Consider the following 71,426-nt stretch of genomic DNA (forward strand, 5'->3'; position numbering starts at 1 on the left):
AAGTTACATCCTCAGTAAAAACATTTGTAGACACCCGTGGGGCTGAAAACACCTGAATTCGAAGATCAAGAGGCGTGGCCCAACGCTTTTGTCCTTATAATTTGTTTACATTGTATCCATGGCCCAAATCTCAGCTCCATTACCTCACTGCTAAATCTTGGGCTTCACTATGGTTTCATGTTTACTGAAGCAGTTAAAAATAATGAATAATCAATAATCCAAAACAATTTCCAAGTGATTTGATTTTGTATTTGTTTTTGGATCTGTTGATTTCCCAAAGGTGCTGCTTGTAACGCTCCACGTAAAGAGTCGTGGCAAAAGCCAATGTTCATGAAAATTTGGACTCCATATACCTTTCTTTCCCCTCCAATCACATTCTCTTTGAGTAGATATAAGCTCCGTTTCAGTATGTTGCCTACAGCGCTGCGGTCTGGGCTTTTAATATTATGTTTTGGTATTTTATTCTTTTAACAGTGAAAAGCCTCTATCCACTTTGCTGCCAGGGCAGACCAACGAGCTTTGTTTTTTAAAGCCCCAAAAACATGAGAAAAAAACAAGTCAAGAGACAGTGACACAGTAAAGATTCACTTAAAGATAAAAAACACAATTTATTGAAAAGAAAGTGTAGTTTCAAACAATCATTAACATGCAGAAAACTGTTGCAAAATTTCTTGTTTTCCTTCAGCTGTTTGCAGTTTCAATTTCACTGCTGCACTTTTTAAAAGTAGAGGTAATCTATTTGGACCTCACACCCATATTAAATCTTACACAAAATACAATGAAAGAACCCAAAAACTAACAGAAATTAACATCTAATGCACAAAATCATTCAAGAAAAGCTTTACTTTTACCTCATGAAATAGTAAAAATGATTATTTGTTGTTGTATTCTTCATAAATCCCTTTTACCTGAGAAGATTTTTGTTCTAATGGATATTGATCTGAAGGCTATAAGCAATGGAAAAATATACCACTCACAATAAACTTTAAACAAGAGGTTAGTTTTCGTCCTTCATGTTAACGTGACTTTACATTATCCTTCATAAAGCGGGCTGAGCTCTTCTAACCTATGGGGACAGCATCGGAGCAGCAGGCCACGGTGTAGATAACGCTAGCCAGGCACAGAGCGCCAGCAGAAGCAGTGGTGCCAGAGCCGAAGATGCTGTCGTCGGTGACCTGACCAGTGGTCGTGGTAGGTGTCGGCTCTGTAATGTTGCTGCTGGTCGTCGGGATCTGGGTGGTGGGAGTGTTCTTAATGGAGAAGGCTCTGGATGTGGTGCCCCAGTCCTTCAAAGTGAAGACCATTGTCAGGTTCTCACCTGCAGATGAAGAACAGATACTTATACGCCTAATAGGATCAGTTTCTGCTTTCATAAATAATGCTTGATATTTATTTTATGCACATATTGGTTTTGCAAATTTTTTTATCATGCATGAACTGCACCAGCTGTTTTCAATCTGCCAGTTTTCAAACGTTATTTAGGTTCAGGTGAGGATGTGTGAACGCACCGCTGTTAACAATGGACAGGTCGCTGAAGTTGGCCCAGCAGGTTCTGAACAGGATGGTTGTGTTTCCTTCAAGCCCACCAACGCTGTTTCCATCAGAGTCCTTCAGGCTGGCTGTAACCATGAGAGTCGTCACTCCCACGGAGACGCAGTTTCCCTGCAGACATTAACAAAGGTCAGTGTGAATGGACACACACACACACAATGGACGAATATAGAAAACAGACTTAATCCTTGATTATATTCCATTGTGGACACAAACAGCTCGAGACCCAATGGCTAAGAGGGTCAAATCAAATCAAATCAAATCACTTTTTATTGTCACATCACATGTGCAGGCACACTGGCACAGCACATGCGAGTGAAATTCTTGTGTGCGAGCCCCACAAGCAACAGAGATGTGCAAACACAACAACACAAACGAGCAAAATACAAGAATGGCCAACCTGAAACTAATAAACAGGGTCATTCCTGTTATACGTATTCAACTTATTCAAAGTCTGCTGGAAATGTGCCACCTGGGGTGCAGGGGTAGCTAGTGCACCGTGACGTAAACTTCCCCCAAACAAGGCAGTGTGGTCATAAAAACATGCAGGCACATCGACGTTCGCATAGACCGTTGTGCTCACTGTCTGGTGAAATTTATAAATAATGCCTGCCATCTAAGAAAGTCCAGATTATCCACTCAGGTAAAATTGTTGATTTTCACGCATAAATGTCCCAAAAATGTTCCTTATTTTTACTCTAATTATTCATTCGAGTCCACTCCACATTTACAGTGAAACTGCCTTCTGTGTGAATGATAGCTAAGTCTAGACAACAAATTTTATATTGGATTGAGGAAAAACAAAAGAATCATGGTAACTTTGAGAAATGTACATTTCTAGAATACCAGATGAGTCATACTCAGTCCTACTAAAACGATCCTAAATATAAAACAATCCAACCCTGATCCAGGCAAGGTGTGAGAAATTTGCAGTGTTTATATGGATTGGGTCACTGAGTTAGTAATGAATGAATTAAATAAAAGGTAGAAGGGGATGAACTGTTTGAAATGAAAGATCATCTAATAATACAAAAATTAGATAAACCAACCTCACATCCTTCCCAAAACATCAGCTTTAACACTGGCTGTGCAGTAAAACATCTCGAGCTGCCTCACCTCTGCATCCACAGCCATCAGACTGGGCTGCTGGTAAAGAGGACCCACAAACTCCCCGGCTATCGGCTCCTCGATCAGCAGCAGGCGGTCCACGCCGGACACGTAATTCACGGTAGGTTCCTCTCTCGTTACTTCCTCTGTCGCCACCTGAGGTTAAAAGGAGGAAATCACCATGTAAATATGAGACATTTCATCACACACGTAATGTATTTTTATCATCTTAATATCAAAACAGCTGTTATAGTGTCTACAGAGCAGATGTTATTCTGCTTCACCTCATTCCAGCTGGGGTCAGAGGATGGAGGAGGAGGTGGGACCATGCCAATGGAGGAGACGTTAAAACCGATGGACTGACTGAGGTTTCCAGTCACTGCTGCCTGACCCAGTTCATCAGCGATGTTCTTCAGCAGTGTAAAGTCCTCGTCATCTGAGAAGACACAGGCAGCAAACATGATGATTAACTGAACAGATTAGACCCTAATGAGCAATAAAGTGGCACTTTTCCTTCTTCCTAACCGTTGGTGCTGTTTGTGGTTTGCTGGACAGGAGGCTTTTTGATCTCCACCTCCACCGTCAGGCCCGTGGATCTCTTCCTGCGACGCGCGCCTCCGTTCTCCCTGATGATCTTGGAGATGCGGATCATGTTGGGAGGAACTTTGAGGAACACGGCGAGGTTCTGGACCAGGCTGTTGCCATAGAACTCCTCGTCGGTCATTGCGGGGAACCCAAAGGCGATGACGAGAACTGGGGCAGTACGGATCTCCACTGGTTGAGAGCCTCTCAGCACGACCTTCAGCATCTTATAGTCCTGGTCAAAGTAGTTGGTTCCCACAGTGGCATTTAGCTCGGGGACGTACTGACCTGGAGTGATTAAACACAGAAAATCTTAGATCATCATCTTCAGATATAATTCATACATGACAAACACAGATCCTTGTAACATTTCCTGTTGATTTGATTAATATTTGTGGTGATTATTTGCACAAGACGAGAAATTAAGAATGCAGATACTTTAAACTAAGACAAAAGGTAAAAAAAATATGTATTCATCTAAAGCATAAAAGGGTGGAAAAACACATTTAACAGAACAAACAAAGGGCTACGTGACATTAGCCCGCCATCTTTTATAAAAATGGCTGGCGTCCACTAGATTCTGAAAGACGTCTTAGGTTGATGAACCTGATGTACTTTTCTCTCCGCTGGACATTGTTGGGGAAAACATGTTAGAATACTCACGTTACTTCTTTGTTGTAGAGAATCAAGCTATTTAGTTACTTTAGTTACCAAGTCAAACCTTGATCAGGGTTTGGGATCATAATTTGTTTTTTTGTTGTTGTTGTTGTTTGTTGCATTAATATTTGGGTTCTCAGATGGGTTTCATTGTTTTCATTTTCACTTTTATTTTGGTTCCTGTCTTTATAGTTATTTTCTTTATTCTTTTATGAAGCAGGTATTTCCTGGTCGCTTTTTTAACAAATATATTCTCAGTTTTAGTTATTGCTACTTTTTCAAGTCTAGTTTTAGCTTGTGTGCACCTTATATTTACTTCCATCCTCCCTCCCCCGTGTTCCTTGTATGTTGTGAAGTCTCCACATCTGTGTCCTGTGTTTCGCTGTCACACAATTTTCTGTTTTATTTTGGTAATCATTTTTCTCCTGTGTCTTGCATTTTGTGTTTGCCTTTGTTGATACCTTTAGATTCCACTGTTAATTTATGTTTTGGAATTTGTTGGACTTTTACCTTCTGCTTAGTAAAGGTTGCTTTGTGAGTCCAGCATTTGAGTCCTTTTGATCAGCCGTGATGCTAGTCGGCACATGATATCTTTGTGTAAACCATTAGTACCTGCAAGGATCGGTTTCTTCAAGATGTAGTTAGTGTTATCAGCATTCCACTCAGCATTAGTGGGAGCGATCAGTTGATTATTTACATACACATCCAGACGCTGAGGGTTGGAATAAAACACTGACACCACGATGCTCTGCACAAATGTAACAACAAAAAGACACTTAGTTACTGAATGTAGATTGATCTGAAGACTTAGACATCTGGTTTGTATTTGTGGGCATTTTTTTTAATGATTTATCTCAGGAGTGCCTTTTAAAAGTTTTACTCCTTAAAAACAATTAATACATTCAGAACAGCATTTTTGAAAATGTGGCCTGACCTCAGATGGATTAGAGTTGAGCATCATGAGGCGAAGCTTTTGCGGGCTGACGCTCGTGAAGTAGACGTCAAAGGAGTGACCAGTGGCTACGATACTGTGGAAGAGGGAAAGTCTCCTCTGGCAGGTGTAGCCAGAACACCAACCGTGATCCTGAGGACCTGGACACAAACACACAAAACAGAGTTTTAAACTCATTCTGCTGTTTTTAAACAGACCGTCAACACCCAAGATCTTAAGCATACGATGGAAAACGTTTCCTTATCCTACCGTTGATCAGATCCACGTAGCCGTCTCCAACCACAGCGACGGGGGACAGACGTCTGGTCTCCGTGTCAGCGTCGAGACTTTCAATCACCAACATCCTGTAGTTCAGGCCGAAGCACTTGTAGCTCTGCCAGGAACTCATGTAGGTGCATGTTCTCCTGATCACACCTACGCACAGATTTTTAACTAGATATATAACACTTTCCAGTAAAACTCATGACCACCACAGAACACTAAATTTACCCATTAAGCAATAAACCAATGTAAGAAATAAGACAGGAAATATCAGACACTAAGGTATCTGGCTGGAAAAATGTATTCATTAACTGATAAGATATCATTTTAAACTGAGTTCAGTAGCTTGAACTTAAAGAAATAGAGCCTGATGATTGTAAATCAACGGAAATAATAAACATTTACCAGACACACTATTGTATCTCTTCCACCAAGCTCTAGTTACCTTTGTTTGGAGCAATCTGGTTCACCGGGATTCGGCTGCCATTGAGGGCTGTCAGCATAACTTTGGGGATGCGATAGTCGCCCAGCCCCCTCCTGGGATCTCCTCCCCACTCATACTCGGATTGCGGCACCACGGCGCCCACTGCCCCTAGGAACGACCCATCCAAGTCATTCAACAAGCTCTTCTTCTTCGCGTCACAGTCCATGTCCACACAGTCAGCAGGGTTTACTTTACTGGGGCACAAAAACATTAGATTTTACTTGATCACATTTTCCATAAAATACATCAACAAATACCCAGCTTCAAAGGTCAAAGCTTTTCATGCATTTTGTTGCGTAAAATCTGCATCATTATGTCAAAGAGTGGAGGTTATTGGTGGTGATGTCCCAGTCATGTGATTGTAGTTTTGTTTAACATTAGCACTTCACTTCTACACTTTCAAAACCATACAAGCGGTGTCAGTTTGTGAAGATTACTTTGTTGAATAAAAGGTTCATTTTTGCCAGCTGACTTACAAAACATGTCATGTCTTCACCATGTGAAAAACACATTTTTACAAGTTATTGCCTTTTATTTATTTAGGTTTCTGTTATAAACAGATTTCTAATCAAAGCCTTAGCACCGGACATCTGTTAGCATGGAGTGACCTACCCCAAATCAGGTCTGTGGATAAACACTTTGGCCTCGTCTGTGCTGTTGATCATCTGAATGCCTGAAATCTGCACAGGGTGCTGCAGGTCTTCATTCAGTGGGTTTGTGATGAACATGACGTTTGCCTCAGAAGAGCAGACATTTCTGAAGTTGACAAATGTTGTGTCTACAAAGAAAGCCAGTGCAATCAGGAGTTAGAAGCATGTTTACTGGGAAAAAGCTCCCAAGCATCATTTCAAAAAGTCAGTTTGATTCCAAATCGCAGAGGCTGAACCAACCTTTGACTGTCATCAGCCCTTTAATAGAGTTGTAGTTCATGTTTACATGATGAGCCTTAGCTGGTGCACTGTTGTGGGCAGACTGGAAATTTGGCCAGCAGATTCCAGATCTGCCACCTGTACACAATGAAAACAGAAACATCAGTTAAAGAGGTTTATTAGCATTTGCATGTATACGTGGTTCAGGTTTTACTTTTTTATTCTTAAATTGACAAAATCTGTATCTAAGAGTTTCAGTTTAACTCTACCTTGGATAGGTCTGGGAGCCCGATGGCCTGAAGTGGTGGCCAAATTAAAGTCGATGTTTGGCAAAGTGTCTGAGCAGTTGAAGCTCGGGCTGCTGCCAACAATTAATGAATTCTGGGGGAACAGGGATTTGAGTTAAATCCTTTGGCAAAGACAAAGCTCCCACAGAAGAACAACAATCAGTTAATCAAAATAAAGCATCTCACCTGAATTAGCACTGTTTTATTGGCAAATTCATGGGAGAGAGAAGGGGGACCATAGATCATAGGCATGATTCCCATGCCGTTGTCCACCAGGGTCACGTTGGAAACCATGACATTCATGATGGTCTGTGACAGGGAGAGGAAGAGGAAAGGGTATCATTGTATCTACTATATCTTTATTTTCAGACAAAGCATGGACCCTTTTAAAGCAAACACATATTAAGTTTGTTACATATTGCTTGAACAAATTCCTCAAACAGGCTTTTGTCAGCTTATACTTCTAATGCTAAAGCTGCTTTCTGGAAAGGCAACTGGAACGTTGTGAAAATTATGGCAAAAAGCTATTTGATGCAGTAAAATATGACCAAATGTACGTGCATGATCCAACATAGCCTGTTTTTCCTGTTTTTCTTCTCATTAAATGCCCAGATTTTTTCTTTCCTTTTGTTACCCTCAGGTTATTTGCCCTGTTTTGGGTGAACCTGGCTGATTATTCAAGTGTAGGAAGCAGAGACTTGGTTTTTAATACCTGGAAGTAGATGCCGTAGTCAAAGCTCCTCCAGACAAAGAAACCCTGGATGTGGGCGCAACCAGGCAAACCGTCATTGTTCAGATAGACCCCGAACAGACCGCCGTGAGCCTCGTTATGAATCCAAGCCTCATTATCATTTATATAACCTGCACAAGAAGAAGTTCTGTAATTTACTGTTCTGAAAGAGGAAGAAATTTGCACCAGCACCGGACATAAAGCCTGTCACTGTTGATTAAAGTCATCTATGTCACCTGGGCATGGTTCGCCATCAATGCGATACGCCACTCTCTCATAACCCGCCACAATGTTGTGCTGCAGCACGATGTTTGTCCCCTCGCTAACCTGAAATATGTTAAAAAAAAAAAAGAAGAGACCAGATGATTATTATAAACAAACATTACTTACGTTTAAGTGGTTGATATATATTCCTATTCCTTGGATATTCCTAGAAAACAAACCTCAATGGCAGCATTCCAGTCAAAGTTGAAAGGCTCCTCTCTGCCTTGGTACGATCCAGGCCACAGTGTCATCATCACCAAGTTCCTCCTCAGTTTCACCTTATTTCCCCAAATTCTGATGCCTGAAAACACAAAAAGAAACACAGAAGAAGAGAAATTGAAATCAAATTTATAACCATTTTGCCTTCATGAGATACAAAAACAGAGCCACGGACAGCACAGTGTTTACCTTCTCCGACAGTGTGGTGGATGATGTTATCATCAACATTAAGGCCGTCTGTTCCAAAAACGCCGACTGCCGGAGAGAAGCCGTCGTGGAAAGTGCAGCCCTGAATGTATGACTCTTTTTCTGTCACCTTTCACCACAGAAAAAAAACCCCCAACAGATTTAACAGACACTTTCTTCTCATTAAACAACAAAAGCAGCAGTTTTGTTTAAATAAACTTCTGCTACAAGATATAAAAAATCATATTTGCAGTTGTTAATCCTCCTCTATGATCAGGCAGTTGCTGGGAAAGATGCTGTGTGTGCGTGCGTGTGGGCTGCACCTCTCCCAGATTGAGGAAGGCCACGGAGTAGCGTGGGTCGCTGTAGTCAGTCCAGCCTTCCTGGCCAGAGTGGTAGAACTCCACGTTCCTGATCTGAGCTTTGCCTTCAGAACAAAATTGCAAATTATGATGACAGAAAGTCTGAGAGTCATCCTCACGACTGATATCCATTCAGTCTATTTATACTGAAACATTTCCCCTCCCTCCCTCTGTCAGTGTCACTACTACACTCCATCACTGACTGCTGTTTCAACCCCTTCTCCACCACAGCATCCACGTCTTCAGGGCGATGTCTTTTTTTTACCTTTATAGTTGATTCCCTCCCAGGAGTAGGTGCCGACGAGCAGCCTGGCTCCAAACGAGTCTTGCATCATAGTTGGATAATCCTGACCGATGATCTTGATGTTTCTGGTCAGGAGACCAACATCAGCTGCCAGAGTGTAGGAGAAAGTCGTACCTGACACAGAGTCAGTCCCACCTGTGGACAGAAGATGACGCAGACATTTCAGTGTTTGATGGCGTGTTGCTTTGGAAACATCAGTTAATAACTGAGGTGGTTCCTTAATAGTAAGAAGGCAGCCAGCGGATCTATATTACAGGTTTGCTTATAATGTTTTTTTCCCCTCATTAATACACCTTAAAGTTAAATTCTTACAGCTTCAACACATACACATAAAGGCTTTTTATTGAGACTCATATAACCAGACCGAACAAATCCTTTCAGCTGATGTAAAAGAAACACCAGAACAATAACTCCAAGTCCTGAGCTACGACTCACCAATATGAGTGTGGGTCAAAGGCTGGTTCAGGGTCAGGACGAAGCCATCCGCTGACACGGCAGCGATCTGACGTTTTTCCGTCTCCCATGTGGTGTAGCTGCTGGTGGAGATTACAACCTCGTCTCCAACCTGAAGCAGGCGTGTCAAAAAGTGAACACTTCCAATGAGAAGTAATTAGAGTAAAGGTACTCGACAATCTGGTAGAAGGAGAATAAATTGATTTTGTTGCTCAAGGAATAAAAATTCAGGACTTTAGTTGGATGTTATACAATCAGCTTTCAACACCCAACACGTGAATGCAGTACGTAGTATAAAAAAATGGAATAACACATTCTAGAGGAAACTATACAGACCTGCCAGTCGACCGACTGCGACAGGGTCAGTGTGTTGGATCCAGCGTTAGCAGTAGCGGCGAGTTTGGTGTGGTAAACATTGCGAGGAAGTCCATAGAGCTCCAGTGTGCCGAACACGCCTGTTGGACAAGAAAATATATTATTTCTGCCGTTTTAGATGATAAATTTCTTATGTTAAATTGATTTATTCATTTAAATAAAATTAGAATAACTGTCACTATTGATTATTATCGAATTTAAAATTCATAGAAAATGAACAAAGACATAAATTTGCATTTTGAATACTGCATATTAAGCCTTTCAGGCACAGTGGTCACTACAGCTATTCAAAGACTGTTTTCTTGTATTTGTGTCAGTGTTGATGGTATACTTGCACATAAACCACTACATTGGACACTGATGTGTCAGTCGATACTCCATTCATAAGTCTAAACGTATGTTGTCCACCTAATTGGCCATGTAAAAAACTCTTTGAAAAGTACATGTTTTAAAAAATGAAGTTCAAACACCTTTTTGTCATGCCTAAAGATAAATAAAAATATTTAAGAAAAAATCCTGATTGAGGTTGTCAAAATTCAGGTATGGAAGGGTTAAGTTAAAAGTTCTGAGATTTTAGGAAACAACAACAACAACAAAAAAAATGTTCATTTTGTACTTTAGCCTGGTTTTTGAATTATGCAACACAAATAATAAGGATCTGAGCAGGAGTATGGACAGTAAAAAGGGCACATTTGCTTTATGGCTCATGCAAGACAAATCTGAAAACTGTTGGGAATGATGGACTGAGAATGTCACACAGATTTAAAGCCATGTGGTAAAAGCAGTGCATCGATTGCTTCCTTAGCTTTTTCAGTTATATTAGCTTTTAGTTATGTGATGTTTATCATGTAACTGCAAGGTTCGTCTTGTTGCACTTACAGGCTTTTAGAAACGTCACCAGTCTCTTCAGTTGGAGCTATCTTTGCAGTACATACACGGAAACTTTTTTACTACAGTCGAAAAAAAGGTTAGGCAAGTACACGAGTCGGTAGCAGTTTTCTTACCCAAGACTTTGGATCCCTGGTTGGGTCCGTTTGGCAGAGGCCAGTCCGGAGTACGGTGGTTCCCTCTCAGCTTGATGTACAGCTGACCTCTGAACGGCTCGTCGTTCCATCCCGCAATCAGTCGGCCGCCCTGAAAGAGTCACAGATGTTAACATCACCTAACTCATCGTGCTCAGTCAAACAGTACCTGTGACTTCCACATTATCATGTTATGTAGTAGGCAAATACACACTCAGAGCTGCTGTCATAATGAAATATATGCTGGAGATAAATGCTGATAAATTTATGTTAAAGTGATATTCTGGATGAGGATCTTGGAGAGATTACTGATCACACTGACCTGGATGGAGATGTAGACAGCATCTATAGCCACAGTGTTGTACGCGGGTACAGACCGAGCCTGTCTGGTAGATGAGCTGTTCATAGTGTCGGGGATCTCAAGGACTCCGATAACTGTGAGCTTGTTGAGAAGAGGAGTGTCGGTGTCCAAAACGACCCACTGCCCTGTGGTTTAGCAAGGATAAAGAGGCATTTTTAGTCACAATATACTTATAATAGACGTTTTATTTTCAGAAATTAACTTTTTTGACAATTAATTTTTAAACTTGCTCCTAAAAAAACAAAAATCTTTTTGTGTTCAAATGTTGTCAAAAAAAACTCCTAGTTTTAAGCTTCTTACCTGATGGGATGACCACGTCGGCACCCTCTGTTGGCTCGGTGAAGTTGTTTTCTGCCGAGCCTTTCCAGAAAGAAGCATTGGACCATCGGCTACAGAAAAACAGACATTTTGATGATAGACCAAGGCCACACCAGAAAAAGTTAAATGCATAAAACGTCTGATAGAAAGATAATAAACAACTTACATGAAGTTACCAGGTCGGCGGCTAGGTAATGGCGCGAGAGTGGCTGGAGGCGGTGGTGTTGGAGGGATGCAGTTGGGGTAGAAACAGCGGAAGACCGCAAAGTTTGTCTGAACGTCAATCATAGATCGGTCAACGCTGGATCTCCGCCTGCGCTGGCTTGTCTTCCCAGACACTGCAAAGAGAACAGAACAGTGTTACTGAATGCTTTATTCAAGCAAGAGTAGCACGCACCCAATGAAGGTAAGATGTACAAAAACAGCAAAGTTGATAAAAAGAAGGATGATGATAAAGCAGGCCTCCCTGAGTTTAACGCTTATTTATATTTTATCACAGCAAACATACTGCATGCTGCACAACCTATTTAACAAATGCAACAATTTCATTAAAAACGCAATTTTCTCTCTTTAAAAACATTCTGCTCCTATTCTAGCAGCGTAATGAAAAAGCTTTTTAACATATAAGACTGAGCGAGAGTTAGGAAAATCCACTTTGTATAATCTCGTTTTATCTAACGCCTCTGTCAACTTATGGACCGCTTTCTTGTGATTTCATCAACTGGGCACATCAGGAATTTCGGGCACATCTAGAGCTGCGCACCTGAGATTACCACATTAATGACATCTGCTCTCTTTGACATCATGGGTAGAGAATCATCAGAAAGTGAGTGTCTCGAGACACTTTGGGCATTTTTACATTGTAGTATTTACACATTATAGTGACATTATATATAGGAAATGCATAAGATCTTTTCCTTTAATAAAATAATACAGGATAAATCAAATAGTACAATATATCCATATTAAGGTGCGTCTAACCGATGTAGTAGAGGTTGTTGGAGCTTTTATTGAAGTACCAATCTCCGTTCCTGTTGTTGCTGAAGCTCAGTGGCGTCAATGAGCCGTTTCTCGTGTCGATGATCTGGAAACTGTCTGGACTCTGTGTGAAGTTGTGGTTGACGATGACGTACTGATCCCGCTGCATGCAAAGAAACGTGCGACAAACATCAGTGTTTGCGAAGCCCTATATCGAATTTAACATACTTTACTCACGTGTTCTTTGACGTGATTACCTTAAAGCTGTAGAATTTTCCTCTGTAAGTGATGTTGGTCACGTGATCCACATTTTCAAAATACCAGTTGTACGTCTGTCCAGAGGGCAGCAAGGCCATCCATCCAAATGGATGAGTTAGTCTCTTCTTCAAAAAGGGGACCCTGGAGCTCCCTGAGTTTAATTTAAGAGACAGAGCACACATATTTATATGTTTGTTTACATGTTAGGAGGTTTGCATTTATTAATGCACAATAATTATCTAACATTTCCTATAAAGATAAAATATTATTCTCTGCAGTTTGTTCCTGATGGCATTTTCAGTTGTTGTAAAATCTCTACTGCAGTTCCTTCTAAACACCAGTAGATGTCAACACAGGTAAGAAAACAAAAACAAATTACAGCTTCTTCTACAACTATATGAGATCTGAAAGTAGCGAATACAGTTTTTTATACCATGTGAGTTGGTTAGAATGACGTTCTTGGCCACCAGAGAGCTCGGGGAGGGGTTGTTAAATGCCAGACGGTGGAAGTTAACAGTTTCGTCGCACACAGCGGCGGGGAAACCCACGCTCCACTCGGCACTCTGGGAGCAGTGAGCAGGATCCAGCAGGTCGCTCATAGGCACAACTACATGATTTATGTTTCCTGAAAATAAGCAGAAAACCGACTGAAGAGCCAAAACATGTGAAGAACATACACATTTACGTTTACTTTAAAACAATCAGAAAGAGTCTTGCTACAAAACATTCTTAATAGAGGAGCAGAAGTGTATTAAGCATTAAGGTGATGTTTAAAATTTCCTTAAACAAGTACACTACTTAGCTTTGGCTGATTATTTAATGCATAATGAAAAAGTAGCAGAATGTTTGAATAAATAGAATTTCTGAAAAGATTAATTCAACATGATTCTTGGAAGGCTTGTATTACTCTTACATAACAAACTGAACCTTTATACACGTATAAGAGAGAAAATGGTGAGAAAATAAAATCACTAAAGATTACCTGTGAGGGAGCCATCAGTGTCCACCAGCTGCACTTCATGCTCCCACCTGAAGCCGGCCTTGTTGGGTGAGTTCATGTACTGGATGCCACTGAACCTGGCAGCCCAGCCACCACAGAGCTCCACACACACCCCGTCGATCGAGGTTACCCCGACGGTTGCGCAGGAGCTGCGGTTGAAGTTGATGAACTTGCTGTTAATGACGCTCATGCCGTCGTCGAAAGGCAGGATGACGCCGCGGTGCGTGCAGAAGTCGCTGCCTAGTCCGAGCTCGTCCACGTGACCCACAAAGGTGCTATTGGACACCGTCGCCCCGCCGTCTTCTCCAAAGCCCTTCACAGCCCATTGAACGATACGCTTGGCTTCGATGCCTGCTTTCTCATTGTTTACCATGAGAAAGTTGTTGAACTGCACGGCGCCTACATTGACCCACTCAGCACCCTTTTCGCAGTTCCAGGTGGTGAGAGAACGGAAGACAGCGGGCTCGGGGATCGAGGACTGGCACCCTCCGTTCTTCATGGGGAAAAAATCTTGGAAGATCCACAGTCCAAACCAGCCCTGAGAGTGCACAGTGTTGTTATAAAACTCACCAAGGGGAACTCTCTTCTGGCAGATGTTTGGGTTGTAGGAAGGGCCATCAGGGCGGTCATGCATGCGGTACCAGAAGCCAAAATGCGTTCCCCCTGCAGCGGCATTGTGGCGAATGATGTTATTGGGATTTGTGACCCAGTAGCCGGCGGGAGTGACGTCATCATTTAGCAGGCTGGTGCTTTGTTTGACAAACACAGCCAAGTTGTACTGCAGGATGTTCTGCGTCTCAATGCCGTCCTCAATGAAGAAAGCCCCACCCATGATGTTGTAGATCACATTGTGCTCCACCAGAAGCCGGTGGGTGTTGTGGATTGTTACGGCCCTGTTGAAGGTCTGATGAATCGCACAGCCCCTCACGTACGACTTGTAATTGATGTCTCCCATCAGATGCCAGTGGATGGGATAACGTCCCAACCTGAAGGCCTGTCCGGCGTGAAAAACCTGCAGAACAACAGCACAAAGACTTCAAACTTTTAACACACTAATAATAATTTTAAAAGATACTATAGTATAGAAATGTTTAGAGAATGAAAATACATTTTACCTCAACATATTCCAATCGGCCAATCGCAAGATTCTCGTTTGGTCTGGGGGCGTGGAACATGATGCAACCTCCAAACTGATCGCTGCCAGCCTCCTCTCCAAACCGTCCTTGGAAACATGTCTGGGTGGTAAACTCACCTGAAGGACACAGAAGTGCAAAAATGTATTAAATACAGTGTTGCTCTTGTCTCAGAATTAGTATGCAGATACAGCAGAGGAGGGTTCAAGCTATATATACAGAAAAATATTTTACTTTAAGGCTGACAATAACAAAAAAAACCCATCTGATGTGTCTGAAGAAAATCCTCATCCACCATTATCACTAAGTACCTGTGTTGAAGCCGCCCGGGCAGGCTTCAACCTTGTCATTCCATTCTTGATTCTGTGAACCTCGCACGACGATGTTCCTGGTGAGGAGCCCCACCTCAGCTCTGCCCTCAAACACCGTACCATCAGGCAGCGTCACGGACACCCCGAGGTGAGTGTAGTTCAGCGGTTCGGTCAGGGTGAGAGTCATTCCATCAGCCGACACAGCGGCAATCCTCCTCACCTCATTCTCTCCTTGACTGTGCCTGGAATATAAATAAATATATTTTTACCCCTTCTGCAGATTTATTAAAACCTTTTTTTTGGAATGCATAAAACAGCATTTCAGTGACGTTTTGTAATCTTTAACCCTCCATTCTTTTGATTGTCAGCAGTTCCTGGCACACATTTCCCCGCTATCCAGGTTAGCAAAACCAGAGAATCGGAGCGGCGGTAGCTACTGCTACTCAGCTAAACCATAAGATTGAGCTTTCAGCAGGGCTAGTTTATTCTGTTCTTTGCTTACTACATAATCTTATTTCACATATTCATTATTACAGTAATAAAGTGAACAACATGTTCTGTTTTTTAAATATAGGGAACTAGAGATGTTAATTCAATTAGCTGCTAACTAGCATCCTGCAACAAAAATGCTAATTGCTGCAATTTATTTAATATACTGTTATGTTGCACATTTTTCTCCACATTCCACATCTTTAGGTAACTAAATAAGCACATTTATTTGAAATATTTGACCAATTTAATAGACAAGTATATTAAAGTCCAGTTTTCTTTCCAACTGGATCTTTTTTTAATTGTAAAAATAATTTTAAGATTATTAACACAAATTTTTAAAAAGTTGAAAATTTGGCTTGAGATAATATCAGCTGCTAATCACTGTAATTTTACATTTTGTTGTCCATTTCTTTTCGCAGTAAATTAAACATTTCAATTAAATGCATGTAGTTCCCATGTTTTGGCTTTATAGCTCAGATGAATAACTTGGATTTATGCTTTTATGAATCAGTCCTCAGCTGTACCTGTGTCCAGTGGTGGCAATAACGATCTCATCTCCTACTTTCCACGTCACCGCCTTCATCAGGTTCAATGTTTTTGAGCCACTGTTTGCTGTTTGGGCCAAGTGGGTCCAGGGGATCGGCACAGGAATACCTGATTTTATAAAAAAGGTCATTTTAAACTTGAGCAACTATTACAAAACTGGTCCACTTTGGGGCTTATTGTTTGATTATTATCCTGGTTCCTTAGAAACAGATGAGGTGACAATAATCACCTTGAGCACCAAGACCTAAAAATGCTGTCAGCTTACTATTACATGATATTATTACATGACATGCAATGCGTGTTTTTGAAATAATTGGGTCAAAGCTATTTGAGGTTTCTGTTGCTGAACGCCTTCTGTTTCTGACTCTACATGATACGATCGTGCACCTCAAGGGTGAAAGAAGTATTTATTTCAATATTTACTTCAGAAAAATGTAGGAAAACAACAATATTAAAATGCAACTTGGTTATTCATTTTAATGAGTGACAAAATCTGTGGAATTACAAACAAAATGTAACATCTGTATTAACTCATAATGAGTGTTTTGTTGCATTTAAACAGAACAATCTTAAAAGAGATCCTAAAAAAATGTAAGAACTACAAATTAGGATGTGGAACTTGATTTATACCTGATCTATACCTTATGTGTGTTTATGACTATAAATTTGTGTGTGCATACCATGGAGGTCCAACACGCCCTCTCTGACAGCCAGTGTCTTGGCTCCATAAACAGGAAGTTCAGGTGAACGCAGTTGACCGTGGAGCGTGATGATGGCTTTGTGTTGGAACGGCGCCCCCTCCTGTCCGATCTGGAGCCGACCGCCGTCGGTGATCAGGATGTTTTCTGCCTGCAGCTCGATGTCGGCTTCATCGAACACTAACGTCCCTCCTGAACGCAAAAAGAACTTGAGTTTCTCTGACAGTTTGAATTTCGTTCAATTTTTTTATTTTAATATTTTATCTTATTCTGCAACAGTTCTCCAAATTTTGCATTTTCACAAACACTGCATAAGAAGTAATTTTTGCACCTTGAATAAGCAGCATTTTGAGCACTGGTGTGTTGGTGTCCAGCAGGATGGTCTGGCCTTTAGTAATAACAGCGAATGTGCCCTCCTCTGGTGGAGACAGACCTCCCCACGTGAACTTGGACGACCACACGTCAATGTAAAAGAAATCTGCGTTGTCCTAAAGAACAACAAAAAACACTGGATGAAAATATGTAATCAGAAACAATAAAATCAGTCAGACAGCACTGTTTCCGTCCTTTGAAGCAGCGTAACTTTACTAAACACAAACAAATCAACCTCACCATCTTGGCGATGCCTTGGTTTCCGATGCTGACTCTGACTTTGGTTTCCTGAGATTGCCCCTGAGCGCTGGTCACGCAGATGATGTGCGTGCTGTTGGCGGACTGCACGTCACACACGGACTCTGCGATCGTCACGTTGATCTCGTTAATGTCAGTGCTGTAATATGGGAGGGGGAGTGAACGCAAGCAAGAGAGACAGACTGAAGAAAACCTATTATGGGTTTGTAACTCTCTTTTTATTCAGTGATCTCCTCAGTAATCTTTCTTTAAGATCAACTCCCAGTTTGCCCAGTTATCCAAATGGGAAACTTCTGGAAGCCAGCCGAGGGGCAGCACCTAGTTTTTGTGAGTTTTACATTGTTTAAAAAGAGCTGATGGCAGATGACTGTGTAAAAAAACAAAATTATGGCCCTTAGTGGTAATGAATATGTGTGCAGACACTAATACAGTTCATTATGTGTCAAACATGCTCAACAAAAAGCAGTATTTGTAATCTATTAGTCAGGATTGTAATCCCCGTGTTCCCAAGCAGAGAAAGTGAAAGCAAAAACAGATATCTTTTGTCGGCTGAGCACTTATTCTTGATCAGTGATCCATGCACTCTCAATTGAGTGAAATGTTTTCTTCCTTTGCTGTACCTGAAACCAGAGCCGGTGATTGTGAGCCGGGTGCCTCCAGCAGTGCCGCCTCTGCGAGGAGAAACCTGAGTGATCACTGGAGTCAGCTGAGATCTATAGGTGAAGCCGTTTGACACGTTGACCGCATCATGTGGGTTAATGACGGCAACAACGCAGCTGACCTCTGACTGAGTGCCTGCAAGGATACAGGACACACACGGAGTCACACACACAGACAGACAAATCACGCAACAACAAAATCTTCTCATCATCCATATCAAGTTATCTTCTTATCAAATGTGACCGTTTTCTGCCCTGTGACAAGGCTGACAGCATTCCTCGTAAGCACAGTCTGTCTCCTTTAGGGCCTTTAGGGAATTCAGTTGGTGTCTTAAACCAGCTACTGACAACTACTGATGTGATAATAAGTATTTTTTTTTTGTCCCTAAAAACACATATGGTACTTTAAAAGGTAAAATAAATTAAATCTTGCTTGTCACGGACATATTTTTTAACTAGTTTGCATTTAGCAGCTATTAATATTATTAAAGCTGTGGATCTGGATTTTAGAAGTGAAGGTGTTGTGAACTTTTTTGTTTGGTAATGTAACAGTGCTGCTCAGACTTTTCACACTGCACAATCTCTAATTTGTAACAATCTTAGTTTAATTTTTTGTGAAGTAGGATACCATCAGCAATCAGTTTTCCTGTAAAAATCATGTTCATTTTCATTTTTGGAGCAACAGACCAGAGTTTAAATTGTGACCAGGGCACGCATCCAGCAAGGATTCACAGGCTAGCCCAGATCAGTCATCGGTTAAGCAGAGTTAAGTGTCACCCCCAATGTGTTCTAGATGAGAAAGGTACATTAAAGCTAATGAATCCCTCTCTATGCAGCTCACAGAGAGGTGGAACATGGGCAAAGCAGCACCATGCGACGTAGAAATGACCTCTTCCCAATGTGCAAACCCACATCTCTGCTACATAATGCCTAACACTAGCCACAGAGTGTGATACACTACTGTGCTGTCGGGGTAATGTGTCTTCTTTCCAACTAATGGAAAGAAATGTTCAAAATACACTGCAGTGCATTACTTAGCAGTAATAATAGCAACGTTTATAACCCTAGAAATCAATCGCTGTGCATGCCATGGCTGCATTTCACAGCATGCACATTTTCAAAACTCACATTTTATTAGTGATATTAGTGATTGAGATTTTTTCATCTGCATGATCATCTGCTTTAGGTAAAACTTACTGTTGTGAGGTGGAGACTGGCAGTACAGATGGGTGGATGTGGATGTTTCTCTGTGAACCTGGCATTTCTCCCCACAGATCTGCACAGTGGAGTTGAGTGGATCAAACCCAGAGCCCTGGATGGATAGCAGCGCACCGCCACCGAAACTACCTGAACGGCAGATTAAAGTGAAACAACTAATTTAGTAGGCTAATAAAAAACTGATTAGAGGATCAAAAGAAATGAAAGAATAAAAGAAAAAGACAAAAGCTGCACAGTTTATTTCACTGTGAAGTATTTTGAGACAAGATTTTTAAATGATCAGTTCTTCTTTTATTTGATTCCTTTTTATAAACAACTTAAAAATAATAAAAAATTATCAGAAAAATATAATTATTTCTTCCTTTTTTATGTAATTAACTCTATACTGTCAGACAGATGCGACTCTCACAAAAATTCTGAATGCATCCAACATTGTTATTCCCGACAGCAGGTTTTCTCCCTGGAGACATCATTTGTTCTGTTTTCTTAATTCTGTTTACTTGATTGCTTTATATTCAATACAAAAAAAGTTTAAGAGGAATGTTAGATATTCTTCAAATTAAGTAGCCCCAGTAAATATGGATTTATGCATCTACAGAAAAAAAAAAGATCTGGTTTTATTTTTTTATTTAACGATTAGGTCTGTCTGTGTTTTCTTGTTTTTCTTTCCCTCAGTAAGCATGATTTAATAAAATGCAGATAAACAGAGAGTTTTAATATTGCTTACCTTCACTGGGCTGCACACTGCTGAGCGTCAGTTCATACGTGAACACGACTCCTGACTGGGCATAACCTTTGACCTGGTGATGCAGCATGACTGGGTATGTCGCCCCTGGATTGCTTCCTGCGGCGAACTGGACCTGTGTGTCAGAGACCGTGGAAACATTGCAAGGGATGCCATTTATGGTGATGGTGATGAGCTGAGAGTCATTGCCGAAGCCTGAACCTGTCAGGGTGATGACGGACCCGCTCGGTCCTGCAGGAAATAAACAGAGAAGATGAAGAAACTGTATAAATAAAGAATCTGAGATATGACTTGTTGCTTTATACATATATTACGGTACCGAATGACACATAAATCTGTAAATGTCATGAGCTGGAATAATATTTTATCTGTTCAGTAATAATAATGATAAATTAAGGTAAATGAGACTGAACCAATTTCCAAATTTCAGTGACTTTTTTCTGTGTTCTTCTGTTTTGCTTAATTTCACTGAATCATCTTGCAAAAACTGCATTAGCCTCTGCTTGTTATCTTTCTGTCATCATAGTTACCTGTGGTGGGGCTGATGGAGCTGATGACAGGAGTGTGGGCGGTGGAGTAGGTGAAGCTGAGAGGAGGATACTGCACAGAGAAGACCTGCAAAATGACGGTCACCAGCCCCACAGTGTTAGGAGGCGTCAGGCAGATAAGACGACCCGGCGTCACCTCCTGAATCTTGCAGGGTTTCCTACCGACCGTCACGCTTGTGTTCCCTCGAGCGAAGCCATTTCCTGTGAAGATAAGTGGCGTTCCTCCCGCCAGACTGCCCACGTTGGGGTTCAGGGTTGCTTGTGCCTTACTGCTCAGGGTGACCTGACCAGAAGCGAGGCCTTTGCTTCTCACAATCACTTTGACTGAGTGGTCACCTGCAGGCAGAGCGCTGACTCTTGCGCTGATTTTGCCGTCGGTCACAGCGGTTACTTCTAGCTCTGTCAACCCAGCAAAAACTGCCACATCATCCACGCTGCTGCCAAACCCTGAGCCAGAGATGGTCACAGTAGTGACATCATCAATGCTGTCCGGGGAAATGCCGGTAACTGTGGTAGTGACGGACGAGGAGTAGCGGAAGGAGCAGTTTGAGTGGCAGGCGCTTTGGATTTGGCCCATGTAAAAGATGACATCACCGATGTGTGGCTGAGAAGGCGCCGTGTCGCAGATGATCGAAGTGTAATTAAGAGACTGGATGCGACAGAGCTCGCTGGCTACAATTACGAGTCCCTCTGAGAAGCCAGAACCGCGGATGAGGAGCCTAGTGTGGCCAGTGGGGCTTCCAATAGGAGGCGAGACTGAGTCAACCACTGGGAGAACCACAAAGCGACGCTCAAGCTCATTTGGCACAGCGATGACGGCGCTGCCTAGGTTGTTGACTCTGACGGCCACAGGGAGAGCAAGGCCAATGGGAAGTTCACTGCTGGGACTGAGCTGGCAGTTAATCTCAGATTGGGAGCTGTTGATCACCTGACAGGGTTGATCTCCCACCATCACCTGCAGCACACAGAGCACACCACTGTGGGTAACAAGTCTGAACAAGAGTTATATCAAGGCTAATCGAGTCAGTTAATGACAACACATTTATTGGTCAAAGAACTGAGATTTAGGATTAAAATGACTTTTCTAAATGGTATAATGAAATTAGCTATGTGTTAATTGAAGTTTAGGACTAAGCATGTGTGCTTGAATGCTTTCATTATAGTGACACAAGTGTTTTATTAATTTAAGTACATTGCATTAAGGTCTTACAGCCACAAAATCCTTACAACTTCATTTAAACCACTACTGTTTTTAATATACAATTAGCTAATGTTAGTGTTCATTTGTTTAATCTTTAATTACTACTTTCTTCAAAATCTTAGCTAACTACCGAGCTTTCCAGCATGCTTTAATGAAGCAATGTTATTTGTGTGTTACGTTTTGGTGTTGTCGGTGTGTTGCTTTTGGCGTGACTGTTATGTGTTTCCTGTTTTACTTTGAAAGTCTGTGTTATCTTAGTGTTTTCAGTTTACGTTTCCCTGTCTCGTCAGGTCTAATTTGCCCCAGCTGTGTTTCCCTCCTGTGGTCCATTCCCTGATTGCCCCTTCTATGTATTTAAGCCTTGTGTTTCAGTGTGTCATGGTCGCGATCTCCCCCGTGTTGTAAATAAATAGTTTGTTGTAAATAGCTGTAAATAGATTTGTCGATACTTTCGTTTTGGGATTTTGGTGGTAAGCTTTAGTGGGGGTTTTTTGTGTGTTTTTTTTCTTTATTTTTACTTTTTTTTTGTGTTGCACTCCGGTTGCCTAGGCCGGGGTGTAACATGTGCAAATGCTTAAGTGTCTTGTGTCTGTATTCTATCTTATGGTGTCGAGAGGGGTTGGGGCGAGAGCTCTGGTTGCAAAATTACTTTTGGATATATAGAAGTCTAATCCCCCCAATACTTCCCTGATGAGTTGCTGATTGAAGTTCAATGTTTTTCGTTTGCATCAGAAACCTGGGCAAACTCATTAACTAATGGCTTTTTCTGCACACGACAATGGTGAAACAACATGCTCTCACTCCCAAAATGTAACATTTTATGCTAAATATCGATGACAAATCATCGATATATTACACTTCCGGGTGCCCAACACGTTCCTATATTACGAGATTGGAAAAATGAGGAAACATGAGAACCGTTGGAATGAATCTACACATGTACATTTGTTTTACTTAAATCGCTTTGGAAAACACTATCTAACGTCATTAAAGTGCTGGTTAAGGTTAGGGTTAGGGCTGGAATACATGGCTGGGACATGTATTACCGCGGGAGCGTCATTCTACTGGATTTCATCCGTAACCCGGCGCGTAGCTTCGCGTTCCTCAGGAACACCTCGGGTCTGTATAAATTGTCTGTATATTATGCTGCGGGGGTGAGAACGGGCTGGGTGAAAACACTCAGTATCCCAAGCAATATGTGAAGTCACAGTGGCCAAGTCCATTGTTTATGTACAGTCTATGTTTTATTGGTACACTTAGCTAACAATGTCAACTGCATGCTTTTCTAAACAGCCTATTAGGTAAGAATTTATTAGCTAGCAATTTATTTCCATTTTTTGACCACTGTTTATCTTTTTAAGTCACATCCATGGCTGTCTATTTCTACTGTTTATCCATTAGTTTTAGTTCTCAACTTTTAGATCTCAACTGTCAAATCAAACTGATTCAGATCAACAAATCATTTAATTTAATTGTAGTTTCTTTTCCTCAGAATGCTTGATCCAGTCTGTCTCTGAATAGCACAAAATATCCCATGGAAATGACTGAATAGAACTGCCACTCTAATGTTCCAGACATTTTATTAAATAAAGGCTGAATGATTTAATCAGGCCATTCAAAAGATTCTGGGAGTGCCACAGCCTGTACTGTTGTTTTTTTATTGACCTATATTATATATCAAACATTTACGTCATACTGAATATTCTCTCCGGCATCCTAAAACGAAGTTATGTAGCAATGTTGTATTTTGATGTATAACATGGGTCTTTAAGAAGGGATATGCAAGACAATCACTGACCAAAGAAGATATTTTACATTTAATTCATTCAATGATGCAGTCTTAAAAAGTTCTGCTAACCTCGTTAGCACAGGCCACGTCACTGAAGCTTTTGCCCTTGATCTGGATCGCTTTGTGGTATGAGCCCTGGTTGGGAGAAATGGAGTAAACCATGGGAGTGGAGCAGGCGGAGGTACTGAGGGAAAGCATATCAGTCTGATTGGACTGTTGGCACTGCGGGGAGGCAATGCACTGTGGCGCTGCTCTGGAGACACGACGTGAACCTGTAGTAAGTAGAGATCATTACCTTTTATTCTACCTTAGAACTGGATAAATCAATCATAACTTCTTATCCACTTATATTAACTTACTTCCAGCCACATGTCTGGCCTCAATGCCCTTCACTCGGACAGAGACCTCGCTGCTCTTTTCCTCCCGACTCTGGACTCTCACGACTCCCTGCAGGAGTCTGAGGTTGGCATTGTCTATGTAGCCACTGCTGTAGTAATAAACCCCGGGCGCGGTGAAACGGTAGCTGAAAAATCCTGAGGGACACGAGACCCAGATTGTAAAGACGTCACATCAAGTCATGATGCTGTGCGCTTATCTAGTTCAGTATGGCTCACGCATGTTGAAAGGTGTAACACAGCACACTCATTCATGCACAACACGTGTAGCTTATCATGACATCTCTATACATACACTAAATGAAAGGTGTCCAGTCATTCTCATATACAACTCATGAAATCTAGACGTAATGAGGTCATGTTTTACAAGCGGCTACAGTGTGCAGCACAGCAACAATAAACCAGAGTTTAATATCATCAACATGGAGTAAGTACAAATCAGAGTTTATTACTTTTTTATAATGATTTCTGAAAATGAAACTGTTTTATTTGTTTATAATACTGTTTCCTTTTTGGGCGGGAATATTCCATTCAAAGTTTTGAACTTCCTAAATCCAGTAAATAAAACAATTTCAGTTGTCCAGTGTACACAGGGTGAAGCACAGCGATCAATGTGGGATAAAATAAAACTTTAAATGAGAGTCCGGAGGATTATATCTGAATATTTAAAGGGAAACAAAGAAGAACCATAGCAACACAAACTTAATTAACAAAATCACACACTGAAGTTATGGTGGATTGTTTTGGTGATTGGAGATAAAGAAGGGAAAAGCTTTTCATAAATCTGTGCACAGCTGACTCTAGTTCTACCTTGGGCAGTTTTGGTCTCTCCACTGGTGAAAGGTCCTCCTTCATAAGAGGTACCGCTTGGGCTGGAAACACTGAAGACCCGGTACCCAACTTCCTGAAAGGCTGGTGCCTCCCAACGCCACATTACCGTGTCACCAATGAATACGGTGAGTGAGGCTGGACTCCACGCATTTCCCTGCCCATAAACTGGAAAACGCATGGTTACGTTGAATAAGACTTACACAAAGAACCAACAAACACACACACGGATTAAAGTGTCTGATATCTAACACAATCTGAGACATTTCTTTGTGAATCAGTTGCATTTTAGTTGCATAGAGACTACAGGCAACAACTTCCTCGCAGGTGTATGTTTTCTGTAAGTTAATCCTCTTTCTGTTGTACACAACTTCAGCTTCTCAGATTTAGTTTGACAGCTGCACAAAGCACAGAAACATAAAACTACCGCGATCAAATCCCTGGTTGGTAACGATGTGGGTCTTCTCCTCTGATTGCACAACACACTGCAGCTCATTCTCTGAGGCGGCCGTCACTTCACAAGCAGCGTTTCCTGTCACAACGCAAACAGAAAACATGAAGGAGATCAGTGATGCAGCTCTGTTACACCGTTTTTAAATATTTGCAAGCTTTTGCACCATCATTAACTTCCATTCATATAAATTGCTTAAATATATTTGCTAGTAAAACACACGGTTGGCATAATTACGACTGGATCACATGTTGCTTACCAACAGACACAGTGTTGTCAGATACGTTGCTGCTGAACCCAGAGCCAGAAACGGTCAGCTCGGTTCCTCCCATCAAAGAACCGAACAACGGCGAGACGCTGTAGACTTCCAGGATGTACTCAATGGTCGTGTTTACACCATTGCTGTAAAACAAAAAAACAGACCAGCTAAGGTAAAGGCATTAATAATAGACTTATGAGAATTAATCTTAAACTGTGTCATTTGTTTTGGTATCTATGGCATCTTATTAAAACCTAACTTTAGAATAATTTCGACCAAATTTTTAATCACTTTTCGACAAATGATTCTGTACATGCAGTTTGTATGCCCCGGTGACCACTGAAATCAAAGATCATTCAGATAAAGCTTTGAAATAAGATGGCAGCATTTGCTCCAAGAAGTTCTTTGGAATGATTTGGGTCAAAAAATCATTCCAAAGAAAAAATGTACAACAAATGATGTTTTCTACATCATTTGTTGTACATTTTAACTGAAAAAAAAATACCCTTAAGAATTTCCTTTATTGTCCTCATGAATAATGGTGGGAATACAAATACATGGCACCATTTCATGGAGAGAAGATCTTTTGGGCAGGTAGAGAAAGAAATTACTCATCTTTATTAAATATTCCAAGAAAGTCGAGTCTATTTTTGAGTAGCAAAAGCTTTTCACTGGGAAGATGCACTTAACAGAACTTGATATCTGCTTTTAGATAAATTCATCTATCTGTCTATGATCTATGTACAGTGGTCCCTCGCTATAACGCGGTTCACCTTTTGCGGACTCGCTGTTTTGCGGATTTATTTATTTTTGCGCAATTTTGCATGCTTTTTTTATGTTGTATTTTTATTTTTATTTTTTACAGCGCATTGTGTTCTGCGTCCTGATTGGCTGTAGACCATTTTTAGTCAATCTCGTGCCATATCTCCTGTACAGTACAGAATGCGTTAAGCTTCGTAAATAATTGCGTTAAGCAAATTTACATAAATCTTGGATTGCCCGCAGTGTGACTCTGAAGTGCTGTACTGCATGTTTTTAAGTCTTCTCCCCAACAAACACAACACTGAAACGTTTTGCACCGTCAAAGGCAACCGCGGGTGCCTTTGGTTTCATTCTATAACACTGGAGTGTGTAGTGGGGGGTTTTACAGCCTTAAAACATCTACAATAATTGTAAAAAATAAAGTTGGCTACTTCGCAGATTTCACCTATCGCAGGTTTATTTTTTAGAACGTAACTCCCGTGAGTCCCACTGTATATACATAGATAGATATAGATACATCTAGAGAGCGATATTTATTTATTTAATTCGATTTTAATCACATTTTCAAATCAACCCCAAATCCTGTCTCTGTCTGCAATAAACCATGCTCCACTTTTTGTGTATTTATTATCATATTATTTGTTTATTGTTGTCCTACTTATTTTCTACTCCTTTGAAGGGATCAAACTCTAGTGTCAGGAACCTTGGCGCAGTCTATACAGTGTATATTGACTGAAAAAACAAATATAAAACAATGTTTGTATCTGACCCTCACAGAATGCGCCTGGGCCCATCTGACACGTGAGAAAACAATTCAACAGTCTTTCATTTTTGCACGCGAAAGATGAACCCGTGATAGTACTTCCAAATCACTCAGTGTATCTTTGACAGACGCTGTACCTCGTCTGGGGGTAGCCATTGTTCCCAACCTGTACGTCCACCTCATGCATGCCAGGTGGCAGCACAGGGAGAAGACAGGTGATGTTTGCTTCCGTCCAAAGCACAGTGACACATTCCCTCCTTCCTACAAGCACGATGCTGTCATTGTCTTGCTGCCCGAGGTTCAAACCTTGGATGGTGAGAACTCGGTGGCCTGCACAAAGAAAGACAAACAAGTATGCCAACTCATTTTTCCAACGTAGCAGCCTCTGTCATTAAAGTGCCAAGATGACTGGCACTTGTCACCTCGTTGGCTCTCATTGTATGTCATGAATGTCACGGGTTGTTCTGCAGATTAATAGAAATTCTTTTAGCGTCATTTCTTCCTAGTTGTTTAGAATAATTAGACGGTAAGCCTCGCTAGCCCCCTGAGCCAAGATTCTCAAGCTTAAGAAAGCTTTAAAAGGCTAAAACTGGGTAAACCTGCAAATCAGCATTACACAACTCAAGACTATAACAATTGAGGTTTCTACACACGCTTTCAGCTGCTGTTGACAGGTCAGAAACATGCCAGCTCTGAGCAACAAAGCCCAGACAGCACACACAGCACACGTCAACATTTTGGCTCTCTCTGCCATTAAAATACATTGTGTTCATATATTCAAGGACACATTTCATGTGATGTAACCTGTCCTGTGTAAAAGTTACTGACAAAAATACATAAGCCTTCAATATTTTCTGGATTCACTGTTTTCATAGCACTAACTGAATAATAACAAATGCACTGTGCCTATATGTGGTTTACTTTGTGTATGAAGAGGCTTGAAATTCAATGAAGAAACACTGAATCCTTTTCTTTTCAAGCACAAAGGGGAAGCAGACAGTTAGGACTGAAAGTAACCTTTAAAGGACAAAACCCACCTTCATCCTCATTAAACTCATTAATCTTTACTTAAATGAATCATACAATCTCTATAGTTGTGTTAAAGGTTATTTGATGCATAAACACAACATCTCCATTCAGCATAAAAAAGGAGCTGCTTACCAATCACAGTGGTGGTCAGGGGATTCAGGCCTGTGATCTGTGGGGTGAGGTTATTATCGTAGGTGAAGGAGCTGATGGCCGTCTGACTCATGTTTCCCAACAACACCGTGACCGTCTGTGATCCCACAGCTCCCTGAAATAAGCATTTTAATAAAAGTAAGTACCTTATTCAGAGCTAAAGACGGGAAATAATATAATGTTACATAACATTAAGTTATGTAAGTTTTATTATGACAAGACTATATAACTAACTATGTCATTTCTGGGCATACTCTGTCTGATATGACCAATGGCCTGGTGGTGAACGTAGTATGAACTTATTTCTTTATAACAAATGTTACTCAAATATTCTGTTGTGTTAATGCATTTAACAGTTTTGTCAGTACGCTACATCACAAGAAAGGACTGCAGTAGTTAGTGACGTCTGACTGACTACAAAAATTAACACAATGATACATATGCTATATATATTATAGTAGCCACGCAAAGTGTCATTTGAAATAGTTTTAATAGGAAAATTAGTGAAAAGAACAAGTTAATAGCGACTCCAATGCATTTACTTGACCGTAAAGAAATTTTGTAAGTCACTTAATACGTCAGTGGCTAAAGCCCGAGTTTAAATTTCAGTTCTCATTGCTGGATTAACTTCAACAAAAAAAAAAAAAAAAAATCACTGATATATAAACATTTTTAAAACATCCTAAGAAAGCTTCAAGCTTTTTATATTTGTTTTTATTTTATTATGTCTTGTAATTACTATGCATGATCCAGCAAGTACTCACATTAAATTTAGATTCTTAGTGTACCTAAAAAAGTGTTACAGTCTTTTTTAAATAATGCAATGTAACTACAGATCTGGATGTTGGATTGGATAATTAAATATGAAATTATATGAAATTATTTGACTAATTTCTACCAACTCTGGATATTCCAGTTTGCATCTTCTTGTTTTCTGCTCATGTACTTTTTACTCCGTTCTCAGCACACTACACGACAGCTATTTTATTTGCATGCTATTGCAGGTAAACACTGTGTATAAAAATGAGTTTGCAGTGTGGGGACTTACTGCTGGTGTTCTGCATTTCAGTTCAGTGTCAGTTGAATCAATCAGTGTGCACTCTGCACTGCCAACAGTAACTGTAGCGTTCTGGCTGAAGCCAAAGCCTCTCACTGTCAGCAGAGTCCCTCCTGAGGAAAAAATAAAACAATAATTGTCTCGCAGAATTAGGTGTTTCATGGCTCACATAGAGGATCGTGGTTGTACCTGCAACGCTTCCAGAGAGCGGGACGAAAGAAGACACGATGAGCTGGTAGGTAAAGAGGAAGTTGCTGTCTGAAAAGCGTGAATCGCCCAGAGAGGGGAAGCTTACTAACACTGGGTAGGTGCCGGCACTGGTGCTGCCAAGTCTGCATACTTGAGTGGTAGCTGAAATATATTTCCCACGTTATAGTTAGTCTCCTGGAGACAAGTATCATCTGAGTTATCTTAACGAGAACCTAGAGTAAAATGTTCACTTCTCAAAAATAACTTTACTCACCTGTGGTTGCTTCAACGTGGCACCTGGCCTTTCCCACCATAATGGAAGCATTTTCACTGCTGAAGCCAGTCCCAGTGACAGTTAAGAGAGTCCCCAGACCATTAGAACCTGAAACATTATATTAAATTATATAAGCTGCCTTCACCATACAGTACGGCATAAAAACACACGGCATAATTTACAAAACTTCCAGGACTTGATCAAATAATATGAGACTGACAACAGGCTTTATACGAATACTGTCAAAAACTGGTGTTGATTGACAAGTTTTGGATAACAAACCCTTCACTAGTGGGTGTTTTGTTCAAAGCTGGAGCTCCTAAACTCCACAACTGTCTCCATTTTCAGATAAGTTCAACTGCATCACAAACAGCATTTAAATCCAGACTCACCAGCTTTTTAAGCTTCACATTAGTTCTGACTCACTGTGTCATTTCTGTGCATCTATTCTATAATTCATTTATTCTTTATTAATCATAACTATCATTTTTATTTTATTACTTTAAAACAAAATTAATTTTTTTTAAAGTTAAATGTGCAAAGAGATCAGAGTCAAAGGAACTAAAGTTACAAAGTACAGCAGGTAACAGTAACTTGGTGATGAACTGAACACCTTGCGAAGGGCTGATTCCTGTCACGACTGGAGTTTTCTTTTCGGACCATATAAAGCCGCAGTCACCAGAACACTTTGATGGGATGCCGTTGATTTGAACCTCCACCTGCAAGCGGTCATAACGAGACAGTTATTAAAGACTGCTGTCAAACATGCTGCCTGCAGTCACGGAATATAACAATACATCAGCTTTATGCAAACAGAAAAAACAAAACTTGCTCTACAGGATGCACGCTAACAAAAACACATTAACAGATTAGCTGTAGCTATAGCAGACGGTTGGACACACATAACTTGAAACTTAAAACCACCTGGCCTGGAGGCTTTTTGATTCGCAGACGTACCTGTGGTTTGTTTTCCCACACTCGGAAAAAGTCTCCTGTCAGGCTTCGAATCCACAGACCTCCCTTTCGTGTTTCCGTGGCCGAAATAATGACATTTTCCCCGACAACTGACGAGTAATCGAACTGTAGCGAGTGAAAATCACAATGTATGATGTATGTTTATACCTTTTATGTACATGTTGTTATGACGGATTCATGTCATTGAAGCTTTTGTTACTAATATGGATATTTCCAGGTATCTAATGTTGTATCACAATAGTAATTTTAAGCAACATTTATAGAAAAGTGCCAAAATCAAAAAGTCACGTCAGTGAATGCACCAGAAAATATAAAATGTAATAATGAAATATACTAAGTTTAAAATTTTAAAACTGTGACATAAATTAATATTTATTAACATTTTATCATTCATTAATTTTTACTTCTATTAGCGCCTCATTTAGCTAATATGGTGTTCATTTCTTTTTATTTAATTTTCTGTAGCATATTCCACAAATTGTATTTATTTATGCATTTTCTGCTTTAAAAAATGCAAATGAGCAGACTGTAATTCAGTGTTTTGGGGTCACAGAGCACATGACTGCTTTGAGTCAGGAGATCATTACAGAAATGAAGCTGTTAGCTAATCTAGCAGAAAAAAGTCACTATACACAAAGTCTACATTCATTTTTAATACTATGTTATTGATGGAGATCTTCATTTATTTCTATTTATTCTCGATTTTGGCAGTTTTGGTCTTTCATGCGGTTTTCTTTATTAGAGAAAAAGTAGCCTTTCCTATCAAACGTATACATTTGATGGGAAATGAAATTTACATTTTAATAGAGAAACGGTAAAAGAGCAAAGACATAAAGGAACACAAACACAACAGGAAGCGGTGCAGTCAGACCTGGATCAAAGGTTGGTCTCCTGGCTTTGTGAGCCACTTAACGCTCCACTGGGGACGTCTGCAGGTTCCAGACTTTTGGACGGTGACCTGGCCCATCCCTGCAATTCCCTCTAGGGCATACTTCAGGTCCTCCTCACTGATGTCCACAGATAAACCTAAAAACAAGGACTTGTTTTGTCATTTTTAATGATAGCCGTGTAAAGATATCCCAAAATGAATGATATTTGTACCACATCTATTAGGTTTCCCCTCATGAAGCTGCAGTACTTCACTATTTTATATATCACAGAAACACTCAAAGCAGAATTCAAAGTGGAAAAGTGGTAAAGTAATAACTGAAGCTATAGCAGATGTATTGATTCTAGAGTGCTATGTTTTTAATCTAACGTTAATCTAAGAATAAACACCATAAGTCATTAGTTTTTCATCTGTGAACCTCAGAGACGCAGACATAACGTTACAGAGCTAACACTACCTGAAGCTTCAGCTCCCTGTTTCTTTCTCTTTGAGCCTTCAGAAGCTTTGTAAACTTTTAAAAAGAGCTTTTGTGCATTTACTTTGGATTAATGTCAACCTGTCATCCTTCACAATGGCATACGAGTAGCGTGGAAGTCAGTAATTAGTTATAGGTCACACAGAATTGAACCATTTGGATAATCCTATCTGTGGAACACCGCAGATGCAGGCAAGGCAGCTGTTACAATGCAAATTCTACTAATGTCTGTCAGCGCTACCTTCAGCTCGACCACCGTAAATCATCGCATCAAAAGTGCCGTTCAGAGGAGGGGAGGCTCGGTGAGGGCGGGCGATGGTCACTGTGGTAGCTCCTTCTTTAAACTCAGCCGCGTCCTCACTGTTGTTGGACATCTTCAAAAGACAGTGGAGAGAAAAAATATCAACACATTTCAATTTGTGTTGATATCACAGGATTACAACCTTAATCCTGGTTGTAAAGTGTGTGCCAGGTTTAAGGCCTTTTTTATCAACATAAAATGGATCATTAGTGAACTCACTTTAAGCTCATTGTGGGACAGTGGGACAGTGTTTAAAGGACTCTCTGGATGTTGTGCTCATTATATTGTATGTTTGGTTCAAATGCCAATATGATGTATGCTGTTTTTTAACTTTTCTGCATTTACTTTACTTATGTTAATGAGCAGCGTAAACTAGCTTTATTCTGTAAATACATCCTGTCACAAGAATTTCACTCACTGTTTTCAAAGGAAATAAGATAGTAAGTAGCATCCAGATGCTGCTAATCAAATCCATTGATTAACTGATCATCAACAAGTGTGACCTCCTCTGTATATTTATGACGAAAGAATTTCCCTCAGGATAAATAAAGTTCTTCTTATCTTATCTTATCTCATCTTAAAGGTTTTGTCAGTCTGTGGCATTCAGGTACGTGTTAACACAATTCCAAAATCTTCCCAAATTCAAATTGGATTCGGGAGACAGACACTATCTCTACTTTCAAGATTAGGCTTAAAACTTTCCTTTTTGCTAAAGCATATAGTTAGGACTGGACCAGGTAACCCTGAATCCTCCCTTAGTTATGCTGCAATAGATGTAGGCTGCGGGGATTCCCATGATGCATTGAGTTTTTCCATTCCAGTCACCTTTCTCACTCACTATGTGTTAACAGACCTCTCTGCATTGAATCATATCTGTTATTAACCTCTGTCTCTCTTCCACAGCATGTCTTTATCCTGTTTTCCTTCTCTCACCCCAACCGGTCGCAGCAGATGGCCCCGCCCCTCTTTTCTCTGTATCTATGAAGCGCCTTGAGGCGAGTTTTGTTGTGATTTGGCGCTATATAAATAAAATTGAATTGAATTGAAATTCAAACCACAGTTCGACTGTGCAGTGCTTAGAAAAGTATTAAAAAGAGTAAAACCAAGAAGTACACCTCAGTTGGCATGGTAAATATTAAATGTCATGGCAGTACTATTAAAAAAAGACTGAACAAGTATGGCTTCTTTGGATGGGTACAAACACCCCATACCAATTCTCAAGCACACTGGTGGAGGGGTGATGATTTGGGATCATGTTTTGCAGCCACAGGACTGGGCGCCATGCAGTCTTTGAAGTAATCATGAACTATTCTGTATAACAGTCAAATGTGAACCCTTCATCTTATTGCTACTAAATGTGGTTCTACAAGCTGGATTTTAAATGGGAAAAGAACACCTGTTAAAACAACATGAAGCAGAAAACCCACATAAACTGCGCAAAGATTAATGTCAGCTTTAACTGAAATAGCTGACATTATGCTTTGGTGCTGCTTCTGCTTTAATTTGTTAGCCAAATAATGACTGTAGAGCAGGTGGAGGCATGACACGCATACAGGATCATTAAGGTGCCTCTCTGTACTGTAACTTATATCGCACGCGTGGCTGCAGGTCACTGTACATTTCTACTGCTTTCATTCACATTGCTGAGGCAACACTGATCTCTTAAGCAGGACATCTGGTTTCAAAATACTGTTACTGAGGCAATTTTGAAACTTTATATCTACCCACTCTTCCTTTATCATCTTTTTGTTTGTGTTATTGAGACAATCCGTAGACACCGTAACACAATAGCACAGGAATGCAGGCTTAACTTTTAGCCTCTGTCCTTTCTTTGTGTGGATTTGTTTTCCAAGAAACACAAGCCAACAAGCCTAAACTCATACGGTTACTCCAATAAGATCCCACAGTACTGGCGTGACTGGGAAAGCCCCTTCTTCTCCCGTTTAATTTTAGCAACACAATATATATATATATATATATATATATATATATATATATATATATATATATATATATATATATATATATATTTTTTTTTTTTTTTTTAACAAAAAGTTAGGATTTCAACGGCCAAAAATTGTTCTCATTATTTGCAGACCAAGAAAACAAATTCAGATTCTGCACTTGGATATGTACAGCATTGTAGGACAGGGACAAGACATGATGTATATAACCTGTGCTTTTTGGTTTTCTGTTTGTAGCATAGTTTCTATTAAGAAATCACATCTTAACAGGCATTGTTTGGATGCAGGTAAAAAGTCTAAGCGCAGAGTCAAAAAGACATTTGCCAAAGTGCATCAGATAACTAATACTTGGTGAAAATGTAGTTTAGATTTATCTCCTTTTTTGAACAATAACAAGAAGTCAGAAATCAAAATCTTTGCCTTGATAGCCACAATAAAAGGCCTGAAAATTTCCCAGTTGCATTAAGAATATAGGTTAGCTTGCTAAACCTAAGCTTCTAGTCTTCTAGTCTAGTCTGCTGACTTTTAACAACGAAGCCAACCTGAACTGAACCGACGTTACATTTGTGATTTCCAGAAATCTAATGACTTCTTATTCAATATTTCTATTTTACACATCTAAATTAACACATCTAAATCCTACCTGCAGGAAGCCAACGCCTAGCAGTGGAAAATCAAATGCACAGTCTAGAGGTGTGGCTTTGATCTCATAGCTGATCCGTGAAGCAGATGATGCATGTTTGCTGACGGAGATCAACTCGAAGGACCGACCAGAATCCTCAAAAGGAGCGGGCCTCCTCTTGTTAGGAACAGCTGTGCAATAAAAAATGAGGAAAATTAAGTTTATCAATATTTAATTAGGGAGAAAACAAGTGTTTAAGACTCCCTGTACAGGCATCAAAGTTATACATTTAAAGGTATTCTGCAAAACGGTAGGATAGAAATATGTAACAACATAAAGCAGAATATTAAGATATTTGAATACTGTCTGTACAATTAAACAATAAGTACTATCCAACTCTGTACCATTTTCATCAATTGCAGTGGCCATCTTTCCAATATGAATGACATCTATGTAGAAATCTTCACCAGAAGTATCCTTGTACAGGTAGAACTCCAGCAGACTGTATCTGCTCCCAATGTATTGTGTCTGCAGAGAACTTTGCAGATTCATGCATTTGTAACTCCATCTGTGAAGAAAATATCTTATTTACACGCTGCACCGATATGTAATTAGTATCTTTGCACATTTTGGATAAATCAAAAGCACTTTTAGGACTTAGCACTGACTTGGAGCCCTTGTTGAAGATAGTGTTGATCTTTGTTGTGAGTGTTAGCGTTTTGCCTTTGCTGTCCTGGTAAGTGAACCTCATTCCAACTTCATCTTTCAACATTCCCTTGTATGCAAAGCAAAGCTGGAAGAAAATTAAATGAATATTTGTGAAAAAGGTAGCTGCACAATGCCATTAACAATAAATACATAAATGATTGATTTTACCATTGGGTGCTTGTCCAATGAAACCGGTCCATATGTATCTCCAGACTCTGTTGTGTAGCTGTCCTTGAAAAGGATCTCGGCGTTCTTCAGCGACCACCGGCCACAGAATCCAGAGTGATCTACAGGCGTCCCTTCGTTTGCAATATTGAACTGATGAATGGAAAAAAGCAGAAAACTGAGAATCCACAATCAAATTCTCTAAAAATTTAAGAAATCATTTCTCACAGTTTTCTGTTTCAGACTTACAGACATTTCTTTTCTGTTTTAGTATTTTTATTTGTCCCCACAAACCTGCGAATTGTCATTTTCAAAGTCTTTGAAGTATTTCACATCAGTGCCTTCAAAACTCAAGATCTCCCCCGGACACTCTGCTTTCATCAGGTCTTCCAGAGCCGACTGAACCTGTTCACACAAGCTGGGCATTAGTTACCTCAAGACATCACACCTTTAACAAAACTGTAAAAATTCAGTTTTTGCAGGATCTTTGATAGTTATTTTCAGCAACAATCTTCATCCTAATCAGTCTGTGAATAATATGACAAGAAAAAAAAAAAAGCTAAACTTGAGACGGTCACTGGACTCTTTTTTTTTTTTTTTTTACAATACAGACCTCAGATTTGGATGCATTGAAGGGGATGGGCTTTGTAGGGATTCCTCCCCAGAGCAGAGTGAAGGTTTTCATGTTGCCCCTCCCCTTGGTAACCTCAGCAACAGTGATGTTGGTGTCCGAACCAAAAACCTCAAAGTGAAGAGGTTCAAAGTCACCTACAAGCCAAGAGAGCAAAACGCACAAATTTAACACCCAACAGAAAGTCAGTTGCAAAGCTCAACACAAGCTTACTCTTTTTAATTATTTTATGCATCCGCCTCACTTTGGTTCTTCATACCTCTGTCAGAATTGAAAGTGACTATAAAGTGAGACCCTTCGCTGCTTTGTTGTTTGGTGACCATGACTGTGTCGGGTTTGATGGACCACAGGCCGTTCAAGGCTGTTTCTACCTCAGCTGCTGAAGCGCTGACTGCGATCGGTGCTAAACGAGGCAAAGATGAAGAAACAACGTGTATTTTGGGGTTCCATCAAATTGGACCAAGATATGCAAGTTTTTTTGTGGCTACCAAATCCAAGTTTACTCAGTGTTTTTCACATTACCAGTCATGGCACGTCCATAGCCGAGGCTGAAGAAGGCGCTACTACAGAGTGCGTCAGAACAGCTGCTGCTCACAGTCACGTTCTGGACTTCCTTGACTCCAGCCACATTGGCGGGCCACATGTCAAAGGTAACCACCTGGTTAACAGTGAAAATGTGCAGAAATGAGGCACAAAGCTGTGAAAAACATCATTCCATCCATTTTCTTCAGCTTATCCAATTCAAGATCAGAGGTGTTCCCATGCACTTTGCAACTTTTGCAAAACAGGAGCAAACCTAGCCTAGCTCTGTCCAACAGAGGGGGATATAGTAACACTATTTAATGCTCAAACCTGTAGCATGTTACTGTATCTCATCTTTCTATTTTTTTTATTTCTAAGCTAACTAACCAAACATGCTCCTGTTTATTTACCCAAACGTCCGACTACATCTTTTGGAGGACTTGCAGATATTTTTGGATGAGTTGTACATTCACAGCATTTCTGCCATTAGAGGTCTTCCAGGCAAATAAAATACCAAAACATATAGTTTGAAGACATTTTGAAGCATTCTGAGTGGTCTTCATCACACCCATGAAAATATATTGGACTCAGCAGAACTTTATTATATTTAGCTGTGTGAATATATTGGTCATTTGATTTATTTCTAATAAAATAGCTGGAAGTAGCTTAGACTAGGCTTCCATTAGACAACTATTGATATAGCTAGAACAACAAATAATGAGCAACCTTCACTGTCACCTGTAACTTTAAAGCATTACAAACAGTGTTGCAACGTCATACCTACAGTACATTACTATATACACTAGTCTGATATCAGGCTTAGGTAAGGGCGTATGACACCTCTGAAAGGTGTAGCTACCACGTGCTGTACCTGCTCCTCATCAAACACGTCGTAATCAGCACCAATGTCCTGGACTTCATTGACAGCATCATCCGTCTGGTCTTCTGTGTAGGAACTCTCCCCTTGGAACAATCCCAAGTTTATGGTAGCTGCACTGCCATATTCCTGTTGAAGAATTTCCATGTAATACCTAAAACAAAACATTTATAGTTATTTTAGGTATGCCTATAAAATCTTTGGCATACTTTGGATGAATGATTTGGGGTAAATAAAGCTGCAGGCTGCCAGGCTTACGGTTTGTCTTTCTCCAAGGCCAGTACTTGTGACTTTTGTGACGCCAGTTGTGTGTAGTCAATGACATAATATGGCTGATATGCAACTTTAACCTGAAGTAAAGGATTTAGGAAATTATTATCACTTAAGAACAGTAAACTGTACTGTGATTTGAAAAAAATAAATCTTGTCACACCTTATTTTCAGGGCGGCTCGAGTTGCTGAGATAGAGATCACATCGATCATCACAGTTCAAGTATATCGTGTAGTTGCCGGTGGCAGGAGGGACAAAGAAGCCTGTAAATCGTGTGGTGAAGTAATCCATTTCTCTGGGGAAGACGTAGGGCATGGAGTCGATCCACTGAGACCAGTAGCCAGTTGTGTTCTTGTTGTAGCTCCAAATATTGCTGAGAGAAGAGGGCCGCGAGTTGTTCCACACCTCCATTTTCAAGCCTCTTCCGCCTTCACATAAAAAGTAAAAATGAGGTATGCAAAAACAGTTAGTCGCTTAATCAAGGAAAGAAAATGAAATGCCAAAGAGATGGCATATTAGCATAATAATCTATGATAAAAGCAATCAATAGACTAATATCAGCAACAATGTTAATGTATTTCAGGGCCACACTGCTTTTGTCCCTGAGCTAAATACTAAAATCAGTCAAGATGAACAACAGTAAGATAAAAGGCTTACAAGTGTGAGAAAAGCTACAAACGAAGTAAATAATGAAAAACATGAACTCATTTCAAATACTGAAAAGTCAACAGAGTGTTACAAAATAAAATCCCAGTGGCGACAGATGAAAACCAGACTGGCCTGAATCAGACAAACACGGAAAACGCAAAGCAAATAAAAACAGAAAAGGCAAGCATGCAGCGAGCCGGTACGGCTGCCTTTTGACCCCGTTTTAACACAAAGGACAGGTGAGTTATTTTTTATCATCAGATCTCACCAATCTCTGGTGAAAGGATTTTTTTTTTTTGGACAACAGTATCTCCTCATAGCCCAGATCTGATTAATCTGTCAAGAGCATTTTTTTGAAATACATATTTGGTAAATGCAGAAGCTGGTAATCCATTTAAATAAGTTTTGTGCATCTTGAAGCAAATTTTACAGCAAAGGAACAATAAATAACAAGTCGTTAAAGATTAAGATGGTATATGGGTCATAACAGATCACCCGAATTCCTAACCGACCCCCTCAGACTCAACATGGACTTTGTACAAATAACTTTAATACAATATTTAACCTTCATTCTATGAATATTTAAGTGAAGTACACAGCTGTGGATCAGGATCTGGTCTTCACTGATAGAACTTGGAGACCTTTCATATGCTACAATGTGTTTGTGTCAGCCACCTCTTCGATACGGTGATGTCACCACCAGAGCTTTCAGTTTTGGGACTTTCAAGTTGTATTTATTATTAAATATTTTTATGTTTGGTTATTAGTTGTCTTACTGTGTAGATTTTCATCTTGATGTTATTCCTTGGCCTCAGTTTTGAGTGTTTACTTCCAGCTTCTGTTATTTTAATTTATTCCCTCAGTGTTTCATCCTCCTGTGTCTCTTCTGCTACAGAAAGTTATTTTATGTTTCTGTATTTCCCCATTTAGTTATGGCTTTCACTATTTGTTTACTAGTTACTTGTCATTTATGTCTTATATTTGGTTTCCTCTTGTTTAATCACCTGAATTACTTGGATATGTGTGTTTTCACAGCTCTGTCTTCTTTCCCGAATTAGCCCTTTGTGCAAACATAGCATGGATTTGTTATTCTTCTCTCACTTTTTGTAGTTTCTATTGCTTCCTATCCACCAGTAAAGGGTGTGCTTTATATTTAAGCCTGCCTGTACAGTCAGTTTTTAGGTCTGTTTGTGTATGCTGAAATATGACAAAGATAAAACATCCAGGGAACCAATGTGTATTTAAAGAAAAGTTAAAGGTGATTATGTTCCTGATAGAAACAGTGGTAGAAATTGAAAAACATTAAAAGGCATGTGTGTGTTTTTTTCCATTCACGTCATCGTGACTGAGAACTTTTCTGTGATGCACGATTAAAGTGATTGTTTGTGCTGGAATGATTATCTCATTCCAGCACACAGCACATCAAAGTCATAGTCTTGATAAAAGGTGACAAGAACAAGATGAAATCTCTAAGACAGCAGATTTGTTGACAAATAGATACTTTAAATTCTTCCACTCTTCAAGTTGTCCACAGATTCTCATGTGTTACTTAGATAATTACACGGTATGACAGCGGCAGGATGGATCAAAACAAGTGCCGGTTAAAAGACAAACACATCAGAGGAGACGGCACGTTCTCACCCGGGTAGACTGCTGCGTTCTTGTTCATCTGGTGTTCTGCAGTCTTGCATGTGATTCTGTCATCGTCCACACTCTGGACTTCACAAGGCAGGCCTGTGGAAAAATATCAAACGTCAGCGGCTAAAGGTACATTTTAGCTCACATCAACTTTACACACACATGCAGAAAAAAACAGCAGAGCTGAATAAAGCATGTTTTCATGTGGGGGGTTTATTTACCTAACATGTAGAATTTTGAAACATTTTACAACCACTCGACGGTGGTAGAAAGCACAATTAATACAAAGTATTGTATGTAAGTACATCAATGAGTATCAAGGTACTTCAATGACATTTAAGTCCATGTAACCGCCACCTATAATCCAGCTTTAACTTTAAAAGTCTACCTTTAAAACAAAAACACAATAATATAATCTATTATAAAATTCACGTGTGTTGTAGGTTTTCTTTACTTATTTTTCAGCTGGTTTAATATATTTTTTATTTCTTCCCGTTAGTCATTTTGTAACTTATTTAAAAATAAATATAAATCTAATTTATTACGATGTATGAATATATTTTTCTGCAAATATGTTTTTTTTCCATCACCACTTAGATTTTATTTCTTTGTTTCTTTCTACCATCATACATTTGTACAATTTTCTAACTGGTAATGTTTTGTAGCTGACAATTCAATGGCTATTTCTGCATTTAACATCTTTAAAATCATCTATAACTTCAAATATGCAAATATATAAATACTTAGAGAATAAATTACTGTTTGGTTTCATATTTTCTAACTGTAAAGCTCATAAAAAAAATAATTCGTCTCCACATTACACTCTCCAGTCTGTTACTGATCATTTGTGTGTCACATCACAGCTGACATACATTTCCAATGCATTGCAAACACCTGAATTTAGTGATCTGTATCGTTATCTTTGTGGAGAGGAATGCCTTTAAATGGTGATTCCATATCTGTTGTCTACATATTGGGTCTTACAGTTCAGTTACAGTCTCACATCTATTATTATTGCATATGTACCATAACTGAAAGTCAGCAGCATACTACATGACTCACAAAGCCCTTGGAAAAGCAGCATTTTTGTCATGGTGTGCTGTGCTTCTGTGCTTTGGAAAGTTATTTCCTCTGCTGTCTGACAAGTCAGTGGTTTTGTTTTCAACGCATGCTGACATGCTGCTGTGTTGACAAGGATAATTACCTTTGCGTGCCTTGTAGTTTGAACAACACATAGAAATTTGTTTAGTGGAAACGCGTGTATCATTCATCCATTCATACTGAACACTTTGTGCTGAAAACAAGTTGACACGGCTGTTGCTGGTTAGTGTTTTTATGCGTTTCTGTTCCGATGGTGACGATTACCTCCAACGAGAACGCGTGCTGGTTGATCAGTTTCGTCAAAAAAACGACCCTGAACAGTCAACAGAGTTCCACCCATGATGCTACCCTCTGAAGGAAAGACCCCTGTCACCTCTAAGAAAAAGACAAAAACAAGGAATAAATACTAAATGTAAGAACTGAATCATCGTGAACAACAAATATCTGCTCTCCTAAGTACCTGCAAAGGTCTGAAACATGGACAGCTTGCCCAAAGCTGAAACCCTGTAGAGCTTCTTCACTGCCTGACTCCTACAGATTATAAAGAAAAAAGAATGGCTTCTTCTCAGCACAATTTTCAGTTTATCATCTGCAACAGCTAAAAATGTTCAGAAGCCACAAATTTTACATTAAACAATTGAAGTGTTTTACCTCCCAAAGTCTGCATCAAGAATGTAACTCAGGTTTTGATGACCTGTTGGATACACAATATATTACTAAAGGGTTGTTTGGAAAACTTGAAAGTGACATATATTAAGAAGAGCTGTAATTTCAGTGTGAAGAAAGCCAGCCTACCAACAAACGTCCCCGTCATTTTGCAGCTCATGTATCCCATTTGTGAAGATTGAGAAACCAGTTGGAGGTTATACCTTAAGATATATTGTGCAAAAAATGAAATAACTTTTCTTTTCTTTTATAGTGCTCTGAATATATTCAATGTAGAAAGCACGCAGGTGAACAACTTACCGTTCATCTGAGTTGGGTTTAAGCAGATCACAAGGCATTCCTCCCATGTAGGATCTGCAATAAAAAGAAGATTACAGAGGTGTACAAATAAAGTTTAAGAAAACTGATGGATGAGGCTGGATCTGTTACAGAATATTAACAGATTATCTTCAAATCGTGACCTTTTTTCATTTTATAAAATTGCTTTTTGCTGCTTTGGTAAGATTAATTGGTTTACAGAAATACAATTTCAGTTATTTTAACATTTTCTACCTCAGAAATCTGGCGTTGATTCCATTTGAGCTCAAGTCTGTGTTGCTTCCATATACATCGGTAAAGATACGTCCATACACGGTCACCAATGTGCCTGCCATGTCATTAGAGTGGGTTTAACAAAAGTTCAAAGTGAACTCAGTAAAATAACTGAATGCAGCACACACGTTACCTGGAGGACCACTGACTGGACTCAGAGATCCAATAGTAGGCGTGCGATACCAAACAGTCTGAAAAGAGTTAAAGTAAAGGTGATAAAAAAACCAATGACCACAACAAATCCAAAACACAGATAAATGAAAGTATGTGTTGCACACAGACTTACTGTAAAGATGCAGAGCGAACTATAACGGCACTTGCTGTTGTCTGGAATGGGAACACCATCCACGCTGACATGGATTTCATAATAATCATATGGCATGGGTCTGTGAGAGACAAAGAAATGATTTTAGATGGCAATGACATGCAGGAAGTAGCTTTAAAAAAGAGCCATCATTATAATATTCAGTATATTGAACATCAACAGCCAGACTCCTAACTAAACAAATACTCAGTGTTAAGACTCATATTACAGAGTACTTCTGCAGGGGGTTTGTACAAGTTGTGTTGTGTTATTTTTAAATGTAATATAAAAAATGAAAAACTGGAATAAAATTCCACTTTCTAGCTTTATGCAATAATATGCAAATATAGATTCTATACAATTACACATACATACATTATGCATACAGTACAAAGTTTTGGTAAAAATGAGCCAATATGCAAGGACTAATCAATTAACCAGTATTAAACAACAGCTATTATAGCTAAGTTATCTAGAAAGTTAATTAATCTTTTATTCACAAGGACGACTAGGGGCGCTCAGAGGGGAACTTATTTTAGGCAAAGTGTTTTATTTCCTGTCTCCCTTCCCTCACCCCCAACCACTTGCAGCAGATGACTGCGCCTCCCCTGAGCCTGGCTTTGCCGTAGGTTTCTTCCTGTTAAAATGGAGTTTTTTATCCTGCTGTTGCCAAGTATTTGCTCATAGCTTTTCGTCCGATTGTTGGGTTTTTTTCTGTATTATTGTAGGGTCTTTAAGTGACAATATAAAGTGCCTGTGAAATAATTAAGTAACTTGTGAAATAAGTAAATACAGACGTGCTGCTAAAGTATGCCTGGACTGTACCTGGTGTAGCACATAATCTGGTTGCGGTGTGTGGAGTCTCTCTCCACATCACAGGGGACTGACAGGGTGTTTGACACCAGGGTCACACGGTTTCCAAACATGTCGTCTACTGGATTCAGCTGGAACTGCCGCTCCTGTGCAAAACCTGGAAGGGAAAAAAGGGGGCAACAAAATCTCAGAAGGTAATTGTTTTTGAGGCTTAGAGTCACATCTTTCAGCATCATCCCACCAGGCCAGCAGGCACAAGGACTCTCAGGACAGTTACAACTGCATTAACAAATCTTCTTCAGCTGCATCTTTTAGCTACAGAATAGCTTAAAATTGACTTATATCTAAGAATCCATCATAACTTGTTTTACAAAGTAAAATAATGCCCACACTACTTTTTAAATTTACTTCTAAACCTCATTACGGATCTCCTACCATCTCCTTGAATGGTGAGTCGTGTGGCTCCATTGACGCTTCCTATGCGTGGGGACACGGAGGTTATGCGCTGAGCATCTGCAAAATTGAATTAAAACCGCATGAGAAATCTTTTTTCCTCGAGTGTGAACAGCGAGCTAAAACAACTGAGTTTAGAATAGAAGTTGACTTAACTTACCGCAGCAACACCAAAGAGCGAAGAGGAGAGCTGCAGCCTTCCACTTGACCTCCATCCTGAAGAGCTCCCAGGTTACTTTGCTGCCTCACCTGCGCCCCTCTCTCGACCGATTGTGAATCACGTGACACAAAAGTACTATTTATAACAAAAATATAATTGAAATTTATTGACAGCCATAGAATAAATATATGTGGTAAAATGTACAATTATTAAAACAAATATTATTTTAAAAAATTGTATTTTCCATTTTCCAGTGTGACATTTAAGTGAACAAAACTCACCTGCTGTGAGAAAATTTTGTTTACCTGTTGATTGGGAAACTGTCAGTTCAGGGACGCGCACTACCTTTTTATAACGTGCTCAGGGTCCCGCCCCTCACCTGAAACTGGGAGGAGACTGGAAGAAGTTTTTGCTGCATTTATCAGATTTTCAAGATGTCTGCATTTAAAAACAAAAGCGAAAGTGAGTCAAAAACCGTGATAAATAATGGCTCCATGAACACGGGACGTAATTAGCGATGAACATGTGGAGGAAGAAGTGGAGCTATAAAAAGCTAAAGTATGCAAAGTTATACACGTTTTGCATTTGTTCAGTCCTTCAGTAAATATGGTCTTTGTGTAGCCTTTGACTTTTTCACACCGTTTCATGACCGTTGGATTAAATTTGCATTAAAGTGCAATCATTCTCCACTTGCACAATGTGCTCTTGAAGTGGTCTTCATGTTATTCTGTTATTGTCATGTTATTCCACGTTTCATTTATAAAACATATCGTACAGTAGTGCTTCGCATTTCAGTCTTTGAGTGTTTGCAAAACTGTCTGTGATCATAACAATGATAAATAAAACTCCTTATGATGCTTGCAACCTTATATTAATTGTAGATTTCCTATTCAACTAATTTGTGCCTTGAACCATAAAAAGAAAACAGATCTAAAACTGGCAAACAGTAAATAATAATAATAATAATAATAATAATAATAATAATAATAATAATAATGTCAAACATAGTTCACTGACAGATTACAGACCAGTCTCTTGGTGGCCCGTTTTCCTTTAGACTATGTCTATTTAAAAAATCCAAACAATGCATAGAAAGATTGCTTAATTAAATTCACCAAAGTGGGTGTAATATTCATAAATATGAAATAATTCGAAGGGTGTCCTCATGACTTTACAGATGGAATCACGAATGCCAAACCGCTGTTTACCTTCAGAAGCCTGACATCATAGAAATATTTCAGCATGATAATCATCCAAAGCACATTGTCAAAAATCACACGAGTGTTTCAAGAACAAAAAGAAAAAAGTTGTTTTAACTATTTCACCTGACTTGAATCCAACAAAACACCTTCAAGGTATTTAAAAGAAATGTAAAGTAACAAACCCCTTCCAGGAAAGAGATTGTTATCAAAATGTCTTTGAGCAATGACATGACGTTGTTCTTCAACACAGGTACTCTCCATGTACTTATAATAAGCAAACCCCCACCTCACCCACTCTGATCACCTTTCTGTTACGCTTGAGCCTGCTTACAAACCATTCTGGAAGTGCAGCAGACCAGTGAGAAAACAGACCAGGATCTGGCAGCCTCAGGACAGCCTCGGCACTAAAGACTGCTTTAGGAACACCGAATGGGGGGTGTTCAAGACAGCAGCCTCGCAGGGAGACCAGATAAACATAGAGCACGCAGAGGCAGTAAACAGCTACATTGCTAAGAGGATGTCACTGTAGTTAAGGCCTTCACTGCACGTGGCAACCAGAGACCCTGGTGGAGCATGAGACTGCTCTCCCTGTGGCCAGGTCTGCGAGAGACACCTCTGCGAGACAGGAAACACCAGATGAACATGGCAGGGAGTACAGGCACTGATGAATTGCAAGGGGTCAATAAAGATGATGCTTCTCTTCCGGACAGGTTCAATAACTTCTTTGCATGCTTCCAGGCATCAAACCGAACATACAGAGGGAAAGTGGGTTCTCCTCCATTATCTACAGGGCCAGCTGTTATTATAAGTGCAGCAGATACCAGAGGACCCTAGCCAGGGTCAACCCACGGAAAGCTGCAGGTCCAGATAACATCCCAGGACATGTGCTCAGGGACTGCACTGGTGAGCTGGCACATGTCCTAAATGATATTTTTAACGTCTCCCTCAGTCACGCCACCGCACCGAGATGCTTCAAAATATCCACCATAGTGCCAATAGCAGAGAAACCAGTTTTATCTTGTCTAAATGGCTACAGTTCCGTCGCATTGACGCCAACTGTGATGAAGTGTTTTGAACAGCTTATCAAACCACACATCACAGCCACCCTTCCTGCATCAATTGACCTGCTCCAGTTTGCTTATCATCCTAACCACTCCACAGAGGATGCATTAACCACCACCTTGCACTCAGACATCCCCCATCTGGACCTATGCCATACTCCTATATATTGATTTTAGCTCAGTGTTTAACACCACCATTCCACAGAGACTACTAGAGAAACTCCACTTACTGGGGCTGAACACCACACGTCTTGGGAGAAACATCTCCAAACCCACCATGCTGAGCGCTGGATCTCCTCAAGGATGTGTTCTCAGGCCACTGTTGTTCAGGTTGTTAACACATGACTGTGTATCCAGATATGAGGGGAACCTAGTTATTAAGTATGAAGATGATATCACAGTGGTGGGACTGATTTGCAGAAATGATGAATCAATGTACAGGAAAGAAGTTGAACGTCTTGTGGGCTGGTGTAGAGTGAATAATCCGGAAGATACGGATCCAGCACGCTCCTCTCAGTATCAGCGACTGCCCAGTGGAGAGAGTAGAAGACATCAGGTTCTTAGGTGTTCAGATCTCGAAGCACCTGAGCTGGGACAAGAGCATCTCAGTGATCAGAAAATGGGCCCAGCAGGGACTGGGTGAAACAAGCCTCTGTCCCCTCCAGCATCCTCAGGACTTTTTGACAGAGGCATGTTCTGACATACGGTACATGTATATCAGCGTGGTATTCCAACTGCAGTATGTCAGACAAAACAGCACTGCAGAGGATAGTTAGAGCAGCTCAGAAGGCCCTTGGAGTTTCCCTCCCCTCTGTCCAAGAGCTTTTCGAGAGCCACAGCAGGAGCAGTGCACTGAAAATGGTGAATGACTCCTCACACTCCCTCAATTCTTTGAACTGTTGCCATCAGGCAAACGGTTATAGCTGTTGGAGGAAGCCTCCAACAGCTTCCTCCCACAAGCTGTTAGAATGCTGAACTGTTGATTTGGTTATGTACAGTACTATACCCAGCAGTCTTTAGAATTAGTTTTAATTAGTTATCTTTCTTACTCAGTTCTTTATTTATATAGTTATCTTTTTTTTTTCTTTTAAAGAGACTATTTTACAGTGATGCATCTGGGATGCATGTGTGTCTGATTGTGCAGAGTGGGGTGTTTCCATGATGTTTGTGTGTGTGTGCGTGTGTTCTAATATTTTTAAGACCCTGAACAAACACCCTTTCATTTTGCCTGCACTACGGCGGTATGAACAGCAAATTGAGAATTTAACATTTAACAAGCTAAATGAGGCCTGTAGAGTCTGAGCTGTAGCTCATATATCAAAGTTTCTCTAAGCATTACTCCTTGGGGAAAATTTGCTGGGATGTCCTCTCATAGTAACGCTATGACGTATTTTCCACTTGTGACTGACTAATCTTTCTCAGCGTAGAATGATGAGCTTCAAAATGTTTAGAAATATCCTTTACAAACTTCCAAGACTGTTGGAACAAGTGCTTCTTCGAGATCATTGCTGATGTCCTTCCACCATGGCACTGCATTAACACACACCTGAAAGCTCCAGAGCAGGGAACTGCCAAAACTTCTACTTTTATAGAGGTGCTCACACTTGCTGATGATCAGCTATTCAAGTGCATTTGATTAGCAGCTGCTTAGCCTCTTAATTCCTATGGAGGCAGTAATGATGTACTTTTTTTCACACTCTTTTTGTATTTTGTGTAGCAAGTTATGTTTTGTTATTTATCTGAGATAATATTTATCTAATTTCAAGATGTGTTTAAGACCAGATCATTTTTTATTAACTCCTGATCCGTAAAACCTACTGCCAATCAACATTATTATTTCTGGGGTGTATTTTCCCAACAACTGTAAATAAATAACATTTCAAAGTTTATGATGCAATTATAAGTTTTTGTTTTTTCGACATGGGCAACAGACTGGGGACCGGTTGAGGGTGTCCACTGCCTTTTGCACTAAGACTTAATTTGTCTGCACTTTTGGGTTTTGATCAACCAGACAGGTAGCAATTACAACAAGAATGACCAAAATAGGCATGACTTTATTTTTCTTCTCCAAAACTGCAGCATAAACTAAAAATCAATATGAAAACACACAATAAAAAATAAAATTAGCACTAAAATGAACATAATAAACAACAGTTTGGATTTCACTCGTGGATCAACTGTGAGTAAAAACAAACAAACAAACAAAAAAAAAAAAAGGGAAGTGTGTCATTCACAAGGTTGCATGTTGAGCTAAAAAAGCTCTGATTCTCTGGAGGAGTTCTTTCTTCACACTGTCTGGTACAAGTGCTGCAGAGGAAAGAGATGAAGAGATGAAGAGAGATAAGTCAGAACACAAAATAGAAACTTACATACTCACACAACACGATACTTTTATTGTCAGAAGTTGTCATCCTGTCAGCTGTTTCTAATATTTTTTCTATGTATGTTATAGTGTTGGCCTGGTAGATAAAATGACTTTTAAGAGGCACCAGCTCCTTCTAAAACTTCCTACGAAGCTCAGAAACATTTCCAGAAATCACCATGCCATGCACGAATAATGGTTAATATCCAATATGCCCAAATAATGGAAAATGATCCAGAAACACTGCCATCTTCTTTAGGCTAAAGCTCACTTAAAATGACTGAGACATCTGAAAGTGTTCTTCAAATGGGCAGTCAATGTCCAAAGACAAACTCTGAAAGACCTTCAGAAAGTCTGAAGAACTACTACTGAAGACCACTTCAAAACAGTTTAGAGAAAATACAGCGTCTGGCTCCTTGGAAGAAAAATATAAAGGAGTGAGGGGTGGTTCAAGACTGTATATCAGGGAAACCTGAAATTGTAAGAGCTGTAATCAATAAGTAGTGCTGACCTACAACATTAGCAGTTTGTTAGTTAGCATGCACAAAGATGTATTAAAGATTATGTGCAGTGCTAAATAAATAAATAAATTGACTTGTACATCTAAACCAACGATGCAAATGAGTATGCTCATCACTTCTAACAGTCTTCCTCCCCCTGCTGTTGCGTTTGAACATCTGTACTGTACCTCTGCCTTTTGGTGTGACCTCTGTGACCAGGTCCTCCACTGTGACATGCTCCAGGCCCTTTTCTCTGATCACATCTGGCTCAAACGGGAGGTAATGACTTTAGTGACTTTTGTTTTTATAGCACCACGACAGCATCACCGGACACAAACATAAGAACAAGTCAAATACCTTTGCAGTGTGCTTTCAGCTGATCCTTCCACCCACACTCCACCAGCTTCGCTCTGAGCAACTCTTTCAACCTGCGGCCACACATTTAATTCACATTATGTGGCTTAATCTGTGCAATTCAAAACCACGCCAAACCATCCAGCATCAAATCACTGCAGCGAAAGACTCGCTTACCGCTCCCGTTCCCCCATCTCTATCAGCTTCTGATTTATTGCAGCCCTCATCTGGGAATCTTTGCTCATGATCCGCCTGAAATTAAACACACACACCGACACAGTCAGCTCGGAAGAAAGAGAGTAATAAAAACATATATTATAATGTCTAATTTAGCCCCCTATCAGGTAGCCGCTACCGTTATCGAGAAGGATCAGCTGGGGAACATAAGGTCCCTTTACGCAACTGAACCGTCTAAAAACGTTCAACGCTTAAAAGTTCCGGCTTTGGAGCGGTTAATCTTTCAACGTCAACCTGAATAACCAATGATAGTCTCATTAGTGTTCAAAATACCTGTTTAATAACAACAAATATAATACAATACATTTAAACTGAAAACACTACATTAAAACAGTTACTTAAGCATTTCAAGAGAAATTAGCTCAGGACTCAACTTCCCCTGCGCCCTGGGAGGTTTTGTCCGCCGTAAAATAGCTCCGTGTGAGAAAACAATGACGAAAACACAGGAAATGTGTATCACGCTGGCTACACCTCACCCTCCTCCTCTTGCTGCATACAGGCTGTCATCAACTTGTCAATAAGCCAGTCTCATTGAAAAAGACATGACTGCGTCTAACTACTCATTAAAGGTCAACAGAGACCTGCTGGACCCAAACTTTGAGAGTTACAGGTTATCCTTGGACGCCATACCGACGTACAACATAGAGCTGGATGCTGGTGAGAAAAACTTAATGCAGTGCAGTTAGCAAGTGTGCTAGCCTAGCCCTGATAAAGGTCCAGTATAACTTCTGTCCAGTATAACATTAAATAGGAATAGCAATGTAAGTTATTTGACATTATCTCAGACATTTTATTAGCTGCCACTACGTGACGACGTCAGCTGTTGATGCTACATAATATTTTGGCAGCTGTATCTGTAGCTCAGTGGCTCAGAATGAGATCTTAAGGCCCACCACTGTAACCTAATGAGCTTTCACATGATCACTAAGAAAAATCTGAACAATAGCATTGTTTAAACCACTGAAAATTAACAGATTAACGCTGAAGTGACTAATTACTACAGTTTGAACTGCATACACATACATAACTCATTTATATTGCCAGGACAAGTCAAGTGCACCAATTTTAAATAACTTAAAAACAATCATAGGGAGCTTGCACCTACTTTACGTTATAAGGTTAGTTTTGTAATACGTGTTTTAACTTCAAGATCTTAACTTAAGTTTGAACAATACTAAATTGGTGGGGCTGCTGATCCAGAAATGTACTTTAGTGATTAAAACGATATTTTGCATAATCATATACAAAAGCTTGCTAATTCCTTTTAATCGAAACAGGCCAGCTGAGCTCACCTGAGTTGCATCCAGGTGTTTTCTACTACGTCTCTTATCCAGATTATAAAACAGCTAGTGTGGGCCAAAAATCAAGAATCTATGAAGTGTGTGCCTAACAGGAGAATTCATTATAACATTGGTTTGGATACAGTCTTACTTATATAAAAAGGTGCTTACACTTTGCACAGACATCCACTCACAGTAGATGCAGGTATGCATATTACAAGGTGATTAATGTGCTTTAAAAAACAACAACAATACTTTATTTAGTGGGAATAATTCAGACAAATAGTAGCTGTAAAAATAGTTAATTGCAGTTTTTTTGTCACCAATAGTTCATCTTAGAGTAAAATGTTGAAATATTAAGATATGTTAAGACATATGTAACACTTTCCACAAAGCAACTGTAGGAAAGGCAGAAGGTTAAACTGCTTTTTAAGTAAAAACATAAATAACAGAAATTTGATTACTGCCATATTTAATCTTTTCTTTTTCATATCTGCCGCAGCCGTGGAGGAGGTCAAGCTGAAGGATACTCAGTACACCCTGGAACACATGCGTGCCTTTGGCATGTATAATTACCTGCATTTAGACCCCTGGTATGAGGACAGTGTTTACTTTGTGGACTGCAAAGGACGGGTCCTTAATCTCACCGTTACGCTGGTGAGTTTGCAAATCCTCTTGTTTTTTGGCCTATTTATGATTGTTGCCCCTCCATTGACGTCTAAGGTGTATTCACAACTGCACTATTTTTACGTGATGCTGCTCATTGTTCCACACATGAACATGGTAAGTGTGCTCAGTTTGCTTGGAGTTTTTCCTACGCAAAAAGAAACCAAACAAACAAAAACACAAGTATGTAATGTCATCGTGGCTCAAGAGTTGGGAGTTCGCCTGTAATCGGAAGGTTGCCGGTTTGAGCCCCGGCTTGGACAGTCTCGGTCGTTGTGTCCTTGGGCAAGACACTTCACCCGTTGCCTACTGGTGGTGGTCAGAGGGCCCGGTGGCGCCAGTGTCCGGCAGCCTCGCCTCTGTCAGTGCGCCCCAGGGTGGCTGTGGCTACAATGTAGCTTGCCATCACCAGTGTGTGTGAATGGGTGGATGACTGGATGTGTAAAAGGTCTAGTAAAGTGCTATACAAATACAGGCACCTTGAAAACAAACAAACATATAAACATTAATGTTTACGCTCTGTTCGCATCATTTGGTTGGTTTGTTTGTGGCTGTTACGTTCTGTGAGGCTGTGGGAGTGTGTGGGTGGGGTGTTTGCCCACTCTCCCCGCCTCCACCCCTCTTGCCACTCCTACCCCTCTCTGTCTCTCTCACTCTCCTCTCTCCCCAGGACACAGCTGCTGCTGATTAGCCTCGTTTGCCACCTGACTCCAGTCAGCAATCATCCTCTGAGGCTATTTAAACTGGGGATGAGCTGTGAGCAGGGTGGCTTTTTCCTCGGTGGCTCTACGTGGTTCGGTGCTAGATTTTGGACAGACAGCCTCTTTCTGACCAGTGAGCAGACGGGCTTGTGGGCCCTGAGAGTGTCTCCCCGTGGTGGGGAGTAGGGTAGGAAGTGTGGGAAGTGCCTCCTTTTTTATTGTGTTTGTTTGGTAGTCCTCCTGCCTTTCGTGGCTGCGAGCGTTTTCTTTGTTTCTTTGGCGTTATTGGTAAGACGGCGTTGCCGGCCCTTTAAGTTAATGTTAACCTGTACCATTTTGTAATAAAGTTTTATTGATGCAGAACAACTCTGTTTGTTTTCCTTTTTCATTCTGATTCCGGACTCATTTGTTACTGGTCCCCTCTCTCACATGCCTAGACCCCTTCGGGGGGAACGTAACAATGTGGGGGCTCGTCCGGGATATGAATGGAAGGAAAATAGAGTTTTTGTGAGTTGTTTGCCGGTGGCCTGGTTAGTTGTATGGTATCGGCTGCGCTCCCTCTCCAGTTAGCAAAAGGGGAGTGTCTAGCTGAGCGTAAGCTCCTCCTTCAGGCACTCATTTTTTATTTTTCCTTTATTATTTTCGGAGTAATCCCGGGTGGGGATTAGTTCCCTGTCGGGGGTAGGCTTGTCGGTGCTTTGTGCACTTGATGCTTAGCCTTTAAAGTTGCCTCGAGCCTGGTACACTCCAGAAGCTAACTAGGCTAAGATTTTAGTAGGCAGGTCTGGGGAGAGGGTCGGCGGTACTTTTATTTATTGGTTAACCTCTGGCCACACTTTTCCCGCCTGTTTTCTCATTTGTGTATTGGAGGTGGTGCTTCTTTGTTGTTATTGTTAGCCTCAGGTAGTTTTTTGTTTTTAGAGTTGATGGCTACCTTTGATATTGCCGTGTTTAATAAAAACCCCTCGCTTGTCCAACTGGACGCCTGTAGGAAGAGGGATTTGCATGAGGTGGCATCAGGTTATAGCATTTCTGTTTCCACAGCTCTGCGTAAGGCTGAGCTGAAAGCTGCTCTTGTGTCTGGCTTGGTGGAGAAAGGGATAGTGGCCTTGCCAGTATCTGCCAGTCCACTTGAGCATGGTGCAGCGTCTCAGCCTGTTCCGCAGGCATCAGCTCAAGCTGTAGGTCCATTGGTGTCGACACCTGTTGGTCAGGGGCTGCCTGTGGACAAACCCATGACATTGCCTCGCTTCGAACCCCTCTCCATTGAATCAAGTGAAGGCTCGAAGCAGGATGCTAAGCTCCGTGTACGCCTGGCTCGTCTCCAGTTAGAAAAGGAGGACCGTGAGAGGGAGTTCCAGCTAAAGAAAGAGCTGGAGCTTAGGCGTTTAGACGCAGAGCTTGCTAGAGCCAGAGAGGTCGAATTGAGGAAGGTGGAGGTGGAGGCAGAGACAGCTGTGAGGTTGCGACAGCTGGAACTCCGGCAGGTTTCCCTTCCTCCGACCGCCTCCATTCGTCAGGCAGACACCCCGTTTGACGTAGGGAAAAACAGTCGTCTGGTTCCGATGTTCCGTGACACTGAGGTCGACAGCTACTTCGAGTCGTTTGAACGAATAGCCACGGCCTTGCACTGGCCACGGGATTCATGGGCCATTTTGCTCCAATGTAAGCTGGCGGGTAAGGCTCAAGAAGTTTGTTCCTCGTTGTCAGCTGAGGACAGCTTGGACTATGACAAGCTGAAAAGGGCTATCCTGCTGGCCTATGAGCTGGTCCCAGAAGCCTATAGGCAGCGTTTCCGGGGGTTGAGAAGAGGTCAGGGTCAGTCCTATCTTGATTTCGCCAGGGAAAAAGGTGTTCTTTTCGATCGGTGGTGTGCGGCCTGCAAAGCCACTGACCTGGCTTCGATCCGGGAACTAATGCTCATAGAGGAATTTAAGAACTGCATTGCTGAGCGCATCGCGGTATATATTAATGAACAGAAGGTTTCCTCGCTACAGCAGGCTGCGACGCTGGCTGATGAGTTCGCGCTCGTCCATAAAACCAGTGTCAGTAGGTATGACCGGCGCGATGCCCCAGTGAAGGCTAGCGAGGTGCCAGTTGCACAGCACCCAAAGAGTGAGGTACTTGTGTTTCGTCCCAAGGCAGACCGAAAGTGTTTTTTCTGTTTTAAGTCTGGCCACCTGATTGCAGATTGTGAAGCTTACAGACGGAAACAATCAGTCTCGTCTTCACGTAAACCAAAAGGGGTTGGGCTGATTAAAACCATGCCTCCTGTCAGTAGGCCCCCTTCCCCTGAGACCCCGGATGAGTGTTTTAAGCCTTTCATTTTTAAGGGGATAGTTTCGCTTTCTGGTAAGACCGAGGATAAGCGTGAAGTGACCATTCTGCGTGATACTGGTGGCTCACAGTCCCTCATACTAGCTAGTGTGCTTGAATTTAATGAGAAGTCTGACTGTGACTCTAGCATCATTGTAAGAGGTGTTGGGATGAGTTTTGTGCCTGCTCCCCTCCATCGTATCTGGGTACAGAGTGAGCTGGTGAGTGGTTTCTTCTCAGTGGGTGTGCGGCCTTCTCTCCCGATTAATGGGGTGGATTTTATAATGGGAAATGATATCGCGGGTGGGAAAGTTTACCCTACCCCTGAGGTGACCAACAATCCTGTTATAGAGCCTGTGTTAGATGCCCTCAGCCTGCAGCACCCGGATGTGTTCCCGGTGAGCGTTCTGACTCGTTCACGTGCCCAGCAACAAGGTGGGGGGGTTGATTTGTCAGATTCAGTGATCGGCTCTATTCTAGAGAAGGATGTGATGCCCTGCACCGATGAGGGAGATAATGGAGCCTTAGAGTTAGCTCACAGTGTGGTTGAGCCAGCTCCTGTGTCTGGAGCTCCTTTTCTGCTCACCCGGGAAGCACTTGTGAAGGCTCAGAAAGAAGACCCTTCATTAGTTCAGTGTTTTACCGCAGCAGCTCAGGATAAGGGAGGTGAGGGGAGCAAGAGGCAGACATTTTTCGTTTGGGAAGGTTTATTGATGCGCAAGTGGACCCCAAGGCCTGGAGAAGACTGGAGCGTAGTGCGGCAGTTGGTGGTTCCGACCAGTCTGCGGTGGCATGTGCTGCAGTTAGCACATGATCACGCATGGTCAGGTCATTTGGGTGTCACTAAAACATATGACCGTATACTGCAGCATTTCTTTTGGCCGGCAATGAAAGCAGATGTAGTGCAGTTTTGTAACACCTGTCACACTTGCCAGCTTGTGGGTAAACCGAACCAGGCGGTGCCCCCCGCCCCCCTACGTCCTATCCCTGCTGTCGGTGAACCTTTTGAGCATATCCTGGTAGACTGTGTTGGCCCCTTACCAAAGACGCGGGCAGGGAATCAGTTCTTGTTAACCATAATGTGTGTGTCCACTCGATACCCAGAGGCGATTCCTCTGCGGAAAATCACGACAGCAAGCATTACCAAAGCACTAGTCAAATTCTTTACCACCTTTGGCCTCCCGAAAACCGTGCAGACAGATCAGGGTACCAATTTCATGTCCAGGGATTTTAATCGGACTCTACGGTCCTTTGGAGTTTCTCATTCTGTGTCTAGTGCTTATCACCCAGAGTCACAAGGTGCACTGGAGTGGTGGCATCAAACTCTCAAGGCGATGTTGAGTAAGTATTGCCACGACACCGGAAAAAGCTGGGATGAAGGGGTCCCTTTTGTATTGTTCGCTATACGTGATGCGAAGCAGGAGTCTTTGGGGTTCAGCCCAGCTACCCTGGTGTTTGGACATGACATGCGGGGTCCGCTAAAGGTGCTGAAGGAGAGTTTTCTCAGTGGTTGTGTGCCTAAAACTACTGTGGTGGAGTTTGTAAAAACATGCAAGGACAGGTGGCAACGGGCTACTTTGTTAGCAAAAGAGGCTCTCTGTGTATCCCAGGCAAACATGAAAAAACGATGTGATCAAAAAGCAGTGGAAAGACAGTTCCAGCCTGGGGACAAAGTTCTTGTGTTGTTGCCCGTGCCCAGTTCTGCCCTCATGGCTCGTTTCTCAGGCCCCTATGTGATAGTGAAAAAAGTGTCTGACACCAACTATATTCTCAACACCCCAGAACGCAGAAGGAAGACTCGCCTATGCCATGTCAACATGTTGAAACCATACCATACCAGAGACACCAGCATGACAGAATCATCAGACACTGCTGGGACGGCTGTCCCCGGTTCAGTCCCTGTTGCCCTGCTAAGTGTTGAAGTTAAGGGTGATGATGATCTGGGTACCCTTTCTGAGGGACAGCAATGTGGGCGGTTGTCAAATTCTGTTTTTTTAGCTAAGGCCGAGGCCAACCTATCTCACCTTCCTCCGTCCCAGTGTAAAGAGGTACTTGACTTGCTGCACTCCTACCTGTCTCTTTTTAGTGACGTACCCTCGCGTACCCACGTTTGTGAGCATGACACTGACGTTGGAGACGCAGTCCCAATCAAGCAGCATGCATATCGTTGCCCCTTCGCCAAACGTGAGGTCATGAAAGAAGAAGTTGAGTACTTAGTAGAAAACGGCTTGGCACAACCTAGTTGTAGCCCCTGGAGCTCCCCATGTCTACTAACACCTAAGTCTGATGGCACACCCCGTTTCTGCACAGATTATCGGAAGGTAAACGCTGTAACAGTCTCTGACTCTTTTCCGCTTCCTCGTATGGAAGACTGCATTGACAGCATCGGCCCTGCCAAATTCATCACCAAACTCGATCTCCTTAAAGGCTACTGGCAGGTGCCTCTCACTCCCAGAGCTTCAGAGATTTCTGCATTTGTCACCCCTGACCACTTCATGCAATACACAGTAATGGCCTTTGGCATGAAAAATGCCCCAGCTACTTTTCAACGACTGATGCAGTTGGTGTTGGGAGATGTGCCCCAGTGCAATGTGTATCTAGATGACGTGGTGCTATACACAGACACATGGGCAGATCATATGTCCCTTCTGAGGACAGTGTTTCAGCGGCTAGCCGAGGCCTCGTTGACCCTCAATCTCGCTAAGTGTGAGTTTGGTAAGGCAACCGTCACTTACCTAGGTAAGCAGGTGGGGTTTGGGCAGGTCCGCCCAGTGGAGGCGAAGGTTGCTGCAATCCTGGACTACCCGAGTCCAGCCACCAGACGGGAACTAAGGCGGTTCCTAGGGATGACCGGATATTACCGGTGTTTCTGTAAGAACTTTTCTGTGGTCGTGACCCCGCTAACCAAACTGTGTAGCCCAAAGGTGCCTTTTGAATGGTCAGTTGAATGCCAGCATGCCTTTGAGTCGGCAAAATCTCTTCTGTGCAGCACCCCTGTATTGGCAGCTCCAAACTTCTCTCGCCCCTTTAAGCTAGAGGTCGATGCCAGTGCCACCGGAGCCGGGGCAGTCCTGCTGCAGGATGATGAGGAAGGTGTGTGCCATCCGGTCTGTTATTTCTCTGCAAAGTTCAGACCCCATCAACTGAACTACTCTACCATAGAGAAGGAAGCCTTAGCTCTGCTTCTAGCTCTGCAGCACTTTGAAGTGTATGTGGGCTCCAGCGCTTCCCCGGTGACCGTGTTCACAGACCACAACCCCCTTGTTTTTCTGAACCGGATGTACAATCACAACCAGCGACTGATGCGCTGGGCACTCCTGGCCCAGGATTACAATCTGATGATCATACACAAGAAAGGTACTGACAATATAGTGGCTGATGCACTCTCACGCAGCTCGCAATAGGTTGTTGTTGTTGTTTTGGTAGGGCTTCAATGTAAGGGGGGGGGGAATGTTACGTTCTGTGAGGCTGTGGGAGTGTGTGGGTGGGGTGTTTGCCCACTCTCCCCGCCTCCACCCCTCTTGCCACTCCTACCCCTCTCTGTCTCTCTCACTCTCCTCTCTCCCCAGGACACAGCTGCTGCTGATTAGCCTCGTTTGCCACCTGACTCCAGTCAGCAATCATCCTCTGAGGCTATTTAAACTGGGGATGAGCTGTGAGCAGGGTGGCTTTTTCCTCGGTGGCTCTACGCGGTTCGGTGCTAGATTTTGGACAGACAGCCTCTTTCTGACCAGTGAGCAGACGGGCTTGTGGGCCCTGAGAGTGTCTCCCCGTGGTGGGGAGTAGGGTAGGAAGTGTGGGAAGTGCCTCCTTTTTTATTGTGTTTGTTTGGTAGTCCTCCTGCCTTTCGTGGCTGCGAGCGTTTTCTTTGTTTCTTTGGCGTTATTGGTAAGACGGCGTTGCCGGCCCTTTAAGTTAATGTTAACCTGTACCATTTTGTAATAAAGTTTTATTGATGCAGAACAACTCTGTTTGTTTTCCTTTTTCATTCTGATTCCGGACTCATTTGTTACTGGTCCCCTCTCTCACATGCCTAGACCCCTTCGGGGGGAACGTAACAGTGGCGTTCCAAACACGTGTTGCCCTCAGGTTGACAAAACTTTACAACACTCATGGTTGAAAGGGCCTTTCTTCTGTCTCTTCCGTACTTTTTAAATGTACGTTTATTGGTTTTTATAATTACAGATACTGATATATTGGTAAATAGCTAATACATAATATATCAGCCCTGACAGCGTATTAATCAGGGTCTACTTAGGAGTTCCCTAAGCAGAGGAGAAACTGGCAGAAAGAAGAAGCTTTGCCACTTTTTTTTCATCCTGGTGATTAAATAAAGTCTTTGCGCTTTGCATAATAAGGTTAATTTATCTTTTTAGGCGTTAGAGGAATAAAATTTAATGTAACACTTAAGACAAACTGAGTAGTTAAAGCATTACACTGTGTGGTTAATTACAGCTGACTAATGGTAGTTAACTTGCCAGCATAATAACAGTTTGGTTTGGCAGCTGTAGAAAAAACGAGCCACAGGTCAATCATGTGCATACATTAGTGCCATTAGTATGTGCTCCAAATTCAGAATAACAGTGAGGTAATTAAAGCTGCTGGTTACATGTTTCATGGGTAAAGATTCTAGTCAGTATTCTGTTACATCTTATAATAAACCCAGCATTGACAAAGTCATCATAGCTAAAGTGTTTCGGAGCTGGAAAAATGCAAGTTGGGTCTACTCGACCTTCATCAGCAGAGCAACACGCTGATAGCTTTCACAGCCTCATGCTGTGAAGCAGTTTATTTTATTTTTCACATCGTAGAGCATTCACAGACATGATGAGCTCCCATGTATTATAACAGTAAATCGTAGAAGCTGAAGAATTTTATTTATTATAATAATTTAGATCAAGGATTAAATTTACCATCATGACAAATGGATTTAACCTGAAATCTAACTCTCACCATGTGAATTTATGTAATCGAGAGTTTTCCTAAATCACTTCTAAGTTTGGAGTCTTTGCAAATGATTTTAGGCAAATTTAGGTCTTTGTTTTATAGTATTGTTTTATGTTTCCATTATATAACGTTTCATATTATGGACCTGATGTTGTGATGGTGTATTCAGTGAAGGATTTTTATGCGCCTGATGTGCCAGTAGGTGGTGACCAAACACTTGAGCATCAGCAGGTTGTGGGAAGAGAAAGGATGTCTGTGAAACACAAGAGTTTTAAAAGTTATGTTAAATTATATAACATTATTTCTAACCTCTTTTTATTCTTGGTCAAGATGCAAAATAATAAATGTCAGAATAAACGTGGCTCTTAGTATTTAGTGTGAACCACAACTTTCTGTGCAGTCTTTTGTCTGTCGTATGAATCACCCGAGCACATAAAGTTTGGATGAGCCCTTGTAGGTCTCCAGTTAATCACAGGAGCGATTATATAATTGACTCAAGGTTCTGATTGGTATTGTTACCCCGTACCAAGATGTTGAGATGAGGAGCAAAATCGTTCTCATGACCTTTTCCACCGAGCCTTCTTTTATGTCTTAGTCATCATTGACCATAATTAGACATAATTGGTGTCTCACTGGAGTTTTTTTCTTTGATGATCATCACACTGTAATCCTGCGAGACAGTGTTTCTGGTTTTCAGTGGCACCATTAAATGAAATTTATGGAAAAGTGTTGCTCAAATTCTAATTACAGTGATCACATGATAATTATCATCCTTCAGCCTTTTGTGCTCGGTTGCTCGGCACATTGCACATAGACGTTTCACACTCCGTTTCAGGGCATTAACGGCACGGATGCTGGAGAAAGTGATACCAAAGGTGTAGCGATATAATGTGCCGTGCCACGCTCCATGGCAACAACGGGGTAGCTTCTCCACAGTCCTTTTGAAAAACTCTGTCTTCACGCAATTTGTGATGCTCTTTGTGATTCATGACTGGACTTCTTATTGTTTGATTGGATGTTAGCTGTAAGAGTGCATGCATCACATATTTCCCAGTATCCTACAATATTTTCTAATGCTAAACTGAAGTGGTGACAAAATCAGTTTTGCCATGTTGTTCTCCATCTAGAGCACTGAAATGAGCTTACTTGATATCCGGTCTTTATTCCATTCATCCATCCCTCCTCCCCTTAACAGTCAAGCAGTACAGTAATTGGTGTTAACATATTATAAATGTATTTTTTTAGTGTTAACTGGACAGAACATGCACTTTGAGATATTAAAATAGGCATTTTTCTGTTGTTTCTGAAATTTGATGCACTGACTTAATCAAGTAATCAAATACACAATGACTTTGTTTCATTCTCATACACCAGCACACTGAGATTTCCTCTGCAGATAGGAATGAATCTAAATGGCCTAATCTTTTTTTATGAATGCAGTACTGGCTTACGGGTCTGTTGTGTTCTGAATTCAGGACACCGCCCTGGGGAAGCCGAGAGAGGTCTACCGTGTAGACGTCGAGTCCAGCCAGTGTGAGGATCGTCTTTGCGCCTCCCTCAGCCTGACCTCGGCGACCTGGGCAGCTCTGTCGGATGGTAGCGGTCGACTGTACCTCCTCCGCACAGGCAAGAGGGGAGACAGCTCCCATATGAAGTGGGAAGTAAGTATGGACGTGGTGTTTACTGCTGTAAGTGACGCACAGACGTGTTTGAAATATTTTTTGCCGCTGAAGTGAAGGTAAAAAGACACAAACCTGAATTCCCTCTGTGTACTATTGTAATACCGGTGCTGCTTTTTCTTCTGCTTTCTTGGCTTAGCACAATTAATTATTAGCATTTGCAACTGACAGTTGTTAAGTCAGTTAGTCACTAGCTCATTGGCGTGTTCACAGCTGTCATAAATTAGGTCAAAACTGGGCAAAATTGGAGGTGTTTTGAATGTCCAAATGTCTCTGATGATGTAATTTTGAGTCACTAAATATCTTTGTCAGTACTGCACAAGAGAAGCTGGGTTAGTAGTCAGTCAAAAGATAATTAGACATTAATTATTGGGCATAACTTGACCTGTTCATGGGCTCTAATGTACCTGTGGTCCTAGTGAGACACTTCTGCTGGTGACGGTAATAAACTATATATGAGAAATGGACGTAGCTTCTTGGTCTAAAAGGAAAGCCAACTTGGTCAGCAGATGGTGGCCTTTCAAAAAGGATTGCAATTAAATAAAGTATTAGTTGAAATACTGCTTGATTAAATGTGTTATTCTTAGCTTTGTCAGAATAAACTGGAATACAGTATACCCAAGCAACCGAAGGAAAGAAACCCTAATTTGGTAAGCTTAGCCATCCTTCGCAAACTAATCTGACACTGTGTATGTTTGCAACATTATGGTGACTCTTAAATACTGATTTGAGGACTGTGATTAATAGTTTCATGCACTATGAAACTATATGTTTGCAAGAGTGGACTTCAGTGGGAAGCGAAAGGATTTGGGTGAAAATCAGAGCGAGATGGGCAAGTCGGAGAGTATTCAGACATGGTCACACTTTGTAAGGCTCCATCTTTTCACTCGATTTGTTCATAATAGAAATGTCTTTTTTTGTGAGCATGGCAGATGGTGCTCTAAAAATTTCACATTCAGTAAGTAGTAACTCAAAGGCCAAAAAGGACAGCCTTGGGCTCCATGACGAACAGACACCTGGGATAATATTTAAATGAAAAAAATCCTCCTTTGGCCAGAGTGACATTTGAAAAACCAAGTCAAAACTGTAACAGTACATAACAGCTTTATAATGGTGGATCAGCTACACTGATGTTATTGAACCGCTTTGAAAAATTCTGCATCCATTGTGAACATACTCTGTTATCTCTTTATGGGCTCTACATCCAGGACCACTGAAAAATACAGGTAGATGTACTTTGAGAGCAGATTTTAAAGGGTCAGTACTCTTTAAAGTTAAAATATTTACATTTATCACATTTCATTAAACTGAATATCCAAGTTAAGAAGTTTATTAATAAGATAATAGCCAATAATTGTATTTTTTTGATTATGGAATGTCTAATTATTCCCCAGAGGATATTGTCGGAGCAATTCAAGCGTTCTGTGTTTAAAAAGCTTGGTCGGGCTTTGGAAATTGAAATTGTAGTTGTAAGGAAGCAAGTCTTTGTGCGCTTTATGCTGAATTCAGTGGGGAATGGTTACAAATGAGAGTTCCCTCTCTGAACAGGGACACTTGATGCATTTGTGAAGGCAAAGTTCAAGACTGGAATTTATAATGAAGATTTAAACCCTCGAGTTACCGACGTCCAGAGTTCTATTTTTAAGATTCAGCACTTAGGGACACCAGCCAAAGCACGCTGCATCTCTCAGTCTATGTTAGTGTGTGTGTGTTTCATGTGTACAATAATAAAGTGTCTCATAAGCCAGATATTTATGCATTCAATTTGGGCTTCTTGGGATCGCATCATCTTCTTCAACCAGACAGCTGAAGACCCTGATTTAGAAATACTAGCTTGAATTAGCATTTTATTGGAAGAATAAAGAGAAATGTCTCAGTTTTCGAGTGCAGAGTAGACCATTTAAAGCCATTTAGCAACACTTGATGCTCCATTAAAACATCTCACAGCTATATTCATGTGCCTATAGCTACTAATATGTATAACTATTTACGTTTTATCATTTCTTCCATTTTAAAAGATAATGCAAGGATAAATCTCTGCTTGGTCAATTCATTCAAAAGCTATTCTAGTCTTATTTTTAGTAGACAATACAGCTCTGCTTAGACTGTGTCACATTTCCAGCTGCATTTTAACTTGTTTCAAATGATTAACAAGAATTGCGAAGAAGATTTAAATGTACATGGCAAATATTCAGACTGTCTGGGACAGCAATTGATTATATAAAGCAGAGGTAACAGAGGCTTGAGCTGAATAACGAAATAAATCTCAATGAAAGCAGGGTGGCAGATTAAATAGTTTGTTCACTTGTAGCTGCACGACTGATTTCTTTAACTTGCAGTCCAGTGGTTGCTGGCTGTCACTAGATGAAATTGGTTGTAAAGACTTCTACAACTCCAAATGTCATTGGGATTGCTTTGATTGCTAACAGACTGCTTTGATCGCCTGTGGTTCGAAGGTGATTTGATGTTTTGACAAACAACTCAGTATCTTCCATTAAATTATGGGCGACTGTGGCAGTCTACTAGCAATCAGAGCTATCATGAGAAGGTTTTTGGTGCAGCACCCTATAATCTCTTAGCCACCAATTTCACATAATGACTGCCAGCAACCTTCAGCAACCACTCGCCAATCATCTGGGATTGGTGGTCTTGAAGATTGTGTGACTGACTAAAGACTAACCTTGAACAATGATCACAAACTTTAGATCATCTGTGCTGCCGTTCGTATGGTATACTTACAAGGCAGTGTAGGAGCTTCAAATTGATGCCATAGGTGTGTTTACTAAAAATCCACGACAAGTTTGAATTTCAATTACCTAGATCTCAAAGTCAAGGTCAGAGGTCAAGTTTTCTGAATAAATGCAATAACTTGAGCAGGAAGACCCCTAGGATTTTGGTCCCATAGGTGTATCTACTAAAAACCTTGTACGAGCTTGAATTCCTTTAACTTTGACCTCAAGCTCATAGGTCGGAGTTAAAGTTACCTGAAATTCTTGTGAATACGATAACTTGAGAACAACTTGATGTAGGATTTTGAGGCTTTGTGTTGGTAGCACTACAGATCATTTACTTTAAATCACTCGTTTTATCTTAGCATATCTGTACAAGAGGATCTTTACATTTGCAAAATTCTGGTGACAGTTTTTTCTCCCATACTGGCAGCAGTACCCTGTTAGATTCCTAAAAATCATCTTGTTACTGTGCCTGCAGCCACTGTTCAATGAAGACCTGGGGGAACCTTTCACCATCCTCCACAGCGTCTCACACGTCCAGGCTGGCGTTCACAGCATGGAGGTTCTGCTGCTCCGTGTCCAGAAAGACCCGGAGGAAACCAAAGGAAGTGGATACTCAGTGTCTCTCGAGTGGATCACAGTCGCCAACACTGCAGGACAAGGTGGGTGGTGCGATGATTGACTGAGTATGATAATCGAGCATGAAGTAAGATAAGACCAGTGTGTCATAAATGATTAGTATATCAGTTTCAAGCCTGTGATTTAATTTTAATTTCCTTGCCTCCTTTTTTTCTGTTAACAGTGTTTCAGTAGAAAACTGAAACCCTTCTTAATTAAACCGTAATAGCGTATTAGTCATGTTCTTCCTTTAATGGACTTTAAATATTATGTCCCAGATGAGATTAGTGCACTCTGAAGCAAACATTGGCAAGAAAGATTTTCATTAAAGTCCTCGGTGCTTGCCGAGAAAGAATACCACTGTGACTGATGAGTCAAATATTGTGTAGAAAAAAAACGACAGCCTTTCGAGAGTCCCTTCTTCATTTTGTTGGATTTAAAGATGCATCCCTTTGATATTTGCTTAATATTTTACTAATGCTAATCAAGGCTATTTGGTCTGGGCTAGGAACATGGCCAAATGGGGACTTGGAGTGGCACCAGCCCCTCAAACATATGACTGGTGGCCACCTTTTGTGAAGTGTCACTTTTCATGTAATAAAACAGTCGTTCCCAAAGTGAAGAGTGTTGCTGTCCACTTAAAACCAGAAAATCCCACGGTGCCCACCCAAGCTTAACTCTTCCCTCTAATCAGTATACAAGAGAAACTGATGGATTTCCGTGAAAATTTTTTTAAAAAACATAAACCCCATTCACTGTTGGCTATTAAATTGCTAATGCTACCCAGTCATTTGCAAAGTGTTAAGGCCAATGTGTGACTGACCTGCCACCGGGACACAAACATCAATACAAGAGCATTGAGAGTAATATCACAAACTAACCACCTCCTATTACCACTTTTTAATTCATTTTAGATACATAAATACATTTATATAAATATGTAACTTTACGTACTTGTGTGTAGTTCCCAGGTGAATTTCTTTTGTTACAGCGGTCCACTTGCAGTACCCTCATGGCCCACCAGGTGGCCACGTCCCACACTTTGGGAATCACTGTAATAAAACATGTGTAAGGGCACAAAATCATATCATCAAACTCATGCCCAGGTTTTTCTGAGCCAAACTTTTAACGCTGTCTTTATGATTTATAAATAAGAGATTATAAAACTGTTTATTGATACCTCATTTTTGATGTTTTAGCATTTCCCCTCTCATCTTAAACTAATTTTAGGCTAAAATATAATAGTGCTAAATGCATAGTTTAAAACATTGCTTATTTTGTAGAAATGTAAAAGATTCATGAATTAAAATCAAGAGGTAATACTGATAAAGCCTTCTCACTATGACAGTTACTTTATTAACATATATATGCATATATTAATAAAAATGCCACCAGATGTAAATATTAAAATACTAAAGTGAGTATATGTTTTTCATTTATTACTTATTCATGATTTCTTCACTGAGTGATAATCTGTGCTGCTCACATTCACAAACCCAAGCCTGGAAGCTGCCCAGTAGAATCACTGGAGCAGTAGAAGGGTCTTACTGAAGGGCAGCGTGGCGGATGATGTTAATGTAGAATAGCCAGGAGCTGCTTTTTCACTTTTCACACAGATTTATTTTTCCTGTTGGCTTAGCAAATGGTCTGCCTTCTTGTCACAAGGTCTCCTTTTTATATTCTGCAGATAAACAGCTGCAGGTTCCAGCTTTTTGAATCTGAAGCTCAGTCAGTTGTCCATGAAAGAGAGATTTCAATTTAGTCATTCAAACTGGTAATTTTGAGATGATATAGAATAAACGCTACATTTGAAATGAACTTTTAACTTAAAAAATATAAGTATAAACTTACAGACTGATCATAAAGCTTACACTTAAAAGTTTCAACACATCCTTGTATCCTCGCACCAAGATGCAGTTACTGAGTAAATGGGGAAAAAAATGCATTATCCTTAAGATGACATCATTATCCATTAAAACAAATCACCAATAGGGAAAGGAACCATGATACAGTTGCTTTGCTTGACTATCAGGTTGCAGGCACATTCTTTATCTTTTGAAAAGCTAATACCTTGCACAAAATACCTACAGAAGTAAACAATCCCCTCTAATATAAGTGGCTTGAGCACGCTCTGTAATGACTGCTGGGAGTTCTGTACATGCAGTGCTTCTTGACATGAGATGTTTTTCTACTCCTCCTGGTCTCCGTCTGAGTTTAGAAAAGATTACTTTACACAGGGATCACTGTGTCCTTTGATTTCCACACGCAGGTCAGGAGAAAAAGTATGAGGTGAAGAAGAGGAGGGTCCTCAGGGGGAAGTCGGTGCCTCACTATGCAGCGTTGGAGCCCAAAGGGAAGGGACTGATGCTGGCATCAGAGAAGCCATTCGTTTTTACACATGTGGATGGTAGACCTGTGGAACAGCCCGAGCCAGAGCCCATGGAGGTGGAGAAGACAGGTGGGTAAAAGGTGCCGCTGGGAAGTCTGCCAGCGAGCAGCTTGAGTAATGTTACTCAGCGCCTGATGTTATAACGTTAAATGCACAAGTAGTAGCCTTTGTTTCAGGCTCTAAGGGTGCTTATTTAACCCCTGTAATGTCCTCGGGATTTCCATACACCTGTTGCCCTACATCCTGGCAAAAATGACCCCAGGACAACACAAGGGTTATTAAAATCAAGTAAAGTAGCTTTGACTGTCATTTCAACAATATCATAGCAATAATCATCTTTGTTGCAAGTATGTGTACACACACAAGGAATTAGGCCCTTTTTTCTCCATTGTTTTCAATGTACTTAACACAACAGACTAATAAATATGGATGGATACCACAAAAACAGTATATACATGGGAGCTTCACAGTTGTACATGTATGCACAACAAAGACTATATACAGCAGCTTTAGTTTAGCAGCAGGTATACTGGATGTTTTAGTAAAGGCAATATATGAGTGATATAAGTGTTCATCAGAGCGACGGCCTGTGGAAAAAGAATCCAATCGAGGTTTATTATATAGGTAACATACAGATAATACAGTACATCTTGAAATTAAAAAACATTCCTCCAGGAGCACACGATGCGATATATAAGGCAATATATAATTAAAATATAATACAGAGTACAAATACTTAGTGGAGTCTATGTGTGTGTGTGTGTGTCTGTGCAGTTTTGTTGCCAGTCCCTTTCCTGAGTATTGAGCTGTCTGATGACTTGAGGGAACAAACCGTTACACAGTCTGGCAGTGAGGGCCTGAATATTTTGGTACCTCTTGCCACATAGCAGGAGGGTAAAAGTTTGTGTGAGGGGTACGTGGGGTCATCCACAATGCTGGTGGGTTTTTCAAATGCAGTTTGTGTGGAAAAATAAACGTGTGTGATGAAGGGAAGAGAGCCTCGGATGATCTTCTCAGCTGTTCTCACTGTGCACTGCAGGGTGCTTTGAGATCTGTTACTGTGCAGTTTCCATACTAGTGATGCAGCTGCTCAGGAACCTCTCGACAGGCCTGGGGGCGCAGGAGATGGACTTTGCTCAGCCTTTGCAGGAGAGACGCTCTTGGTCCTTCTTGGCTATTAAGCTGGTGTTTTTGACAGGTGAACACTGTGGAATTTTGTGGCCTTTACAATATTTCCAGCAGAGTGGATACCCCTGATCTTCTAAAGTCAACAATCGTCTCTTCTGTTTTGTTCAGCAGTCCGTTCGCTGTCGTACCTCGTCTCTGTACACTGATTCATCATTATTGTCGATAAGACTCACCACGGCCTGAGAGCTGATCAGAATGGACTTACATTTGCAGCCAGCTTAACTGGCCATTCAAAGAAGTGTAATTCAATACTGCAGTAGTTGGCTCCTGCCGTATTGGCTTCATTTCATATTCATCTTTTTTATTCCTCAGAGGTTTCTGCTTTAGACTGCATTCTTATAGCTATGTGTATCTAATAAAGCTAAGTGTAATGCTCCTTTTTAGTTTTTTAGTGTTTGCATTTGAGCTGTCAGAATGCGAAAAATACAAACTTTATCTCATGAAGTTAACTTTCCAAAATAAATCCTAATTAATAAAAACAAGTTCATCTTCTTCAAGGAGTGTTGAGATGCAAGAAACCCAAATCAGCAGTAATAGTACATAACTGTTGAGCTGTTGTTTAATATACAATGCTTTAGAAGTGCATGTAATTTTAACTCTTGGCAAGGAACAGAAGTCCTGTTTCATTTTTTTTCTGTCCTTACCACAGTGCCGCCGCTCATTTCTGACCCTGCTGATCTCTGTCAACAGAATTTGTGCAGAGTGCAGACCTAATATAGGAAAAGTCACGTTGTCCTCATCAGAATCTTTGACTCGGTGCTGCTCAGGCTTGAGACTGTGAGAAAACACTTAAAAATAATGTGACACGGCTTGTCATTTATCCTATTTATAGTGATGTATTTTTATTATGATTATTTTTTGTCTCAAAAATTCTGTCTGAAACTGACCTGAAAGTCAAGCTGTCTGCGAATCTGTTAAAACGGTGACAGAAAGTGAAATAAAAGATCCGAGTGGCATTCCCGCCTTCCACCATGAGACGTGCGACTGCCACCCCTCCCACCTTTTCTGTAATTGGACTGTTTCTGGTTAAGATTCATTACGCGGTTGCTTTTGCTTGTCACGTCGACTTCTTTCGCTCATTACCTTTCCGAGCTGCTGGTTGAATGCGCACACCGACTCGTTCACTTGTCGCCATAGAAACATCTGAGCGGGCGGCAGAATATTCCCAATCAGACTGAGGTCTCTGTCAGGTCAGGTGATCTGTGTCTGTGTACACAGATGTGTTTCAAGGCCATTTATTCCTGTTGCACAGGACCTGTGAGACGCCTTCAGCATATTCTCTCAGTCTCGCTGACGAGCTTTGACTAAAATGTTCAGTTAATTCAGCAGTGAGAGGGATTTTTTTCTTCCCTTTTTTGGATGACTTGCTGTAGGCCTGCAGCATACTAGTCATGAATAATTTTATTAGATAGTTAAGTAATGGAATGACTTAATTAATAATGCCGAAAATAAACCCTGTCTGCACACTGCTCCACAGTTAGAGACTCTTTAACTCTGACTCAGGGGCTGCATGTTCTCACATTTTAGACAATGGGAAAAAAGTTATTTGGTATACAGAATCCACTCACTTTTAAATTATTATAAAAATTACCTGTTTGTTATTTCTAATTTAATTTAATTTTTAATCCTGGTTACTAAAGTAACATTGGAGTCGTGATTTTTGCCTCATATCAGTGCTCAATTCAGCTCAAACTGGTTTCTTGACAATGAATTTGATGTACTCGAATAGCGTCCACAGTCACCAGATCTCAATCCAGTACAAGCACCTTTGAGATGTGATGGAACATGAGGATCACATCATGGATGCGCAGCCAGATCTGAAGTAACTTTATGACGCTATCATGTCAGTGTGGCTCCAAATCTCTGAGGAATCTTTCCAGTACCTTGTTGAATCTGTGCCATCACAAATTAAAAGAGTTCAGAAGGGAAAACAGGGTCCAAGCCAAGGTGTACCTAATAAAGTGTCCGTGACTGTGGAATTTCTGCATTTTGCATAATGTGGCTTAAATTCAATCATCACTAAAATATTTTCTTTTTCTATATTTCATGTGAGGGAGCCAATTAAGACAAGTTGAGTGGTCAAAGGTGTCATATTGATATTTAAAGTGTTTTGATTGATTCTCGACGTCGGCTCAGGAACATAAAGGCGTAAATTAAACAAGTAAAGATGAAAAGGCAGCGAAATGTTCTTTTAATGTTATTAGAAAAGCTTGAATGGTCATGAAAAGTAGGAACATTTCCTGTATCGGTTTGAAAGCCCTCTAACATTTGCTGGAATGTCGTGGAAAACTCGGGCTGGTTTCAAGAAGAACAGTAGGCTACGTAAACGTATCTGTGTCTTTAGAAAGACAGAGGACAACGGTCGTACAGGTGAGAAATGGGGAGAGAGACAAAGACAGGTTCAAGGAGAGCAGTGAGATTATTGAATATGTAACGTCTGATGTCACACAGGCTGATATGGAGGTGAGCCTGGACTTTACGATGATGGATAAAGTCAGCCTAACATTTGATCCCTTCAACATGACATCATACAGAGTCAAGAATAGAGAAAACTTTGAAACTAAGTATTTACAGCGGTTTGAAGCTTTTGGTTGACAGGGCTTATTTGTGCACATTATTTGAAATTTTGACCATCTTTTGTATGAGAATCCATCATATATAGACAGAAAATAAGGAAGCTCATAATAGATCCACTTTACAGCAAAAAAACATT

The 71,426-nt window shown here is 40.8% G+C and overlaps 3 protein-coding genes across 3 annotated transcripts in view; 1 reads left to right on the plus strand and 2 right to left on the minus strand.

The window, feature by feature from the left end:
* Positions 1 to 640: 640 nt before the first annotated feature.
* pkhd1l1.1 (PKHD1 like 1, tandem duplicate 1) lies at positions 641 to 44,852 on the minus strand. The gene is made up of 77 exons (XM_085395766.1): positions 44,787 to 44,852; positions 44,482 to 44,616; positions 44,304 to 44,381; positions 43,881 to 44,025; positions 43,038 to 43,137; positions 42,885 to 42,942; positions 42,713 to 42,806; positions 42,461 to 42,514; positions 42,290 to 42,363; positions 42,146 to 42,188; positions 41,955 to 42,025; positions 41,759 to 41,869; positions 40,397 to 40,489; positions 38,270 to 38,535; positions 38,095 to 38,186; positions 37,831 to 37,990; positions 36,960 to 37,095; positions 36,697 to 36,840; positions 36,420 to 36,574; positions 36,101 to 36,211; positions 35,810 to 35,959; positions 35,602 to 35,726; positions 35,338 to 35,501; positions 34,955 to 35,124; positions 32,288 to 32,420; positions 31,554 to 31,708; positions 30,665 to 30,787; positions 30,321 to 30,426; positions 29,708 to 29,815; positions 29,434 to 29,595; positions 29,236 to 29,357; positions 28,170 to 28,302; positions 27,146 to 27,338; positions 25,484 to 25,626; positions 25,201 to 25,305; positions 24,756 to 24,941; positions 23,910 to 24,083; positions 23,620 to 23,822; positions 20,543 to 21,515; positions 19,995 to 20,243; positions 19,247 to 19,396; positions 18,011 to 18,185; positions 17,373 to 17,529; positions 17,092 to 17,248; positions 16,743 to 16,952; positions 16,041 to 16,170; positions 15,025 to 15,266; positions 14,696 to 14,832; positions 13,563 to 14,592; positions 13,014 to 13,205; positions 12,580 to 12,731; positions 12,326 to 12,485; positions 11,511 to 11,682; positions 11,327 to 11,415; positions 10,988 to 11,151; positions 10,648 to 10,777; positions 9,605 to 9,723; positions 9,251 to 9,380; positions 8,777 to 8,950; positions 8,473 to 8,576; positions 8,153 to 8,279; positions 7,924 to 8,045; positions 7,717 to 7,807; positions 7,463 to 7,611; positions 6,937 to 7,059; positions 6,733 to 6,844; positions 6,485 to 6,601; positions 6,207 to 6,372; positions 5,556 to 5,788; positions 5,099 to 5,263; positions 4,832 to 4,989; positions 4,510 to 4,645; positions 3,184 to 3,528; positions 2,943 to 3,094; positions 2,668 to 2,814; positions 1,509 to 1,662; positions 641 to 1,318 (listed from the first exon to the last, which is right to left on the minus strand). The coding sequence occupies exons 2-77, from the start codon at positions 44,534 to 44,536 to the stop codon at positions 1,062 to 1,064; spliced, it is 12,645 nt and encodes a 4,214-aa protein (XP_085251892.1). The 5' UTR covers positions 44,537 to 44,616; positions 44,787 to 44,852; the 3' UTR covers positions 641 to 1,061.
* A 3,926-nt stretch (positions 44,853 to 48,778) lies between these two features.
* On the minus strand, positions 48,779 to 50,395 carry LOC146643324 (transcription and mRNA export factor ENY2-2). The gene is made up of 5 exons (XM_085395659.1): positions 50,316 to 50,395; positions 50,138 to 50,212; positions 49,964 to 50,034; positions 49,795 to 49,869; positions 48,779 to 49,051 (listed from the first exon to the last, which is right to left on the minus strand). Exons 2-5 carry the CDS (start codon positions 50,203 to 50,205, stop codon positions 48,975 to 48,977), a joined length of 291 nt encoding a protein of 96 aa, XP_085251785.1. The 5' UTR covers positions 50,206 to 50,212; positions 50,316 to 50,395; the 3' UTR covers positions 48,779 to 48,974.
* Positions 50,396 to 50,636: 241 nt separating this feature from the next.
* The window catches only part of nudcd1 (NudC domain containing 1), a 58,108-nt gene continuing 37,318 nt past the window's right edge, over positions 50,637 to 71,426 (plus strand). The window contains exons 1-5 of the mRNA XM_085395658.1: positions 50,637 to 50,854; positions 51,980 to 52,134; positions 61,583 to 61,768; positions 64,997 to 65,180; positions 67,406 to 67,594. Coding sequence (XP_085251784.1) covers positions 50,740 to 50,854; positions 51,980 to 52,134; positions 61,583 to 61,768; positions 64,997 to 65,180; positions 67,406 to 67,594 — 829 coding nt within the window. The 5' untranslated portion in view covers positions 50,637 to 50,739. The remainder of the gene's footprint in view (positions 50,855 to 51,979; positions 52,135 to 61,582; positions 61,769 to 64,996; positions 65,181 to 67,405; positions 67,595 to 71,426) is intronic.

This window comes from Rhamphochromis longiceps, linkage group LG22 (genome assembly GCF_057381845.1).
Source record: "Rhamphochromis longiceps isolate RC_006_pf linkage group LG22, R_longiceps_female_GT1.1, whole genome shotgun sequence".
Lineage (NCBI taxonomy): Eukaryota > Metazoa > Chordata > Actinopteri > Cichliformes > Cichlidae > Rhamphochromis > Rhamphochromis longiceps.

Excerpts from the sequence above, each read along its gene's own strand:
- pkhd1l1.1 (XM_085395766.1), bottom strand. The coding sequence starts at position 44,536 with ATGGAGGTCAAGTGGAAGGCTGCAGCTCTCCTCTTCGCTCTTTGGTGT. Across the intron at positions 7,612-7,716 it reads TGATGGCGAACCATGCCCAG|GTTATATAAATGATAATGAG; the intron begins GTGACATAGATG and ends CTTCTTGTGCAG. Across the intron at positions 1,319-1,508 it reads CCTGTCCATTGTTAACAGCG|GTGAGAACCTGACAATGGTC; the intron begins GTGCGTTCACAC and ends CTTCATCTGCAG.
- LOC146643324 (XM_085395659.1), bottom strand. The coding sequence starts at position 50,205 with ATGAGCAAAGATTCCCAGATGAGGGCTGCAATAAATCAGAAGCTGATA. Across the intron at positions 50,035-50,137 it reads GAGATGGGGGAACGGGAGCG|GTTGAAAGAGTTGCTCAGAG; the intron begins GTAAGCGAGTCT and ends GTGTGGCCGCAG. Across the intron at positions 49,870-49,963 it reads GCTGAAAGCACACTGCAAAG|ATGTGATCAGAGAAAAGGGC; the intron begins GTATTTGACTTG and ends CGTTTGAGCCAG.